Below are 72,089 nucleotides of genomic sequence, written 5' to 3' on the forward strand. Positions count from 1 at the left end.
AACAGTTACTCAATTATGCTGTTTGATAATGATTGTCAGATTTATATTTTATGTAATAACTAGAAGTAGGAAGCCACAACCATGTCCCCTTATTCAGCCACAGCTATTCTGCCTTTGTACGCAGAACACTGCTCAAAAACCATAAATAATCAGTATCTGTTTTTATTTTTTAAAGTCATGGGTGGCAGCTATAGGTTTTCTTCTTCTTCCTGATGGACTGGCACCATGAATAGCAAGCATGTGTGCTTTATGTGTGAATGTATAAAATACCGTATGAAAATCCTGTTGGACTACACGTCACTCTGAGCTCGTCACTGGCTGTCCCTTTCATTCACCAGATCAAATGAATTTCTGGACGATTTCTGGTCACTTTCCTGACAAAACTGAGCATCTTGTATTTGGATATTAAGCATATAACATTTCCTGATGTTCAGAGACAAGCAGAAAACTCTTAGCTTCAGGGAGAGAAAAGTTATGTATTCAAAGAAACAGAAAAGTATTTACAATGAATTGGAAAAATGCAAAAACCAAGTTAAAACACTTAACAGAGACTTGACATTTATTGTGCAATTTTATCCCCAACAGAACACGTGGCATTCTAGAGGTATATGAGGTAATAAAATCAACACTCCAATTAGAACACCTGAAATAACTGGCTCTAGTAACAAATGTCTCTTATAATTAAAAATATTGAATGTTTAAAAAACTTTTATAACATTTTAAGTTCCTAAAAGAAATGAGCCTAACACTTAAAAAACAACTTACTCTTCTATATAAATTGTTCACAAAAAAATCTTGCTATTCTATATTACACTATGCATTTGTAGTTTTATTAACATATCCCTAGTAGGTATTAACTCTACACAGTACAATCAAATAGAAATTATTCATAGAGAATCAACAAGACTCCAACAATAAAAATATCAGGATCAATGGATTTGTCACAGTTTCTCCACAAGTATTCATCATAGAAAATAGAGTAAAGGCAACTCGGCCCCGGTGTTAGGCTGCTACATGAAGTTCCAGAGAGGAGAGACATAAAGGCGATGCTTAAATTGGGCAGGGTCGGGCCGGACCAGTGACCTTGAAAGCTTCATGACCCACCTCTAGCATGCCCTGTTCCCAAGAAGCACAAGCCAGGACCCTCATGGCCTTGGCATGCTCTTGAACTTAAACACAGCCAAAGGGATGTGAAAGCCAAAACTACAGGAAAGAATCAACAGATTACTGTATTTTCTTACAAAATTTTCACAACAGTTCTCACAGTGACATCATAAATTAAAACTCTCTCTTCCAAACCAATCAGACTCATCAGCTCTAAAGCTACAAAGACACAGACATGAAAAGTGAATTGAATGTTGGCTACCTGATGTCCCAGTGCTATTTCTAACATCTAGGAGTTCCCAAAGACTCTCACTTCACTGAGTTCAAATGTTTGCTTGTATCTCCCTGCGTTTTTGCACTAGGAACCTATGAGATAAATGTGAACAAACTCGTGATTTTAATTCTAATTTACCTACTTTTTAAAAAAGTTTTCTGGTCTTCATCATAGGATGTTACATAGGTCAAGCCTTATACAGAAACCTGGGCAGATCCCAGAGGATATATGGTTTGTTTGTTCCTACTTAAGTATCGACATACTTTAGAGTAGTTTTTAGCAATACACAAATATCACCTCTCCCTTGATGGCATAAATAAAACAACAAATCCATTCCAAAGTGTTGATGGGCTTTGAGAACTGTGCTCCAACTACGGAGGAAGACTGAACTCGTCATTCTGCTTCCTATGCCCAAAGCGATCCTCTTCTTAGCTGAGTAACTTGGGCAGTTTCCTTATCAATACAGTGGGGATAAGAACAGTAACAGCCTCACAGGGTAGCTGGGAGGATTAAAATGAGAACGCATTAAAGTACTTATCCAAGTAACTGTCACACAATAACTCAATAGATAGATATTAACTATAGTTACTACTGTTGTTGCCATTAAGTGGTTCCGAATGGGCCCAAATAGTTTTCCAATGTGGCCAGGATACATCTGGCCACTTGTACTGGCCCAATTATTCCAAGAATAAACAGGTTTTCAAATGAGTCTTACTAGCAGACGTGCTTCCATTGTAATTTGAGGATCTGTGATTCAGTAAAAACACAGCCCTTATATCAGACAGCTATAGAGAGTTATGAGGAAAATTAATCTGGTCACCATTACTGCAAAGACTTGGTAATTTAGTGCCTTCAGAAGTCAAATTAACCAAGCTGGTCATTAGATGAGGGAAGTCTCAACCTCTCAGTGTTAGCCTGCAACTGAACATATTGTGGAGTGTGGAAGGGTCTCTAATGTGCACACAGATCAGTTAAATGTTTACATTTTACATTTAGAAGGCAAATATTGATGGGTTATTATTTTTGCACTCCATGTTGTCTGATGTCAATTCTTCACTCTCCTCTAAAAACAAAACAAAACAAAACAAAAACAAAAAACAAAAACCCCAACATAAATAAAAGAACCAGTGCCACTGGCTGACAATGTAACTTTGCAGAGGACTATCCATCCGCTGGGTGACATTTTCCTACATTACTCTAACTGAAGTGGTTATTTTTATCCAGTACTTACATGACTGAAAGAAGCCATCACTATGTTTACAAAAATACATCATAATGATACATACTGCTGTTTAGACACATTTACATTAGAGTTCTGACTCAAGCACTCCATTTGACATGTTTTGCCAAACAGTTTTGGCACGTGTTGCCACATTAAACATACACCAGCAAGACTTGCACCATATGTGCGAAATCATTTTCTATTACATTTCTAAAAATCTGTATATATGAGCTGTCAAAAATTAACGCAGATCTGTACTGTGAAATGACATAGCACTGAATGAGGAAAGTTATACATTTAAATCTTTTCTAAAATTGAAGCTATTATCCATGGATGAGATTTTTAAAAATAATTGAATCCTAAGAAACTCAGGAGGTAGTCAATGGGTATTAGGTTTAGGTTCTAGAGCATAAATTGAAGGATGGAATCTAAGTGAGGACAGTGGATGTTTGCTTTTCTGAACATATAGTGCACGTTTCATCTTTACCTGATCTCCATCTGTTTTCTGAGAGCAACAGAAGGGAGGCAACGAGCCATTGAGAGCGGCAGGGGAATGTAGGAATCATAAACCTATAGATTCGAAGTCTGGGTTATTGCCTAATTTGGGGTAAACATCTGATATTGCAAGAATAGTTACTGGACTTAAAAAAAATCCTATCAACATCAGTTACCACTAGTTGATGGGACATGGAGTAGCTGGATCAAATAAAAAATGGTTAATAATTTATCTCTCCTTATAATCCTGAAGGAATCTCTTATGTCAATGTGTCTGTCACTGCCAAAGGAATAAGGAACAATGCAGAATACAATCACCCACTAACTCTACAGCTGTGAAGTAGCTACATATATGCCTCGAATCCCCTACTAAAGGAGGTAATAACAATTTTCTGCAAATGCCCTAATATTATCCTTACATTCCTAGTGAAGCTTAATGAAACATAAATGGTAACGGTCACCTAAATGCTGTGGTGGAACGAGGAAAACCAAAAAAGTGATGCCTGGATTCAAGGGCTAGAGGAAATATTTTCAAGTAAATACGGAAAGTACTTGTAAAATGTTCAAGTAAAATGAGAAAGTACTTGTAAAATTGAAATGGTTACAGTTTTTCATGAAAGCATTGAACACTAAGGTTAAGCCGTGAGATTTTGAACAATGCACCGTCAAGAGTCAGTGAGAAATGTGACTTTAGTAACTGCTTGCAAAATACTGGTCCCCTCCACAGGCTCCTGGCCTACACTATCCAATAAATACCATTCGAGGGTCATCATGAGCCGGGCTGGAACTGAGCTTGGGGCCTCAGCTCACTGAAAAGCCGGCATGATCTTTGTAACGAGATTTTAATTTGGGCAACACAGGACACTTGTCACTTTTTGTAGGTATGGCTCTTCTGCTTATGGACCACACCTAGTCATTGACAAAAAAGCCACATTTAGTCTCTGTTGCCAAGCCAGCCCCGTGACCTCCTCCTCTCACCAACTAAGTGGGGGCACAGCTGCATCCTAAGCTGTTTTAACTCAATCCATTTTACATCACCAATGCTAACATGACTCAAGGACTCTAAAAGCTGACATGACTAAGTTTCCTGTGAGAGCAATCTGTCCATTTGCCAGATAAAGAGGCAGAAAATCAAATCAAAATAATAAACAACACCTTCAAATCTCCAAGGATTTCAACTGAAAGGCTCACAGAGCAATGACAGCATCCGATCTTAGTGGGTGAGCTTTTAACCTGGCTACACAGAGGCCCAATGGGCCTTAACAAAACACAAATGAACATCCTTTGTAGGTCCTGATTGAAAGAAGAGGAGACCATGCAAACAACCACCGAGAAGCTCAAGTGGTAGCGTGGATACGTCCCAAGGAGAGGAGCCAGCAGTGCCCACAATGATGCTGTATCATAGCCTCAGTGGCTGCTAGTACCTGCGTCAGACGCTAGGCTTGGCTAAAGGAACCCAGCAGTTACACAAACAGTAGAAGTACAGTGGAAAATCTCACTCAGGGGCAAAAGTCGTAGGAACATCTCACTCAGGCGAAAGTCGTAGGTCCTAGACCCAGGAGAGGAGTTAGAATTGGCTGTGTGATGCTGAGTATGGAGTCCGTCAGCCTTGTGCAAAAGATTAGTCTCAACATTCAGAATTTGTTGATGGAGAAACAGCTGATAGAGAAATGATTAACCTGGAATGGGTGCGAGGGAGGAAGAGACCATGTGTAACTTTGGAACAAAGGTGGTGTGCAAACCTGGGACAGCAGCCCTCTCAGGAGGTAACAGTGACAGCTAAATCACAGGCTGCTGTCCCCTGCCCTTGCAGCAGTGGTGCAGGTGTGCTGTCATGTACGGCCATGGAGCAGGGGTGCAGAAAGTGCTCTCATCAGCCTCAGCGAAGACCAGCATGACAGGGCTCCAAGATATTTGGATATGAAGAAATATTCAGGACCCTCAAACTTCCAGAAAAACAAGAAAGGCTAGTCTGTTTTTCTTAAAAGCAGTGATCAAATATTGTTGCTTTAGAAAAACAGAACTATGTATTCAGCAGTAAGGACAACTTAAGGCCAATGAAAAAGTAAGGTAAGATGGAAAAACAGATGAGGCTATCGTGGTGTTTTTCTTCTAGCAAAGATGTCACGTTGTCAAAGAATCTTATAAGACAGACACTGACTTCTCGGACCTCTAAAAATGCTTTAAGAGGTATCTTTCTTCCTTGGATAGCCAAAGATACTGGTCTCGTGGTTGCCGTAAGAACATGGCATTTGCCCATATCATTCTTTTACTTCCAAATTTTAGCTAATTTGCCCCAAATAGGATTGAATATTAGTTCTCCCTATACCATTGAATAGATCTCACAAATTTTAGTTAATTTTCTCAAAACAGGATTGAAGTATTAGTTCCCACTACATCATTGAGCAGATCTGACAGATGACCATCTCCATAAACATTAAACTTTTCAATGGATGAATTCTAGTAATACAAAAAAGCTAATAAACAAAAGCTACAGAAAGACCTGTTTCTAGGACTTTGTATATAGTGAATGCAAACTAAATATTAAATCTAAAGGACAACTTATGAGTTTATGTTGACAAAAATAACCCAAAAACCCTTTATCAGTGGATGCTCATTAACCTGAATCTCCAACCATTTTCAAAACCCTTGGTCATGTCTGTAGATGACATTAGTAGCCTTCAATAAACGCTGTCCATTTAGCCCTTTGCTCTATAAAGAATGTAGTAATCTGGACTAGTTTGGTAAAGAAAGCCTCTCCTGAGTCCAAACAGGAAGCCCTCAGAAATGCACCTCTATAGCATTTGCCAATATGGGAAGGTTCCAAAGATACCACTAATTTCACATATGAAATTAATTTCACTAATTTCAACAAATTAACCAGGGGATAGTGGGTGGGAGCGGCACAGTGCTGACTTAGCCATAGCTAAGGAGAACACTGGGGAAAAGGAGGCACGGAGGGGATGAAACGTTTTCATCAAGGACAATGGGAGACAAGTTTCATACAAATTCTAAAGATCAACTCAGCAGAGAAAGACCCTCAAATTTCAGAGCAATTACTGACAAGCCCATTGCATAGTTGTCAGAATGGCCTTGAAGCTGTGTGTATACAATGCCAGAACATCTAGTCAATTCAGCGAATACCAACAGTCACACCACTTGTTTGGTCTTCAGTGCACCAAACAACTAATTGCTTTAAATTTTCACTTTGGCATTGTGTCAACAAAGCCTGATTTAAGGCTACGGAAACTACGGATTTATTAACCTACAAAACTGAGCATTTGAAAATGGTTTTGGATCTTTGGATGTTTCTTGACTAACAATGAAAAATGACTACTGTTTGTAAACTCCAAAGATCAAATAGTGCCTTCTTGATCAACACAGTGGTTTTTAAACAACAGAAAAACAGCTGACCTGTAATTAATCACTGTCTGTAGATGTTGCCTCTGTTCTCTGGTTTCCTTTTAGTAATAGACACTATTAATGTCAAAATGGTATATGATGTCATCTATCCTATGTCTTTGCCGAGAAATATGAAGTCAAGTCTTTGGAAAACATAAAGACAACTTATTTGAATTAAGAGAATGTTTGCTTCTTGTCCCTTAACACAACTCCATGTCTCCACCTTCTCCCATGGGGAAACACTACCCCAGCCTACCTTGGGGACTATCTCTGCCCAGGTAGCAGAGCTTGAAGATTTCAGAAAGGTAAACGGGAGCTCACCTATTTTTTCACCCTCACCATCTAGCTAGTAATCATTTAAAAATCAGATGTAGTTTTTTCTTTTTATAATATAATATTCCAAAACTCTGCTGTAGGTGCCACAGACTTCCCAAACAAACCTAAAATGGATTTCTATTTGGGTACTGTGGCAGCTGAGAATGTGTAGAGTATGGCAGAATGACATGCTTTGGACTCTCAGGTGACAGGAACAGGACATTCACAATTGCAACTCTTGAGAGGACCAGCTGCTACAACAGCAAGATTCTGTCCACTAATCCCCAGATCCATCCTGGGAACTTTTATTGAAGACTTCATCCTGAGAAGCCTGGTGATCGATCCCTTCATAAAATGAGCCACCGTTGTGCAGGAAAGTCCCCACCGCCCGCCCCTGTCGGGCGTGACCGACAGCGTCGCTGAATACTTTGTTTATCTGCTCCTCCGAGGGCATCCACCAATCGGGGTTGGAGGTACAATGCATCCTAATGAATTCTGCAGGAATATACACAACATCAAAAAGAGAGAGAGAAAAAAACAGCTGGTTTTTGCAGAAGATGATAGGGCAGGCTGCTTAAACTTTAACAGAAGCTCTATAAGAAAAGCTTTATGGGAAATCCAATGCAATGCCATGATGATGTCACTCATTAGACCCAATTTATTCCATACAAATTTTCTTCTCATGTGCAGAAGTAAAAAGAAAAAAAATTGCATCAGTAAGAGGGTAATCCCTCTAAGGAACATTTGCTGTTGAAATAAAAGGTAAATTCGATTTGCAAGATATGGGATGCATCATGTCTGGTGTAAGTCAAGGAGTAGATTTCAAAACCCAAGTTGTTACCTGCTCACATTTTGAGAATGTTACTATCTCCAGAAGCACAGCAAATACCATTAGCATGGTATTCTTTAACCAGCTACTAATCTGAAGATGGAGTACAATAAAATAACAGTCTTAATGACTGAGGAGGTGCCTAAGTGTTAGTTCAGAAAAGGTACCCATGTTCTTAGAATGTTGTGTGATTAGCTATACTTATTTCTGAAAATGTCATTTCTATACATGGGCTGGCAAATTTTTTTACATGCTATCTCCTCTAAATATTTAATTTTACCAAAAATCAATTAACATGCCCAGAAGAGTGAACTGTTTCAGCTGCCTCCAACACAGACAATCACCATATCTTGCCTACGTATTCCCCAACCAAAAGTTGGAGGGAGGTCCACGCGTTGTGGCCCTAAGTGAAAAATGAGCTGGAGATGGCAGTCTCTGGTTAGGCAGCCTGGATTGCATCAGGCGTCAGTTTGACAGTGGCTCCTGCAGTGTTTCCAGAACAGCAGCACTAGTTCTCTGGGATGTATTTTAATCCATCAGTTCTACTGACTTGCTATAGAAATGTAAAATGTTGAGTAAGAATTTCTGGAAAATGATACAGCGATGAAACCCCTTATTTGGCTCCTTTATAAGCCTAAAGGCAACTCCCTTGAGTACACACAGACAGGGCACTCAGTCAAGCCCCCAAGCTCAACACTGCCTCTTGGTGAGTAACTCCATCATCTCAGATGATGGCAGGGAATACAGAAAACTATGGCTAGTTTGGCGGGACAGACCCTGGAAATTTCTACCACCTAGTCACTCTGAGTTAAGTGGAATATTCAGACCAACTAATAGGAGGTGTGCTGGAGCACTTGTGCCTAGTAAATACAGGCATTTTCATCTCAGGTGGCTTCCTGAATCGTGGGCCATATGTGCATAAGCCCCTAAGGTTGTCTTGATCTAGGAACCACGCATGCCTGCCCCATCCCTTCTGAATCAGAATGTCTGGGGATAGGCCTAGGGAATCTCAGCTGCTAACAAAAACTACATATGCATCCTAGGCACATAATGTCCAGAATCACTGTGGGCATCTTAGGAGGGAGTGCAGAAGTAGGGTTTTCTTTCCAATAAGCAGGGCCTTAGCAGTGATAATCCAGGTTTTTTTTTTTTATTGTGATTTCCTCACCAGGAAAAATTTTTATCCCTATTTGAGTAAATCAATATTAAGTCTTTCCAGCCAATAAAACTGCCACTGAACTGTATAGGTTAATATTGAGCTTTCTGATATGGATTTTTCAGGTGTGAATAATGTTTTGTTGGCACCATACCACTTCTATTTGTCTAGGTCTGTATTTGCACTTGCTGAATCAACTGCATACCTCCTGATTCCTCCTTCCCACCCCTCTGCCTGGCCTACAATAGTGCAGATCAACTGCAAAGTAATCAGCTATTAATACTGCTGAAGTCATATTATCTCCGCAGTACATTTAATAGAAACTTTTTTTTTTTAACCAAAAGAAAAATGTTTTACTGGGCAAGGTGTATTTTAGCATTAAGGAGAATTAATCCTAAACAAATTTAAGGAGTTGGGCCAAGTATTCTTGAGAAGGTATTAGAAGCGGACACAAACTAGAACTGGAAATGAGGTAACATTTTACCCATTAAAAAAAATTTCCACGCCTTCCCTTCTTCTGTGCCTATGCTCCAGTTTTGCTGGAGGTGGCCTTCTCTGGCAGCAAAGAAAATTTGAATTTGAAGCGTGAAACATGAGGTGCTATGCGATGCTTATGTACCACTAAGTGAGAACAACAACGCTAAGGCAAACGGAGGTTTTTAAAAGAGCTTCTCAAGACTGAGTAGATGGGCCACATGAAGCCTAGACGTTCTCAGCAGAAAGAAATCAAAATACAGAAGGCTGAACACTTGTACGGGGAGAGCCACAGCCAATGCGGTGAAATGAGATCACAGATGGTGACACTGAGCGGAAGGATGCAGTACCTCGGAGGCATGTTACTTTAACTGGATCCAGAGGGCGTCTTTCGGGACCTGTCTCTCCTGACTGCACTGACCTTTTCCTTTTCCCAAGGCCGCATGAGTACTTAAGCTCATCGGTTGTGAAAACAAATCTGATGAGGTATCGAAGGAGCCGTCTCCCATCTTTCTTTGAAGAATTTACAGCCTCATCCCACTGTTTGCTCGTTATGTAGACAGGATAGTTGTTCAACAGCTGCTTGCTTCCCTGGAAAAGCGAAATATTTTCTCATTACCCACCAAGCCAGCCAGCCAGAAGCAGAAGTGATCTCCATTTCAAAGGCAAACATGCTTTTTAACCAAGTGGCTATGCTGACAATGAACCAGGTATTGAAGTGCGCAAGTAATTGCTCAGACTCAGAAGGGGCACTTTTCAAATTACATTTGCATTTTCTGTAACAAGAGCCAATGAGGTATAATGAACACCTTTGAAAGGGGAGCTATTTATAACTTACATTTTAACAGGTAGGTTAAAATGTGTCAAGATCCAATGACAGGGAACCACTATTTAAATCTAACCTGTAACTTTCCTTTTCCATCTATTAAAACATGCAAAACTTTGAAGTGTGTGATCAAACAGGTCTCTTCATTCTTTGGTTACTTTTAAGTACTTTTAGAAATGATGCTGGTGATCTATTTTAATAAGGTTTTACTTGTGTTTAACGCACACAACACCTGGTAGTCACTGCATTACAACAGAAACATTAAAAAGCAAATTTTAAGGAGGGAGAATTGTGGAAACTGAAAAAAAATCACTAATAATAATGCAAAACAGGTTTCTTCAAATTACAGCTTCTGCAAATGCCACTATGTCAACTCAAAATTTTTCTTACTTTTCACCTTCATAATTTATGTCTGCTATAAAATTCCCGGGCTAAATAGCTGCAGTGGGACTAATTACGGGAATTTCCGTAACATTTATAAGCCATGTTTAATCAATTGCACCTACACAGCCATTACTTTAGTTCTGGTTGTCCATAAAATTCTACAGTCCAGGACAAATTAATTAACCCATGATCTTAGTTTTAACGTACTCCTTCCCCAGTAATTAAGGTGTACAAAACAAAGAAGGGAAAACTCATTCATTTTACAACTCAGCAAATTTACTACAGGTTATAAATTTGGCACCATTTGGATCTGATAGGGTTTTATTTCAAAGAGTGCTCTGTTTAGTTAAACACTGAGAAGGGGAAATGGCATAGGAACCAACAAGAGGGAGGCAGCCCGAAGCGGCTAGGAAACCAGCACTGAGTTCTGCGCGTGGAGACTCATCACGGCAGCATTCATACTCTCCTCAACCAGCAACAGCGTGATGTGGTTTCCTTTCCTAAGGAAGGCAACTGAGGCACCTAGTTTGTGCTCTGAATTTAGTCAGGCTGGCTTTGAATTGAATCTTGGTTCTGTGTCTTATTAGACTAACTTGCGGCAAGTTACTTCAAGTTGTTGGACCAAAGTTTTCCCATCTGTACAACTGAAAGGAACTGAATTATCCTGAGTACAAGATGTGACTATTTGGGAGCACGAGCCAAGCCTCGGCTGGGTACAGTGGTGGACCCTGTGTATAAGAGACAGTCAAAAGATGGGCAGGGGCCCAGAGCTCCCAAAAAGTCCTTCAGCTCCGGTTGCTGTTTCATGGCAGGAGGTGAGAGACGGAGGTCTGAATCAAGTCTGTGCAGGGCAGAGAGAGGTGGGAGTGAAAGCTGTCGAACTGAGAGGGCTAGGCAACCAATTCCATGGGCCGGGAGACTGAGGAAGCAAGATGATCCCCAGTTCAAAGAGTGGTGTCTTTCACAGAAATGAGCAACAGAGGCTACGGCTGGGAGGAAAGCGGCAGCAGGGAAAATAAATCCATTGCTTCCCAAGCACTAAGAGGAATGGGCTCCTAAGGGCTCTGAATGGTTGATCCCCAGCCCTCAGGGAGGCTGGGTGGGCCGGGAGGGTGGGTGAAATCCAGGGGCTGGCTGACTCAAAACCACTCACTGTGTCACCAGCACTTTTGTGGAGGAAGCTTAAGCTTAGTAACTGTCACCATTTATTGAGCAACTGATGACCAGCCCGAAGCACCTGCCCCAAGCACTCTGCACACTTCCGTCCTTTCTCCTCACAGGTGGAGGTACTAGGTCTATTCCACAGCTGGGCTCTGGGTTCAGCCTTGGGCAGGTGACTTTTCTAAACTTCGCTCCTTTGTGTTAAAATACAGATGATAATCCCAGCTTGGTGGTTTGTGGTGAGGAGACCAGCCGTCTCCCACTAGAAGAAAAACTTATGAGGGCTGGGACTGTTACCTGTTTATTCAATGCCAGACTCTCAGGGTGGAGTACAGCGCCTGACACAATGCAGGTGCAATAAACATTTGCTGAATGGCTGACGCAGTAGAACACGGGCCTCTGTGGCTGGCACACAGCAGACACCCAGTAATGGTGGCTACATTGAAGAATTCTTACTTTTTTTTAACCACTGAATATAAATTCACAAAGTTAAAGAACTTTAGGGAGAGCAGCATAGACGAGGAGCCACTAAATAGGAGACTTCTACCACCCTTAATTTAAAAAATGAGACTTCCACCATCCTCTTAATTATGGTCCCTGTAAATATTCGTCAGCCTTAGAAAAGACTGTCTAGCTGCTTTTTAAGCTGTTTATTTAACACCATATAATTTTTAAAAGCTGTTTTGCTCAGGAGAGTGAGTTTACCTGGTAAGCCAGGATTACAGCTCTATCTTACCAAGGAGGTCAAATCCATTTCCAAGGGCTCACAACTCAAAGGGATGGGGCTGGGGATGCCATTCTCAAGTTCAGAGTTCACCCTGTAAGCGATGCTTTGCTGTGCCCTTGAAAATGGTCTATTTCAAGATGGGATGGACTAATGATCTGGCAGCTGACAGTCCAGGAAAGGAGCTTTCTCAAAACCTTTGAAAAAATCCACTGAATGCAGCAGCTCTACATAAAATGTTGGTCTCATAAAACGCAGGAATACCATTTGGAGGTAATTTTCATCAAGAAAAAGGGAAAGAAAGAGAAAGTAATTTATAGCCCAAAGCACAATTCAGAATGCTCTCCGGGTTATGGATGAGATTTATAAACCTGTTTTAGCATAGTTAATATAAGTAAAATATGATAAACAGTAAAAACGAGAAAATGCTCGTGTGCCTGAAATGACAATATAAAGAGTCATAATGATGATGAGTCATAAAGTTTAACCAGTCCTATGTAGATATTTCCCCTATCTTTTCATTTTTGTAGAATTCTGGTTGTATATTTTCTTCAATTAACCACCCACAGGTTATTAAACATTGACCTATTGAGTCACTGAAAAAAAAAAAAAATCACCCTTAATTAATGGGTTACTTAAGAGTCATCATCAAATGGAAGACATAGGTGTACATTTACTATTAAGTAAGGTAACTAGCTCTGAATTTGACTGCTTTGTGCCACACAGGCACAAAGCAGGGGTGTGGCAGTCAGGGAGAGCTTCCTGGAGGAAGTGGGCTTTTCAGCTGTGCTTTTTGTATGACAGTAATGTCAAGTTAGGAAATATGGATTTAATTCTAGGGAGCAAAGGATTTTAAGCATACATTTACTTTGGATCTATAACTCAGAAAAAACAAACAAACAAATAACTTTCCAGTGTGGAGAATAGAGAAGAAAGAAGCTGCTACAATAGTCAGGTGAGAGACTCAACCTAGGAAAGGAGAGAGAGTTCAACATGGCTGTAGAATTCTTAGACTTAGGAAATGAGGGAGTCAGTGATGTGTCAGAAACTTCTGCCTGGGGTTGGTGGGGCCTTTATTGAAAACAGGAGGAATTGCAGATGGGTATTCAGAATAGGTGTGGTGAGATCAAGCGACGTATGGGCAAACCACTGTGGGCCAGACAGTTGGCATGATGGTCTACAATGAAGCCACAGGGACTGGTGCTCTAGGTATGCATGTGGGACTTGTTAACACACATGTAGTGAATGTTATAAGAAACATAACTGGGCACAAGCTCATGCCTGTAATCCCAACACTTTGGGAGCCTGAGGCAGGAGAATCCCTTGAGCTCAGGAGTTCTAGACCAGCCTGGGCAACATAGTGACACCCTGTCTCTTTAAAAACTAAAAGTTAGCTGGATGTGGTGGTGCACACCTGTAGTCTCGGCTATTTGCGGGTTGAGGTGGGAGGATCACCTGAGCCTGGGAGGTCGAAGATGCAGTGAGCCATGATCACGCCACTATACTCAAGCCTGGGCAAGAAAGCGAGACCTTGTCTCAAAAATAAACAAACAAATAAATAGGAAACATAACTGATGAGAAAAGGCAGTAGAGAGTGAGAGAAAAAGACAAAGCATGAACTCTGGAGAACAGCAGATGGAAAAACTCACGAAGGCGTCATAGGAAGAGGGGCAAGGAACCAGGAGAAAGTACTGACACTAAGGCTAAGGACAAGAGAGAGCACGGAGGAGGAGAGGTGAGAGCCTGGGGTGACCAGAGTGGAAGATGGGTCACTGGACCAGACAACTGGAGAGTCACCAGGGGTCTCTTGCAGAAAACTCTGGTAGCGGTGGAAATGAAGCCAGATTACAGGGTGGAAGAGCAAATGGAAATTAAAAGAGAGAAGATAATGAATATAGACCAGCTTTTCAAATGTTTAATCATTAGAAAAAAATGAGGTCACCATTCAGCAATCATGAATTGAGTGTCTTCTATGACACTAGAGATGAGACCTGGGCCCAACTTTCAAGAAGCAAGATGTGCTGTAGTGTAGAATGAAGGTGCTGACCCAGGATACTTTGGGAGCCTGGAAGGAGATGGAAGTAGAAAGGAGGGCAATGACGGCAGAAGAGAAGAAGAATCCAAGGAAGGCTTATTTTTAGGCTGGGGGAAACCTGAGAGCTTCCCCAGGGGAGTCTCATGGGGACTGTCCATGGTTCTCAAGTCTCATATGAAAGTCATATATTCAAAACTGAGCCTTGAACATCTTAGAAGTATGTACCATCTTTATTACTATTAAAACACACCATTTCTTCTACAAATTGGGAGAGATTGCGGTTTCTTCCCTTTAAGTCCAGGTGAAAAAAATAACCCATGTCCAGGGGCCCCGACATCTGGAAAATGCCTATCTACATACAGGAGAATCGTGCCCAGTGTGTGAGGTGCCCAGAGTGAGGGGCATGTGGAACACAGGCTCTGTCTGAGGGAATGACAAGTTGGTATCTCTCACTTCAGGCATCTCTGTACAAACAGAATGGTGGAAAAATTGCCCATGCTATTTAAATTGTCATTATCTGTCTTTCTCCACTCAGTACACGAAGCTGAATCTCTGTAGTTAAATACATGTGTGATCTTTCTCCACAAATTACATACTTACAGGTAACAGACCCATAAACCTCCGTCAAAAACTATTTTGCTAGCCAGTCTGTTATACACTGATAAGTTAATCAAGAGACTTCATCTTAAGGGAATTCCAAATGGAACATTCACCTTTTTACTAGAGACCTACCTCAGTCGGCTGGTCAGCTGGCTGTGGTATCAGGAGTTGGTTGTGGTGCTGCAGAACTGTCTTCAAGTAATCTAAAACGGTCTGGCAGGGCACTGGGTGGAAGAAATGGTAACAATTACACATTGGCTATCCCGTAACATGAAAATAAATTTTTTAAATTTTTTTTTTTTTTTTTTAAACAGAGGTCTTACTGGCACCCATACTGGAGTGCAGTACAGTGATCTCAGCCTACTGCAACCTTGAACTCCTGGGCTCAAGTGATTCTCCCACTTCAGCCTCCCCAGTAGCTGGGACTACAGGTGCGCACCACTGCACCCAGCTAATTATGTTAATTTTTTTGCAGAGATAGGGTCTTGCTATGTTGCCCAGGACGGTCTTGAGCTCCTGGCCTCAAGTGATCCTCCTGCTTTGGCCTCTCAAAGTGCTGGGTTCACAGGCGTGAGCCACCGCACCCGGCCTCTAAAAAGATTTTTGATGCAAACTTCTAAAAAAAAAAATATTTTTTCTAAAGGAAATAGAATCTTCTTTCATTTGACATCCGTAGTTATTTCAGTTTGTAAATACAGAACAGATGCTATAGTTTGGAAAGAATTTTTAGGCTCAGCACAATTCACTGAGAACTTCCAAGTCAAACTTACTCCAAGATGAATTTGGGTCAACAATCATGATCACAAAGAACTCACAGAAGAGACATGTCTCGACTTATTTGACTCAGGTTGCAGCAGTAGCACCCAATGATGCTTTTTAAAATTAAGGTACTGAAAACTAAGGTTTTGCTAATTATTAATCAATAATGTAAGTGTTTCTAAGGATGGATTCATTCCTAGTTCTTCAGTAAGCAGAATTCCATATAGTTAGACTTGCTTCTCAATGCATACACACTTGGCCACACAGTCCTTCCCTAAGTGTCCCAAAAAGAAGCTCAATTGATTTGATCCCTTTGGTTATATATTTCACTAACTATTACACTATTTTTTGAGGCTTAGTCTTACAGACTCATTGAATAATCACAATAAAAGTGAACAGATATTAACCCAACATAGAGCATGACTTTTTTTGTGCCACTACATAAATAATGCCTACATCTGAAGATTTACGTTACAGTCCTTTCAGGAGTAGTAACTAATTGCCTTTAAAGGTCTTGGTAGTTTAGTTACTAACCTAATTTATATGAATTGCTGCCACTGTATTTCTTAGCTGTGTGTTTTCTTAAGATGTTCTTGTCATGTTCGAGAAAATAATAAATATTTAACCTAAGCCCTGATTTTAAAGTATCACCACCAAGCTTTCTAAATTTCGTTTTTCTCACCCATTTTTTTAAGACAGCAAACAGGAATTATCATTTTATGCAGTGCTAATATAATAGTTTTGGATTTTTTAGGTGACATCACAATGTAACATAATAAATCAAGAACTACTTCAACATCCTTTTGAAGAATTTGAATAACGGGAAGTAGGAGTAGGTTAGAAAATTTTTCTTCTTGCCAAAAAAGTATTTTCTTAAGTAGTCATCATCCTTACAGACCTGGGCTGTGGCCACTTGTGAACAGTTATATGGATATATTCTCCAAATTGAAGAAGCAACCAAAATAAGTCACATGTGTATCAGAAGTAGGCCTGTTATTAAACCAAAGTTTAATAAAACCTGTCAAATGGCCCTAATTTCACCAGCTTCTTAGAAGTCCAACCCTTTTTACTGATGCCACAATGAGGAAGGATGTGTCTCCTGACACTGAGCATTAATTGCTGGAAAAAACCCTAAGTCTCGAGAAACAAATGGAGACAGGAAACAGGTCTGCATTTTAGTTCCGGGTTTTTCACTGACTGTGTGACCTTGGGGACTTCATTTACTTTCTACTTATGAATCTTTTCTACACAGGGCTGAGTATGAGGCTCCAAAGCAGCATTCCGTTCTTCACAGTTTATGTTTAGAATAAAATGCAAGGGTACATATGTCACTGCTTTGTCAAGTGACATGTGCAAGGTACTACCTTGGATTTTGCTTGGAAGTTTTAGAGAAATTGTAAAGACTCATTGACTGATCAGAATTTGAATGAACTTTTTTTGATCCCTCACCCATATTTTAGAGTCATTAAGATGTTGCCAGGCACGGTGGCTCATGCCTGTAATCCCAAAATTTGGGAGGCAAAGGTGGGAGGATCGCTTGAGCCCAGGAGATTGAGAGACCAGCCTCGGAAACACAGCAAGAACATATCTTTACAAAAAAATCAAACCATTAGCTGGGTGTCATGATCTTTGCCTGTAATCCCAGCTACCCAGAGTAAGCTAGGAAGATCACTTGAGTCCAGCATTTCAGGGCTGCAACAAGCCATGACTGTGCCACTGCACTCCAGCCTGGGCAACAAAGCAACACTCGCTCTCTAAAACACACAAACAAAAAGATGTATATGAAAAATTTTTTATAATGAGTCATTCACGACAAATTTACAGCCAATATTATACTGAATGTGCAAAAGCTGGAAGCGTTCCCCTTGAAAACTGGCACGAAACAAGGATGTCCTCTCTCACCACTCCTATTCAACACAGTATTGAAAGTTCTGGGCCTGGCGCAGAGTGGCTCATGCCTGTTATCCCAGCACTTTGGGAGGCCGAGGCAGGCCGATTACGAGGTCAGGAGATCAAGACCATCCCGGCTAACACGGTGAAACCCCGTCTCTATTAAAAAACACAAAAAATTAGCCAGGTGTGCTGGCAGGCGCCTGTAGTCCCAGCTACTCGGGAGGCTGAGGCAGAAGAATGGCATGACCCAGGAGGCAGAGCTTGCAGTGAGCCAAGGTTGCGCCACTGCACTCCAGCCTGGGCGACAGAGCAAGACTCCGTCTCAAAAAAAAAAAAGGAGAAAAAAGAAAAAAAAAGAAAGCTCTGGCCAGGGCCATCAGGCAAGAGAAAGAAATAAAAGGGGGGTATTCAAGCCCGGGTGTGGCGGCTCATGCCTGTAATCCCAGCACTTTGGGATGAAACCCCGTCTCTACTAAAAATAAAAAATAAAAAAAAATCAGCCGGGCGTGGTGGCGGGCACCTGTAGTCCCAGCTACTCGGGAGGCTGAGACAGCAGAATGGCGTGAACCTGGGAGGCGGAGCTTGCAGTGAGCCAAGATTGTGCCACTGCACTCCAACCTGGGCGACAGAGTGAGACTCTATCTCCCAAAAAAAGAAAAAAAAAGCGCATTCAAATAGGAAGAGAGGAAGCCAAACTGTCCCTATTTGCAGATAACATAATCCTATATCTAGAAAATCCCATTGTCTCAGCCCAAAAGCTTCTTAAGCTGATAAGAAACTTCAGCAAAGTCTCAGGACACAAAATCAATGTGCAAAAATCAAACAAGCATTCCTATACACCAATAATAGACAAACAGAGAGCCAAAGCATGAGTGAACTCCCATTCACAATTGCCACAAAGAGAATAAAATACCGAGGAAAACAACTAACAAGGGAAGCGAAAGACCTCTTCAAGGAGAACTACAAACCACTGCTTAAGAAAACCAGAGAGCACACAAACAAACGGAAAAACTATTCCATGCTCATGGATAGGAAGAATCAATATCATGAAAATGGCCACACTGCCCAAAGTGATTTATAGATTCAATACTATTCCCATTAACCTACCATGACATTCTTCACAGAATTAGAAAAAACTACTTTCAAATTCTTGTGAAACAAAAAAAAGAGCCCATATAGCCAAAACAATCTAAGCAAAAAGAAGACAACTGGAGGCTACAGTAGGCAAAACAGCATGCTACTGGTACAAAAACAGACACATAGACCAACGAAACAGAACAGAGAACTCAGAAATAAGACTGCATGCACATCTACAACCACCTGATCTTCAACAAACCTGACAAGAACAAACAATGGGAAAAGGATAGGGAATCCTAGGAGAACTGGCTAGCCATATGCAGAAAATTGAAACTATACCCCTTCCTTATACCTTATACAAAAATTAACTCAAGGTGGATTAAAGACTTAAATTAACTCAGGATGGACGAAAGACTTAAATGTAAAACCCAAAACTATAAAAATTTTATAAGAAAATCTAGGCAATACCATTCAGGACATAGGCACGAGCAAAGATTTCATGATGAAAATGTCAAAAGCAATTGTAACAAAAGCAAAAATTGACAAATAGGATCCAAGTAAAAGCTTCTGCACAGCAAAAGAAACTATCGTCAGAGTCAACAGACAATCTACAGAATGGGAGAAAATTTCTGCAATCTATCCATCTGACAAAGGTCTAATATCCAGAATCTACAAGGAACTTAAACAAATTCTTAAGAGAAAAACAAACAACCCCATTAAAAAGTGGGCAAAGGACATGAACAGACACTTCTCAAAAGAAGACATTTATGTGGCCAACAAACATATGAAAAAAAGTTCAACAACACTGATCATTAGAGAAATGCAAATCAAAACCACAATGAGGCCAGGCGCGGTGGCTCACGCCTGTAATCCCAGCACTTTGGGAGGCCGAGGTGGGCGGATCACGAGGTCAAGAGATCGAGACCATCCCGGCTAACACGGTAAAACCCCATCTCTACTAAAAATACAAAAACTTAGCCAGGCGTGGTGTCGGATGCCTATGGTCCCAGCTACACGGGAGGCAGAGGCAAGAGAACGGCATGAACCCGGGAGGCGGAGCTTGCAGTGAGCCGAGATCGCACCACTGCACTCCAGTCTGCCAGTCTGGGCGACAGAGCAAGACTCCATCTCAAAAAAAAAAAAAAAAAAACCACAACGAGATACCATCTCATGCTAGTCAGAATGGCAATTATTAAAAAGTCAAGAAACAACAGATACTGGCAAGGCTGTGGAGAAATAGAAATGTTTTTACACTGTTGGTGGGAATGTAAATTAGTTCAACCATTATGGAAGACAATCTGGCAATTCCTCAAAGACCTAGAACGAAAAATACCATTTGACCCAGCAATCTCATTACTGGGTATACATCCAAAGGAATATAAATCATTCTATTACAAAGATACATGCACACGTATGTTCACTGCAGCACTATTCACAATAGCAAAGACATGGAATCAACCCACATGCCCATCAATGATAGACCGGATACAGAAAATGTGGTACACAAACACCATAGAATACTGTGCAGCCATAAAAAGGAAACGAGATCATGGCCTTTGCAAGGACATGGATGGAGCTGGAAGCCATTATCCTCAGCAAACTAATGCAGGAACAGAAAACCAAACACTGCATGTTCTCACTCATAAGTGTGAGCTAAACAATGAGAATACGTGGACACATGGAGGGAAACAACACACACTGGGGCCTACTGGGGAGGGGAGGGCAGTGGGGGAGAGCATCAGGGAAAACAGCTAATGCAGGCTGGGCTTACTGCGTACGTGATAGGTTGACAGGTTCAGCAAACCACGATGGCACGTTTACCTATGTAACAAACCTGCACATCCTGCACATGTATCCCGGAACTTAAAATATATAAAATAAAATAAAATAAATTTACATGAAGTCCCAAAATGTTTACAAGGCAGCATATAAAACTGTTCACCATGACCTCGACCATGTTAAATATAATTATGTGCATAGAAAAGAGATAGGAAAGAATATAAGCCAAACAGTTAATGATAATAGTTAACAATGATTACATTTTAGTTGTGGGATTAGGGTAGTTAAGACCTTTTAAAAACCCAATTGTAAAAAGTGTTTACAGTGGGTACAATAGTTTTATACTAATTTAAAAGTTGTTTGAAAAATGTCTACATCACTGTTGTCTCCCCTTCCTTGCTATTACTTCAATGTGGAGGGGACAGTCCTGGAAGGGCTTACAGGCTAGCTCTTTCTTTCTTTCCATGCACATTTAGGCAGCAGTGCTAAGCTATGACCCAAGCCGGTGGATGCACACAGGTTGGAAGGAAATGCAGTGTTACGCATATTTACTGGCCACAGGTGGCTCTATTTAAGGCAAATGGGTCCTGTACATTGATACCTGGGCACAGGCTAAGGACTGAAGACTGAAGACAAGGCTCATATTTGGTCAATTGTTTAAAAAAAAATAGCCAAAACTGCCCCAGGTGTTCTGAGTGCCTCCCTTCACCAAATGTCCTCCCATCCTCCCACTCCTGGTCCTACAAGGCAGGGACCTTGAAGCACCCCCAGCCAAGGCCTGCTGCAAAGGATATGGAACATCACTCTTGACTGGGGGCTCTCTGGATAGATGCCTAGATTTACACAGGGAAGCTGTGGAATCAAGTGAAATATTTTCTGTGAAAAAAAAAAAAAAGTCAATCTGGAAAATGGAGATAGGTGCGTCTAGAAAAGTGGGAGTGAAATTTATGATCCTGACCCATAGCTACACCACACTGCCTGCCTGGAGATGCATGGGCACTGAAAAGGAAATTGTGGAAAACCTCCTGTCCTCGTGTCCCTCTGTTCTGTTAACCTCAGGTTCTGTGGGGGACTGTGGAGTTTCTGAGTGAGGACTGGCCTTCACGGGTGGGGTGAGCGGCCAGTGCTGCAGGTGTAGCTGTGTGGAGTCCAGGCCACCACACCACTCCCTTGGCCCCCAAGGGAAGGGAGAGTGAGTCTTGGCTTTCAGCAGCAAGAGGTCAGGGGATCGTTGAGGAGCTGCTGTTGCCCCCAGAGGCCTTCACAGCCAACTGCCTCCTCGTACAAATTAGGAATTTTTCATTTTATTATTTATTTATTTACTTACTGAGATGGAGTTTCAGTGCTGTTGCCGAAGCTGGAGTGCAATGGTGTGACCTCGGCTCACTGCAACCTCCGCCTCCCGGGTTCAAGAGATTCTCTTGCCTCAGCCTCTCAAGTAGCTGGGATTACAGGCGTCCGCTACCATGCCCCACTAATTTTTTGTATTTTTAGTAGAGAGGAAGTTTTACCATGTTGACCAGCGGGGTCTGGAACTCCTTATCTCAGGTGATCCACCCACCTCAGCCTCCCAAAGTGCTGGGATTACAGGTGTGAGCCACCGCGCCCAGCCTAAATTAGGAATTTTAAACAAGTCACTCGCATGGTGAAACTAATACTTCAGACCCATTGGGCATGTTTTACTCATTCATTTGTCCATTCTGCAGAACAAAGTCTGACGAATCTAGTAGGTGTAATGAGAAAATAAATGAGGAACCAAAAATGAAACTTCTATTACAAGGAAGAATGGCTATAAAGGCAGCTAAAACGTACCTACTACCTATCCTGATATTGACATTTATTATTTTTTTCTCCTCTATGTAAACAAAATTTCAAAATGCATCTTGGATAATCCTGGAAACAGTAAAATACTGAAGAGGAAGAAAGGAAATAAGGAAGGTCTTTTGTGTAAATAATACATGTAAAGCCAAAGGCACCCAATAAATACTGCCTAGTGTAAACTATTGTCATTTTAAGATTGGTTTTCTATGAATTACCCACAGAGGCCACTTACATGATTCTGCTGACTGTGCCATCTTGGCAGCTGTACTGTCTAAGCAGCAATAGACAATATTGTCTAAGCAAAGTAAACATGGAGAGGGATGGGTTACAAATGTTCCACGGGGTATGTAGGATATCTAGATGGATGTCCTGCTCAAGAAAAGGAAAGCCCCCAGGGATGTTATTTAAAGCCACACACATAGGGTCTTTAAGACATTCTACGGTAACACTAGTAGACACCAATTAACTGACAAAAAGCTTTGGATATTAGTCCTAAAGTAACTCTTGGATACCATTATTTTTCAGTGTACTGACTCTGACACTTATTAACCATGTGATCCTGGGAAGGTTACTTAACCTCTCCCAGCCTCTATGATCTCACCTGTAAAACTGGGAAAATGGGCCTCAGCATCCCAGCACTTTGGGAGGCCGAGGCCGGTAGATCATGAGGTCAGGAGATCGAGACAATCCTGGCTAACATGGTGAAACCCCATCTCTACTAAAAATACAAAAAATCAGCTGGGCGTGGTGGCGGGCGCCTGTAGTCCCAGCTACTTGGGAGGCTGAGGCAGGAGAATGGCATGACCCGGGAGGTGGAGCTTACAGTGAGCCGAGATCGCGCCACTGCACTCCAGCCTGGGCGACAGAGCGAGACTCCGTCTCAAAAAACAAACAAACAAACTGGGAAAATGACCTACTGTATACAGTTATTGTGAGGATTACTTAAAACAATACATGTAAAGCAAAAGGCATCCAATAAATATTGCCTATTGTAAGCTACTGTCATTTTAAGATTGGGAGTCTAGTGAATTCTTCACCGAGGCCACTTAATTGACTTTCTTGACTGTGCTGTCTTGTATGAGCAGGTGGTAAATAAGACTACTGAAATGGTCTTCCTCAATAGTTTTCCTTGGGGAAAACTGCTCGGATTCTGGTTTTGCCCATCTTAAGGGTGCTTGGGTCTCTAGTTCCTAATTTTCATTGCATTAAAATCTTGATCAGAGTTTCTCTCTTCACCCTTCAAGCACTACTTAATCTGTCTTGCTATATAGTTGTCTTCAAGGACTTAAAACATCTCAAAATACTCCACCATACACTTTCATAGGGCAACTGAATTATTTACTGTCCTCTGACAACCATGGCCATCTGTGTGTTTAATCATCTTTACGTGCCCTATTCACATCATCCCTGTAAAGTATAAGCTCCTGAATTGTAAATATCTAGAAATAAACAATGAGCTTTAAGTATTAGTCAGCCTACAGATGCATAATTATATTTTTGTTCATGTCAGTATCCTCATTCCATTAGTTCAATTCAATTGACATGCAGATGTTACAACATGCCTAACAGTGGGCTAGGAAAGAGGGGACACAAAGATGACTCTCAGCCTCTGTCCTCAAGGACCTCCATGGCCTGTCTCTTCATATCAGGACATCAGGAGACACAGACGCACATAGAGTAACAATTTCCCATGGTAATGATAACAGAATCTGCATGACGTGCTACGAAAAGTGCTTGCTTGCGAACTGTGGGAAGCATTTGTTACAGTGTCACCGAGCTCGGTACTAAAGGATGAATAGGAGTTTCTCAAGTGGAGAGAAAAGGAGTATGTTCTTAGGTTGAAAGGAATAGTAGGAGTAAAGGAAGGCCAGAAGTATGGAAGTGTTTGGCTGTTCAGGGATTCACAAACTGTCCAACGGGGTTGGAACACTTAGTGTCTGGTGGGCTCTGAGGGCTCAGTCTCCAAAGACAGACAGGAAAAGATCCAGGAATTGAAGAACCTTGTGTGTCACACCGAGGATGCTAGAATTTACTCCACAGACTATGTGAAGCCCTTAGAGGCTCTTTGGCAGTGGGTGACCTGGGGCTGTTTGGGGGAGAGACCAGAGTCTGGTATGGGACAGACTGGAGTATGGGAGGGTGAATCTTGCAACAGCTGCAGTTATGAGATGAGCCTGGTTGACACCAGTGGAGAGAAAGCAGAAGTCCCATTGATGGGTGTGTAAGAGATGGCACCCAGAAGAATGGAGGCTGATTGGGAGTCGGAAGGAGAGATGAGCTCTGGATGGATCTGAGGTTCCCCACCTGGCCAACTAATTGAATGGTGACACCTTTGTAAGGTAAGAATAGCACTTACCATAAGGAAAACAACTTATGATTTCAGGAGCACTTGGCACAGAATAATTTCCTCTTTTTCTTAAAGTTTCCATTTATTGAGTGATTATTGGAAGACTAATAGGTACCCATTCATGACTTGTTGCATTTGGTACTTTCAACATTCCTACAGTATTATGGCTGGGAGCGGTGGCTCATGCCTGTAATCCCAGCACTTTGGGAGGCCAAGGCAGGCAGATCACGAGGTCAGGAGATCGAGACCATCCTGGCTAACACAGTGAAACCCCGTCTCTACTAAAAAAAAAATACAAAAAATTAGCCGGGCATGGTGGGGGGCGCCTGTACTCCCAGCTCCTTGGGAGGCTGAGGCAGGAGAATGGCGTGAACCCGGGAGGCAGAGCTTGCAGTGAGCCGAGATTGTGCCACTGCACTCCAGCCTGGGCGACAGAGCAAGACCCCATCTAAAAAAACCAACCAAGCAAACAAACAAAAATTCCTAGAGTATTATTAGCCTCACTTTAGAGAAAGGGAAACTGAGATTTGGCATGATTAAAGCGATTTGCCAAAACAATCACAGATACCAAGTAGCAGGAGAAGAGGTTCAAACACGACTTTGACTCCGAATCCATTCTCTTTACCTTCTGTTGCTCTGTCTCCCTCAGTGTCACTGATAGCTGTAACCAACAGCCATGATGATGTTCACCAAATTCCCAGTGAAAGAACTCAATGCTTTATTCCTCTGTCCCTATCATTCGCTGTTAATACTGAGAATGTATTAAGTTCTTTTCATCTACCTCAGAGCCCCCACCTTTACAAATGATCCGTGAGTTTCTCAGGATCAGAAACCGACCTAAGCATTTTCCCTCCCACAGGCCCTTGTGGGTATTTTCAAGTTTGGAGGTTGGTGAGGGCACTGGAGCATACTAGCACACGTCTACACTGCATCTACTCTAAGGGCGTTTTATTCTTGCAAAATTCCTGTTATCCAAAAACTGACATGATTGATCATTTTAAAACCTTCTTAATTAGAAAATGTCGGGCACGGTGGCTCACAGTTGTAATCCCAGCACTTTGGGAGGCCGAGGCGGGTGGATCACGAGGTCAGGAGATCGAGACCACGGTGAAACCCCGTCTCTACTAAAAATACAAAAAAATTAGCCAGGCGTGGTGGCAGGTGCCTGTAGTCCCAGCTACTCGGGAGGCTGAGGCAGGAGAATGGCGTGAACCCGGGAGGCGGAGCTTGCAGTGAGCCGAGATCGTGCCACTGCACTCCAGCCTGGGCGACAGAGTGAGACTCTTGTCTCAAAAAAAAAAAAAAAAAAAGAAAATGTCAACAGTGGACTAACATGATCACAACTGCAGAATCCAAGGTTAGTTCTCTAGTTTGTAGCCTCTGGAGTTGGTACAGTGGATCCTCATCATTCACGGATTTGGTATTTGCAAATTTGCTTTACTTACCAAAATGTATTTGTAACCCCCAAATCAGAACTTGTGGTGGTTTTGTAGTGATTCACAGACACATGCAGAGCACTGAAAACCTGACATGCACACATTCCCAGCTGAAGCTTAACAACGGGATGCTTTGCATTCTTGTTTCAGCTCTCATAACTGTAAACAAGTGTCCTCACCATGGTCTATTTACTTAGTGCCACAGTTTTTGTATTTTTGTGACTTTTGTTGGTGATCTCACTGTTTCAAATGGCCCCAATTGTGGCACTGAAGTGCTGTCTACCGTTCCCAAGCACAAGAAAACTGTGATGTGCCTTATAGAGAAAACAAGCATGTTAGATACGCCTCATTCAGGCATGAGTTATAGTGCTGTTACTCAACCAGCGTTAATTATTAAATAAGGTCTCCTTAAATAAACATGCACATAAAACAAAGTTATATATTGATCATCTGATGAAACTGTTGTGAGCAGAGGCTCTTAGGAACCTAGCTCTGTATTTCCCCTAGGAGGAATGCTTTAATATTCTCAATGTGGTGCTCACAGTGACTTTATAGATAACAATGGTGAGTAATGAGAATCAGCTGTTTTGAGGGTGGTGAGGGGTAACAAACTAGATCTGGAGTCAGAGGCTTAGATTATAATCCTAAGTTTCCAACTGACCTCACTGTCCAGGTCTCAACCTCCTTGTCTATAAAATAGGAATGATACTAATATTTGCTGTGGCCCCATGGAGTTATAAGGATAAAATGAGATAATAAAAAAATGCACTTTTTAGAAAGTAGAGGGTCCTACAAAAATATTAACAATACTCTTCAACTAAGGGTGTGGGAAAACTGGATTTCTACCTGCAAAAGAATGAAATTAGATCCTTGCCTTAGAGCATACACAAAAATAAACTCAAAATGGATAAAAGACCCAAATACAAGACCAGAAACTATAAAACTCCTGGAAGACAAAGAACGCAGGGGGAATGCTCCTGGACACTGGCCTTGGAAATAATTTTTTAGGTATCATAAAAGCTCAGCCCACGAAAGCAAAAACAAATAACCCAATGTAACAAATCTGTACTGTTCTTTAGATTAAGGATATTGAGTAGATTTTAGCAGCTCGTACAAGAACAGCAACAAAATTTTCAGGCCACAAAAGCAAAAATTTTAAATACGGAACTGCATCACACTAAAAAGTTTCTACATAGCAATCAACAAAATGAAACAGCAATCTATGGTCTGAAAAAAAAATTTTGCAAACCATGGGGTTAATATCTAAAATATATAAACAACTCATACTCCTCCACAGTGGAAAAACAAATAACCCAATTACAAAATGGGCAAAAGACCTGAATAGATACTTCTCCAAAGAATACCAACACGTATATAAAAATGTACTCAACATCATTAATCATCAGGGAAATGCAAATCAAAACCACTATGAGACACCATTTGACACCAGTTAGGATGGCTGTTAGCAAAAGGTCAAAAGATAACAAGTGTTGGTGAGTGTATGGGAAAAAGGAAACCCTTGTATACCATTGGTGGGAATGTAGAATGGTACAGACATTAAGGAAAACAGTATTGGAATTTTCCTAGAAAATTAAAAATATGACCCAGCAAACCTTCTCCTGGACATACACCCAAAGGAAATGAAATCAACATCTTGTAAAGATGTCTGCACTCCCACGTTCACTGCAGCATTATTCCCAATAGCCAAGACATGGAAACAACCTAAGTGTCTGTGAACAGACAAGTGGATAAAGAAACTGTGGTATATTATTGGATAGAGTATTATTCTGATCTAAAAAAGAACAAGATTTTTCCACTGCCACAACATGGGTGAGTCTGGAGGGCATTATGTTAAGCCAGACACAGAAAGAAAAATACTGTAAGATCTCACCTACATGTGGAACCTAAAATAAAGAAAAATTCAAATATACAGAGCTAGAGAACAAAATAGTAGCTACAAGGGGTGGGGAGTTGGAGTGGAAATGGGGGTATATAGCTCAGAGGTTACGAAGTAGCACTATGTAGGACAAATAGGTCTAGAGATCCAACACAACATGAGGAATACACGTGACAAATTTGTACCGTACTTGAGATTAAGGCTATCGAGTAGATTTTAGCAGCTCTTACTACAAGAACAACAAAAAAATGGGTAACTATGTGAGATGATAGATACAGCTTCACTACAGTAACCTTTTAACTATATATCCTCTAACTTCATTTTGTATACTCAAACTTTACAAAACACAGTTAATTTAAAATATCAACAATAAACAGATCCTCCCTATATTTGACACTTAGAAAATTTCAAGGTATTTTTAACGTGTTATAATTATTTTACTTTGGACTTTTCTTAGCAAAAATTACTATATTTTATGATTCTAAGACCCAGAGTTTTTCACATTTAGTATCTATGGACTTTGTGTTCAAAGATAATTATAATGTACAATTTTGATTTCTTCTTTCTTAGTGGAACGTAAAGATTGGTGTAGCTTACATACGCTGGCGCCTTAGATTAGATGAAATATGGTATTTTATATTTGCCCTCTTTTATGAGTTCTTCTTAGTGTTGACTAAGCTTCCTAAGTAAATGTGACTACTCTAAGCTGACACTCTCTCCAATGAGAAGTTCTATGCACCATTTTCCTTCTTTTAAAAACCTCTCATCCCTTCATATTCCTGATCCAAAAGTCTTCTGCTTTTGTGGTTTTTTCTTATAAAATTTCACTTTCTTTTCAAAAAATTTAACTTCTAAACAGACTTTCTAATTTTCTAGTGTGATGATCTAATACAAAAGAAAATGTGCTAATGCTATTTCATTCGGATAAAATTTGAATTCCCTACACCTGCAACTGACTCTGAAAAGTTAGAGAGAATTTTCCAGAAGCCCCTCCCTTGCAAGTAGCTGATCATCAAAAGACTGTGTTGGATATTTTACAAATAATACCATAACACTGCCCCTCTCAGAGCAGTGCCAGAAATAGTGCCTGCCCACAACTTCTTTTTATTTTTTGGTATGGTCTCTCACCTTTTCCCTTGAGAGGTGCCCAAGTGAAATCATTTTTTCTTGTAGACTGATAGGCTTGTTTATTTTTAACTCTCATTTCAAGAACTGCTCCCAGGTATAAAGGCTTTATTTCAGAAAAAAAAAAAAAAAAAAAAAAAAAAAAAAAAATCCTCAACAGCACTCCTCCGGAAACGCCGAGAAACGACCGAGGAAGGCTGCCTGGGCTCTGACCTGCAGCAGCTGACCCATCTCCTTTTCAATCTTATTTTCTGTGCTAACTGCTGAGCGTTGCCTTCTCCTTTGTATTCATCCATCCTGCTTGGCTGTAAAAAAAGTGATTGCCACAACACAGGTAGATTCTACTAGAAGCAAGCCCCAGGTCCTTCCACAGAAATGTACTGGCCTCTAGAACGATGGGGTCCTGTTGAGACCACTGCTTAGGGAAAATCCATCCCAAATTATGTAGGAGGGTTACTGAATGACAAAACATTTTTATTCTATGCAAAACCAGTGTACCATGTACTGCACTTTTCTTCAAATGATAACAGATACCCCTCCACCCAAAATGCACAGCTAATCAAGTAAAAAGTGGATTCTTGGGTGTCACTCACAGGCTGGTTTATTGTTTAGGTAAAAATGGGCATTGAGAGGTAAGGGCAAGAGGGCAGTAACTTCTCCCTTTGATCAAGTTTTCATCTCCAAGTGACACTTTAACCTGTTTTCCAATATTAAGGTGTCCCTAGGTCATGAACACTTGATAAGTAATCACAAATAAGCTAATATTTTCTTCATTGTATACTATTTTTACAACGCACAATTAATAAACTGGCTTTTCATCCATATTGTTGGATGTATTTCTTAACGTAATCACGGTTATCCATGTGAAATGGTTGCTGGTTCAAGTTTGGGGAGGGGACTGTCAACAGGGTTGAATGTTTACAGTAATAGGACTGATCATTAGCCTAATTTCAACCAGTGTCAATTCAATGTTTGATCATCAAGAAGGCTCAAGAAATGGCAGCATCTCCAGCTTTCTGGGAAGTACAAAAGACAATGGACAGTGGCAGGCCAACACTGAGTTGACCCCTACCACAGGCACCTGACTTGCTATGGGTTTGGTAAGTGAGAGGCGGACTGAACCCCAAGTTTGCTTAGGACACATCAAGGACATACAGCTTGCCAAATATTTAGGATCAGGAATTAGACAATAATACTTGGGACATTTGTGTCACCTGTCCTTGCACTCTGAAACTCTTTCCCAAGATGAGATCAAGGAATGCCACTAAGCACTTCAGAAGCTAGGAAGGCTCCTTTGGTTATGGTTCTGAGTGGCTGATGAAAGTGTCTGTAGCTGGATGACCTCTACGACACTATTTTCTGCCCCAGTTAAAGAGGCAGTGGGGGTGACAACAGAAATACCCCTATGAGATAAACCCACAGTGAACTAAGCACGGGTTACATAGCTGTGAGACTTGTAAAATCCCAGTGTGCTAGCTGCAACCATGTCTCGGACTTGGGGAAACCAGGAATGATCTGGTTCCATTACATTCTTCTGGGTTCTACCCAGTGTCTGTCTTGTAGTCGGTGCCTGCCTGGCGTGGGAAAACACTACTCGTCTGCATCTAACCCCAGGGCACCAATGCAAAAGGAGAAAACGGATTTGCTGCACCTCTTACTTCCTCCCCTCCACAGGACAATTGCACTTAATCTAATTCCAAAATGTTCTGAACCAAACCTCAGCTCTATTTGGAGAATTATTTTAAATGATAAACCTTCTTTTTGCTTCCTTTGTCTACTAATAAACAAGTGGGTAGCTTTCTTTAACATTTCCTTCTTTCTAAATCAGCTGCCAAATTGAGTGATACAAAGATACTGTATTAGGCAAAGAATATAGCTTATATTGGCCGGGTGCTGTGGCTCATGCCTGTAGTCCCAGCACTTTGTGGGGCCGAGGCGGGCGGATCACCTGAAGTCAGGAGTTCGAGACCAGCCTGGCCAATGTGGCGAAACGCTGTCTCTACTAAAAATACAAAAAAAAAAAAAAAAAAAAAATTAGCCAGGCGTGGTGGTGTGTGCCTGTAGTCCTAGCTACTCAGGAGGCTGAGGCAGGAGAACCGCTTGAACTCAGGCAGCAGAAGCTGCAGTGAGCCAAGATTGCACCATTGCACGCCAGCCTGGGCAGCAGAGCGAGACTCCATCTCAATTAAAAGAAAAAAAAAGGATATAACTTATATTTATGCATATGTATCAGCATTAAAATTTTAAAATTTCCTATGTATGATTTATTTTGAACCCCAATATATTAGAATAGTAGTACATGTATGCAATTAGCCAATAAATGTGTAGATTTGTGGGCACAAGCTTAAATACTTTTTTTTTTTGACACCCAGTCTCCGTCTGTCACCCAGGCTGGAGTGCAGAGGCACAATCTCAGCCCACTGAACCTCCGCCTCCCGGGTTCACGCCATTCTCCTGCCTCAGCCTCCCGAGTAGCTGTGATTACGCGCACCTGCCACCATGCCCGGCTAATTTTGTGTATTTTTTTAGTAGAGACAAGGTTTCACCGTGTTAGCCAGGATGGTCTCGATCTCCTGACCTTGTGATCCGCCCCCCCGGCCTCTCAAAGTGCTGGGATTACAGGCGTGAGCGACTGCGCCTGGCCTCAAGCTTAAACACTTTTTAGCAATGACCGCACAATTAAAAAGGTTTGAAGAGATTGTTCTTGTTAATGATCTTAATGTCTTCTGTAAGCCACAGACATACAGGAATGAATTCAAAGATAAAAGTAAAATCAGGGCTGGCGCAGTGGCTCATGCCTGTAATCCCAGCACTTTGGGAGGCCGAGGTGGGTGGATCACCTGAGGTCAGGAGTTCGAGACCAGTCTGGCCAACATGGTGACACCCCATCTCTACTAAAAATATGTATATATATATAAACTTGCCAGGCGTGGTGGTGGGTGCCTGTAGTCCCAGCTACTCGGGAGGCTGAGGCACAAAAATTGCTTGAACCCAGGAGACAGAGGTTGCAGTGAACCGACACGGCGCCACTGCACTCCAGACTCAGCGACAGAGTGAGACTCCGTCTCCAAAAAAAAAAAAAGTAAAATCAGTACCTTACCAGTTTAAAAAAAAAAAAACAGAAAGACTTTTCAACCCAGAGAATGTCTTGCCAGAAAGATGATTTTACTACTATGAAAATCTAGTGTCTCTAAGAGGCAGGAAATGCCTCATGTTTAGTCAGGGCCAAGAAACAGTTTGGGGCCGGCTTAATTACTGGTCTATCCTTGACCTATTAGGACAGTGTATATGCTAAAGAGGTTATGCTTGCTGAAACTTAAAAGGAAAGGCAGGGAAAATTAATGAAATAGAAGAGACCATTTCATTTGTTCAGTACTACTTGAGTCCTGCCTCTCAAAGTTTCACTTTAATTTCTATTATTGACTAATAAAATGCATAGGATCAAAGTTTTTAAAAACTAAAAACCCATCTTAAAGGAAGAGGACCACTTTTTAAGAAAACAGGCTTATAGCACTTGACCTATTTCAACGTCAAAGCAGCACATCTAGAAATTATTTTTATATTGATAGAGACATCTTTTAATAGGACTATGGTGTTCAGGCCTATACACAAGAACACAGTAGCTGGAAGTAAATAGGCTAGTGGCTCCTCCTAAAATTTCCGTTTGGCACTGGATGGGCTAAGAAGCCCTTGAGCATGTCTGTTTTTTCTAACTTTTCTACATCACTGGCCAAAAAACAAAAAAAGCCCACACATACATACATGAGTACAGAAATACAGACAGACAGATGAGACAAGTGAAAGAAAGAAGGGCTGCAGTTGTCTTGTAAGGAATATGGCAGGATACCTGGGATGCTCTCTAACTTCCTTCTGAGCTCTTCATTTTCTTGTTGCAGTGAAATAACCTCCTGCTCCAGCTCTTGGCATCGAGGACAATAGCCTTCCTCTTCCTCCTCCTCCTCCTCTTCTGGCAGTGTAGATGAAGATGGGTGGCCATGGGATTCGGACGTTGCTGGGGAAGTCCAGCCACCTAATGTATGCACAGGAGAGGTTGACAGAGGATCCACGTCTGCCAGGTGGCCATATTCACTGGCTGACGAGGGGTTTGGAGTCGGAAAGCTCCCGGAGAGCAGGTAATTTTGTAGAGAGTCAGTGAAAACCCTCAAAAAGGCAGAAGTTTGTTGTTTCCTTTGCATATATTGCATCTCTATGTCTACATTGTCTGAGGTCTGACTGTGGGCCCCTTTCCCAATGTGACAGTGCTCCTGTCTTTCGTTGTAACTTGAGCCTTCCTGCTTTATGCAAGAAATCATGGACTGAGAATGGTTGGAGTCCAGGAGTTTTCCTCCACAATTTAAGAGGCTAAGAACTCGACTGCACTGCTGGGCAAAGGCATCCAAGATCATTCGACTCTCTGAAACAAATGAAAGGACACATCAGTGACCAACAGCCAACGGCAAAAGATAAAGTCCTCAATTTTCAGCTTAACATTCAAACATGTTAAAAATATGTATTTCTACTCTCTGTCATAAACCAAGATGACACAGTAAATCCACTGTGAATAGAATGCATAGCTTCCTGTTGTTCTGCGACAGCGGGATGCTTGATGAGTCACACCCAGTCTCTTGCTCTAGGAAATGGCTGGACTGTGACTTTGGGCACTATATAGAGATTTCCCTCTCTGTGGCATTAACTGGCTGCACAGGTCTGAACTCACACCTTTGGTTTCATTAATATCCTTACTCTAACGAATCGAGCCAGCCACTGCAGACTCAATTCCTCATTGATAGGAGGGCTTAAAGCAATCATTACTTCTATTTCTGGAGTGCCCTCATGCCCTTGCTATTAATCAGCTGATACAATCCCTGCCGAGAGTACATAGCTCCCAGATGCAAACTGGAGAAGAAAGGTAAGTCTTCTTGAAGAGCTCACTAGAAATCTAAGGTAAAGCAAAGAGTAGGCCTATGGGCACAGGATGAGCACAAAACTGTATGTGTCTTCTAACATCAGTGTTCACTATTCCTTCTTTTCATTTATTTGCTAACTTGGATTTCTCGTCAAGGCCAATGTTTAGGCTGACCTGTATCATTTGAAAATCAGTAGTATCACTTCTTAGAACCTCTTCCAGTAGATTGCCAAATATCCTAACATGGCACGAGGCATGGGTGCGTCTTAGCCCATGTACATGAATTCTAAAGCATACTGTCAACCATTGAAAGCAAAAAGTAAACAAAAGCAATCAACTCACTGCAAAAAGAAAATGTAATTTAATGATATCGAAGGGTCTTGAAAATTTACCCTAAATATAAATGTCACAAGGTAGATTCACTTCTTTCCTGATTGCCACCTAGAATGGCTACTATAAATACAGAGAGGGGCACTTTTCAGAGCTAACACAGAAGCATGAGGATGTCTCTTATTTCCTCTCCCCTTTCCCAGAATAATGGCAACAAACAAAATATTCGAGATTTTAGACGCCTATAACTATTGTTTAAGATAAAAATGCAACTAGCACTAGCTCTCTCTGAAAATGTTGACTAGCCGCATTTTTTTCTGGAGGAAAAAAAACTTTCAGAATAAAAAATGGTGAGATGTTCAAGGGCTGCTATGGGAATAATAAGCTAGAACAGCTTCAATAAGAAATCCCCTAGAACACACCCAGGATGTAAGACCAAGGAAATCACACTTCAGGAGAACTCCATGCAGTGCTCAACATTCCACTGTGTTCTTTGTTCTTATTATTCTTTCATGAAATAACTAAGTTGGTCAAAGGAGATGGGTCCAAGTGCTCTTTTCCAACTTTTTAATAAGAATATATATGTAAAGCAGCCGGGTGCAGTGGCTCACACCTGTAATCTCAGCACTTTGGGAGGCCAAGGTGGGCAGATCACAAGGTGGGACATCAAGACCATCCTGGCCAACACGGTGAAAACCCGTCTCTACTAAAAATACAAAAATTAGCTGGGCATGGTGGCGCGCACCTGTAGTCCCAGCTACTCGGGGGGCTGAGGCAGGAGAATCGCTTGAACCCAGAAGGCGGAGGTTGCAGTGAGCCAAGATGGTGCCGCTGCACTCCAGCCTGGGAACAGAGTGAGACTCCATCTCGAAAAAAAAAAAAAAGAATATATATGTAAAGCTCGTATAAGCACAGTGTTTGGCACATAGGAAGCAACCCTTACATCTCCCCAATCCTGAATCCCACTCAAAAACTGCAAGTCAGAACAGAGGCCAGATCTCTTCTACTCAGCAGAAGATCATAAACTACACTGGAGTGTGAGAGGCCGGCACAACGCCTTGAGAAACAGTTAATGAACACGTAGCAGGTACCCCTGTACATACACAGAGCATCTTAGTTTATAGCATTTTCAGATTTACTTGACTGAGGTAGGGGTAGCAAGTCCACCCTAGGCTGGTTGAGAGTCCATAGAACTATTTTCTTCTTAGGATAGTACTTTCTTACTCTTAGGAGCAGTATTACCCTCAGACCTTGGCAGCAGGACCGCCACCACCTGACCCTCCTTCTCCAGCCAATCCTGTCCCCATGGCCAAGTACCCCAAGATCCAGGAATTCCCCACTCAAACTGCTTTAAGGATCTATGCTGCCATCTTCTCTGAACCATCAATCCAAAGACAGAGACCATGGTGTCAGATCCTGGAAGTGTGGACTGGGACCTCCATATATGTGTATGTGAGGTCCCTCCTAGTGGAAGATAAAGCTGGGAGTAAAGAGAGAAAGACATGGGTTGGCTGTAAATTCCAAATCTGGTTACTATGAAGGTATTTGTCAAGGTAGGTGGACGGAACATTTTTTGTTAAACAATTTGTTAGCTTGATTTATACTTTGTAATTATCTGATATATATGCTCTGTGAGGCACCATTTGTACCCTTATCTGGAGTCTCACAAAAATATTTGGGTGCCGTTTATTTACAATGGCCAAAACCAAATAATAAGAAAACCAACAGTTGAACTATGCAAGTAAGAGGTTTAAGATGTTACACTCGTTTTTTTTACTTCCTGGTTTCTGTTCTTTTATTATTAAAATCAAAGGATGATATTGATTGGGAATTTTCAATTCTAGCACAACAGCAGTTTTCATTCATTTTAATCCTATAATCCCATTCTGGACCTGAAGTTGTATTTACTGTTTGCATTTTAATCAGCATAGTCCCAATTGATTTACAGCCTAAACACCTTTAAAATAACCTTGATGAAAAGGACAAAATATGAAAGTCTAAAACAGAATTGGCTAGTAAGAACTGCTTGAATGTATTTGTTCAGTGTCTTACAACACACTCAGTAGTTTTAATCATATTGATAAATCACATTAGAGCATAGATTTTAAGGGAAAAAAATCTGACTTAGGGACAAGCGTGATTTGTTTTCTTAATTGAAGGGTAAACTTGTAACATGCTGAGAAAAAATCATTATGTAATATACTACATTATGAAGATAATCTATTAAAGTGCACTCAGAATATGAGAGAATAGTTACAGTCATAAAGTAGTTCTTGCCTGCAGTTTTTTAAACGCTTCATTCTGAATTTGCTTTCAGAAATGATATGTACAAAAATGGCTACTGTCACCCTTAAAGTAAAATTTTTTCTCTCTTCAATACCTTGAATTATTTGAATATTATTTTAACATTGATACATGGAAGAGTGTGATGAAAAATTATTACCATTACATTTGGTGGAAAACAGCAAATCTTTCCACTTAATACACATTGCATTAAGTTTAGCCTTCTAGACAGAATATAATTACAAATCCAAGTACTGTGTGATGCCCATTATCACTAAGAAATGAAGAAAAGTTGTTTTCATACAAACACAATTGAATGGCTACTGATCTATGATTCTTAATTCAGCAAACTGTGAACATGTATTATGATTTTTTTAACCCTTTTTTTTTTTTTTTTGTTAAGTCATAGAATGCTCCACTCAAGTGATGCCAGGGAAAGAGAAAGTCAACAGTTTACGGAAGGGCTACTTTATCCCTAACTTCCCTAAAATTAAACACCATAAAATGTTTACAAATCACAATCACAAAGCCCTCTAAAATGCCCACTTCTCTCTAATTTATTTTGCTTTATTGTGCAGCCTACTGGGAGATAATATCATGCTGCAAATTGTGCCTTGTCCGATTCCAAAAACTGAACCCATGATTTTTTTTTAATTAAAAAATTCATTTCGGGAAATTCGTCTGAATTTAAGAGGTTTAATCCATCCTATATCTGATAAGTGAATAAGAAGAGGGATGGGAAGTAGGCAATCAAATAGTCTCCCTACTTTACCGCCCTTCTTTGTAAGTAAAGCCTTCAATGGAATTTGCCCATCACAGCAGATCCCCAAGAGAATTCTGTTTCTATGAAGGAGATCACAGTAGTCAAGATTAGTGGTAACCTTTTGATTTTAGCCCAGCGAAGGGTGAAATATATTAATATTAAAAATGCAGAAGCAGAAATTTTTTTTAGTGACCTACTATCATGCATTCATATATTATATCTACCCAAGGATTTCTAACTAGTTCAAAATAGATGATTTCCTTAAAACATTAATTTAACTTATTTTTAAGAGAGGACTTCATGGCATAGAAAATAGAAGTTAGAAAATGAAAGCATCTTTGGAAGCACCATCCTTGTGTTAAATCAATGAACTATGTCTTTTTTAAAAAATGCCATCCAATTTTTTTTATAATGGCAAACATCAACACAGCAAAACAGGATGTAATTTTTCTAAATAAATAAATCAATGATGTGTCAAAAATTAACAGATGAGTTAATACACTCGGTGCTATCAAAACCAGATGGTGCTTCCTAATATTCATCCTGCTCAGTCAATCCCTGAATATTTTCTGGACCATCGGTATATAAAATAGGATGCTGCTATTTGTGATGGCAAACAAAAGCAATCATGCCTGCCAAGCACATACTATAACAGGCAGCATTTCAGCTCTGCTAGACAGAAAGTAATTAGAATGCTTTTAATGTCCAAAAGAATGATGCTGATAGGCTGCCACAGATGTGTAGATTTATGAATATTTATATGGTGGTTTATAGCTGACACTTTTATCAGTTGAAGAAGATAAAATATCTGCCTGACTCAAAAGCTTGACAGTCAGGTTAATAAAATCTCATTAAAGAGAATGACCTATGCAATTATATAGGATTTATTGTAATTCATTTTTGATTGTACTCTGCTTAAAGATGCAATTTCCCATTTCCTGATGCCAAATTTAGGCTGCATATCAAGATCTACGTGGGTTTTAACTCTAAGCCTCCCACAGAGGAAAAATATGCTTTTAAAACCATGGTGTATTACCCCTTTTAAGGAAAATTATACTCTTCATGAGATTTTATAAGAACGCTGAAAAAACCTATTTTTAATCACATATTTCTCTTCTTAGTTATGGCCCTTAATGGTAAATAAGATTCGCTTCAACCCTTTCATCTTTTCACTGAATTTACTCTGGACACTCAGTTATGTCTCTTCTTCTGTCCTTGACTCATTTCATAACATGAATGTTTTGACTATTTTCAGTTTACTAGGTAGCCTGAGACACTGCAATTACACTTTTGCGAGGGTGCAACAGGCAAAGTGCCACTCCCACCCCCCACCCCACCCAGTATGCTTAAATGGTCATGGGTCTGTGCACACATGCTCATTGGTTCAAAGTGGAACAACTAGTTTCTCAAAGAACCAATCAGCTCTTCAGGTGGCTGTTCCTCTGATGGCCACTCATATCACTGTGCCTGTTAAGAGATGGCTTTGTCCATCAGTGATTAATATTATGACCACAATTCATGATGTCTAGCTCTATGGCTTTTTCCCCTCCAGAATATTTTCCTCACTGCATGGAGGAAGCCTACCATCCAATTCCCATCTTTCCAACAAGCACGAGGGATCCAGCCCTTGGTGCTATCAAGCTTATCCCTTTCTATGACCTCCCTTAAAAACAACAAAAGCAGCCGTGAGAATAAAAGGAAATATAGAGAAATTCGAAGGGCATCAAAAAAGCCCCTCTTCACTCCTTTAGATTTAGTGATGTTATAATTTCCATCTGGGAACAGAGACAAAATAAACTAAACAGGACATTAGAAGGAACACTGAAAGAACATTTAGAACAAGGTGAGAAAAGGAAGGAAAAAAAAAAACTCCACATGAATGAAGGACAGCAAGGAAACTGCCAGGGTAGAAGTGACCAAAGAAAGAACAGCAAGTGACTGGTGCAGAAAAAAAGAAGCAATACAGGAAAAATACAGCCGGCTAAAACTATGGATGAAAATGGAAATGAGACGGGGGTAAATTCATAGTGTATAAGAGGAAGTAAAATATGGAAAGACTGTCAGCAAAGGCTGGAAGGAGAAAGCAAGAGGAGATCAAAGAGGCAGATAAAGAGGGGAAAACCTCGGTGCAAATGATGGAACTGAGGCTACGCAAGAGTAAAAGCAAAACACAGAAAATGGGAAAACGACCCAAATTGCTGGCAAACAACATAAAAATACAGGATGATAAAGCAGAGCCTAGAAATAAACATACGCCTGAACAAGAAGTAGTTTAGGAGAAAATAAGATCCCAAGCCGGAAAGAAAGAAAATGAACCTCCTTAAGAAGGGGGGAAAAAAGAAAAAAAGTAAGGAGGAAAATCAAATGAGCCAACTGCCTAACAAAGGATATAAAAACAATGGAGTATTGGGGCAAGAGCAACTGAAACAAAATATACCCCACAAACAATAAGGAAGTCCACCTAAGAACCCCACTGAAAGCAATCAAACATCTTCAAATCAGTGAGAGATGCGACAGATCAAGCCTTCACTATAACCTGTAATTAGGTTTTCTTTTCCAAAACCAATCCTTCATGTGTCAAAATATTGACAAACAACAGAATTATTAGAGGAGGCATCTATAACTCACTTAGACACAACACTCTTCTATTTTCCACAGGGGAAAAAAAGTGTCTCAGATTCACTGACATGCAGGATTTGGGGGCTTCAAAGTGCCATAACAGGCCTTGGCAGGAACTTTTAGTTCTGAGTAGATAAAGGTGGCTGCACCCACTGGGAGCTGGTGGAGAGGTCCCTTGTGCGCAGGCCTCAGGCTGTGGCCTCGCAACCAGCCCATCTCGCTCCCTGCAGGCAGGCAGTGGGCTGCTTTGCCCCGGCAGCGCCCGCAGACTCGGGATAAAGGAGAGGAGTCGCGGACCCCAGGGTGGGTGCTTCCCACGAGGCGTTTCTGTAGGGCTCGGGCCAAGATGCTCGGGAGGGGCAGGACCCCGCGGCGCGGCAGTGTCCCACGGACGGGGACGAGGGGGTGGCGGGGACGACGACCTGGGCGGTGGGAGCAGAGTGCCTGCGGCTCCCGGGGCAGGGAGGAGGGGTGGGATGGTTCCCCGCGCCCGAAATCGACGGCGTGGCGGACGCGGAGGAGCCCCGAGTCTCACAACCACGGGGTGGGAGGAGAAAGGGACAGAGCGAGACAGAGCGCGCCCGAGAAACACAGGCGCACAGAAAAAGAAGGAAAAATGCAGCTGAGAGCCAGCCAGCACGGACTGCGACAGCGTGAGAGTGCATCACAGAGGTGGCGAAGAAAGCACCAGAACGCAAAGGAAAAGTGAAGAGCAGAAATAAATGGAGGAAAAAGGGCAAAGGGAAAAAGCAGACGGAAAAAGTGAAGCAGTACGAGGGCGTCCCAGCGGGGCGGCCCGAGAAGCTCCAGCTTCTCCCCGAGCGGCCGCGGCTATCCCCCTGGGGCGTCTGGCCCCACTCCGGCCCACGCCCCAGCGATCCCGGCCGCCGACCGCCACAGCCGTGCTTCCCGGCGCGAGATCCAAGCCGCGGAGCCACCTGTTAGGCGCGCGCCGTCGGAAGCCCATGCTTGGCGGCGCTGGAGAATCCTCTCGAAGTTTCCGGGCGCGCAGGGAGGACCCAGGGTGCGCCCGACGCCCCCACTCGGCCCAGCACCGGAGAGTGTCGGCGGCCCCCCGCCTCTCCTTCCCGGGTCCCCTCCCGCTGCCCCCGGCCGTAGCGGGAAGGAAAGTTGTGCCGAGAGTTGGTACCTGCGCTGAGCTCCAGGCTGGCGCTGTCGCTACCCGTGCCGCCGGTGCCGGCGGCCGCCGCCGCGCCTGGGCCATACCTGACGACGGCGGCGAACGAGGACGACGAGGAGGCGGCGGGGGACGCGGGCGGCGGCTGCGCCGGAGTCCTCAGGTGGCCCTGGGATGTAGCGGGCGTGCAGGACGGCGACGACGACGAAGCGGCGGCGGCGGCCCGGCCGGGCCCAGGGGGGTAGGAGCTCTGCGCCTGGAACTGCTGCGGCGGCGGCTCGCTGCTGCTGATGGAGACGGCGGCGTGCGGCGCGAAGGGCGGCGGGGGCGGCGGGGGCGCCCGCACGTGCGGCAGCTCCACCAGGGTGGGTCGCTCGTAGCGCTTGGCCAGCGCCGGTCTCTTGCTGGGGAACGTCTTGAGGACGCTGTAGGGGCTGCGCTGCTTGTAGATTTTGGGGACGCTGGGCCCCTCCTCTGCCGGCTGCATCTCTTCCTCCATCCGGCGCCTCGGGGCCGGTCCCCCGGAGCACGTCCCCTCCCCGCCGGGCGCCGGGCTCCGAGGGTGCCTCCGCCGCCTGCCCGCCGGCTCTGCCCTGGTGCGCGCGTGTGGGAGGGTGTGTGTCTGTGCCGTGGCCGCCGCCGCCGCCGCCTGTCGCTGAGGCTGGCATCGCCGAGCCCCCGCGCGGGGGGCTGCCGCCCGAGCCGCTGATTGACAGGCCGCCTCGCCAATGCCTGGAGGGAGAAAGGAGGTAAAGAGCAAGTGTTTAGGGTAATATCTGCTAATGATAATGGGGGCGGGGCGGGGCCTGGCGCCGCAGCCGCCCGCGGGGTCTGCCCGCCGGCTCCGCGCCTCCGACGGGGAGGTGGGGGAAGGGGGAAAGCGAGGACCTGGAGGGCGCCCGGGAACTGGTGAAGAAGGTGGGGATCCGGGATCTGGCTACGGCGAGACTTTAGAGACCCAGCTGTGGACTCGAGGCTTCTGCGGCTGTGGGCGGGGTCCGGCTTCCGAAACGAGCTCCTGGCGCCCCCTGCATGACCCCAAACTCTCGGGGTTGCACAGAGGAGGGGCTAGTCGTTGGGGCGGGGTCGTCAGAGTACGAGTGTATTGCCGCAAGTTCTACCAATCGGGAATTGCTCTCCGATCCTTCTGAAAAGAACCTCTTAAAGATCTTGGCCCAGGTGGTCGCGCGGTGTTTACGGGGCTCTGGGGTCCTGCCTTCCCCGAGCCTCGCGGCCTCCGAGCTCATGCGGAACATAAAGGCGCGCAGGGCGTAGAACTTTTTCACGTTTTCATTTGTTTCCCGTAGGGGCCCTGAGAACGTGCATGACACCATCATTTCCCCCCATTATAAAGATGAGAAAACCGAGGCTCTGAGAGGTTGAAAGGAATTGCCCAAAGTCAGACACTCGGGAGTGTGTGGCTGTGTTGCACTGATGCATCCGGGTTATTTGAATTCAACTCCTCACTTCTCATAGCCAGTAGACTCTGTCCAATTGAGTGAGGAAATGACCTGACACCTCCCTTTGAGGTGGTGATTACTTTAAACGGTGTCGTTTTAATATATGTATATGTACTTGCAAGACCAGGGTAACCCGAGAACTCACTCCCTGCATTGTCTTACTCACTGCAACTGGCGCCATCCGGCAAGGGTCTGGAGGGTGCCCAATTTCAGTAGCCGTTTGAATGGGAGATCTCAGTGGTTGGGAGGAAGATCCTCCATTGGGTGCAGATGTCCTGGTCTCTCCCAGCCACTTTTTGGGGCAGAGGGTCCATTACTCCTATCTCACATCACCCCTCCTCTAGGCCAACCAGCATACCCTGCCCCAGGGTTGCTTTTCAGCCTTCCGTTTTCGTTCTCCTGTTCAGAGTTCTGGGTGCTCCTTGATGTAGGACCCTCATCTCTGCACTCTGAAGTTTGTTTCCTTTTCAGAGCCTTCCTTTTATTCTTAGGAAGGTGACCCATTTTCTTCTGGGGGTTCACATCTTTTCGCCTCTCTTTCCCTGATCTCCTTCCCTTTGGAAGCTTTTTCTCTCTCCCTTGCTGGTTCAGCTTCTGTATTATTCCCCCCTAGATTGTCTCCCTCTCTCCTGCAGCTTCCTCAGATGGTGCTGTGTTGCCCCCCCATCCATTTATTAGAGATGAAATAAATAATGCCATAAATAAAAGTATTTGGGAGTCCAGGAACTGTCAGGGCTGATTAGGGCATAGAGGACATTTTCTTTCTCATTATGCAAAAGCATTTCATGGGGAAATAAAAGAGGTTTCATTGTAACTCATGCATGTCATATTTCAAGGAATTCAAGATATTAATCATATTTAACATTATTTGCAATGTTTCTCCCTGGCTTCTGAAAACTACTAAATGAGGACACGTGGATCACTAGGAAAAGGAGACAAGCATGAGAGGGACAGTTAAGAAATAATGAAATGCTGGTGAAAGACAGAGAAAGAGAATGAGATGCCAGGGAGATGTTTCTTAGGCACGTAAGTGAGAAATGGGAGAGCTACTTCTGAGATGTGAGACAGCTGAAATTGAATGATATACTGGAGGAAATAAATAATAACAAACCTCCCCACACTTTCCTTTCTATAAAGCAGTTCTGAATTTTGCATTGAAATGTTTTCCTCCCACTTTACTCCCAGATAATTTGCCAATAAGTCCTGGCTTTTGAAAAGAAATTGGGGTGGTGGCAGTGTGGGGGGTTTAGAAGGGAGAAATCTTTTAGTTCTTCTGAAGAAGTAATTTCCTGTACCTGGGGGCTTTCTCTTCTATGTAGTTTTAAATGTATATCCTCCTCACCACTTAAACACCTTAAGAGACTAGGAATAATACTTCTGTTGTATATTTTCTATTGAAAAGGACCTGCTGTCCTTTACATCAAAAAGTGATCGTTTGTATAAAACTGAAATAATCAAATTAGTCATTTAGCTTTTTAAAAGTGGGGGGAGGGGAAGGTGCCCAGAAGAAAAATGTTTAAAAGTTTTAAATGATCAGCTTTCAGATTTTCATGTGGGCAGTCACCTATGTCTGTGTCCTGGGTTCATAGAAAAATGAAGTACTTAAGAATCACCCTTTAAAAAATAAAATGAGCATTTTACTCTAAGTGTGGAGTTGAAGGCAATTTTAAAATTATAACTGACCACTAATCCCTGCCTGAGATTGTATTTAACTGAGTATTGTACATAGATGTAATGTATTTAAGTGTTCATAAAATTACTGGTAGCACTCTGTGAGCATCTTGCTCTAAATTGTGGCCTAAATTATCAGATAGTGACTTTGCTGATATCTTCCCTTGGGGGTCTCATAGGAGCTGATAGAATAGTAATTACACCCATGCCTTAAATCTTCTTAGATATTTACTCTTATCTCAAAAAAAAAAAAAAAGAGAGAGAGAGAGAGTGAACTTTTAAAAGCCAAGTGGCTATTTATGGACAGGGTGATTTTTTGATTGGCAGCATGTCAATTCCTTGAGCCATCCAGTATAGCTTTTAAATAATAACTCAGCCATGGGAAATGCTTTTTATTGCACCAATTTCAATGATATTTAATGAGCTTCTGATTGACTGTTTGATCTCCCAATGTTTTGTGCTACTTTTAATTCATTTCGTATAATAGAAAAAAAAGTAATTGGAATAAAATTTTGTGACAAGATAATGACCTTCCACTTTGAAATTAAATGTCTGATTAGCTTCAACATTTTAATGCCAAGATGATATTGCAGCAGGAACAGGAGTATGCATACTATCATTTGGTACAAAATGACTGAGGAATACTCCTTTGCTTTTCCCATTGCATAGCAAAAAAGGTGTGGTGGCCATGTACTCATAGGTACATAGGACTAGAAGGGACCTATACAGTCTTTTATTCTTGTGACTGAGCCTCTGCCCGTAGTTTTCGATGGCCCTGTCAAGTGGTTGTGCAAACCATGATTAAATGCCTCCACTGATGGGGATCTTGCTACCTTCAGGGACCCTATTCCCCCAGGTATTTATTCCACAAATATTTATTGAGTGTCCACCATGTGCTAGGTACCTTTCTAAGCACTGGGGGATATAATGCTAGCCCAGATCACAAGGTCCTACTATTATGGGGGGAGCAGGTAAACAAATAAACCAGTAACTAACTGAAAAATATTATTTCAAATAGAAATAACTGTGATGAGGGACAGGTGCAGTGGTTCATGCTAGTAATCTGAGCACTTTGGGAGGCTGAATGGGGAGGATCACTTGAGCCCAGCAGTTTGAGACCAGCCTGAACAACATAGTGAGATCCCATCTCTACAAAAAAATAATAATAACTGAGCATGGTGTTGTGCATCTGTGGTTCTAGCTGCTTGGGAGGCTAAGGCAGGAGGATCACTTGAGCCCAGGAGTCCAAGGCTGTAGTGAACTGTGATTGTGCCATTGTACTCCAACCTGGAGGACAGAGCCAGGCCCGTCTCTAAACAAACAAACTATGATGAAAAACCAGGGTGGGAGACTGGGCACGGTGGCTCATGCCCATAATCCCAGCACTTTGGAAGGCCAAGGTGGGAGAATTGCTTGCATCCAGGAGTTTGAGACCAGCCTGGGCAGCATAGTGACACCCTATCTCTACAGAAAATAAAAAATTAGCCAAGTATGGTGGCTAATAGCACCTGTAGTCTCAGCTCCTCAGGAGGCTGAGGCCGAAAGATCACTTGAGCCTAGGAGGTTGAGGCTGCACTCAGCCTGGGCAACAGAGTGAGACCCTTTCTCAAAAAAAAAAAAAACTAGGGTGAGGCTGTTACTTTTGATAGAGTGTGACTGGGAGGATTTCTCTGAGGTGGAACAATAGAGCTGAGAGTTCACTCATGAGAAAAAGCTACCCATGAGAAGAGCAGTCCAGGCTAAGGGACAGTAGGTGCAAGAGCCATAGATGGGAACAAGCTTGATGTTCTCGGGGAGCTGAAAGAGGGGAAGCCATGGGAATTGCCCTGGCAAGGGGCAGAGCAAGGAGGAGAGGAGAGAGGCGGGCTGGGCCCAGGCTCTGCAGGGCCTTGTACATCATGGGATGCTTGGGGGATTTATTCTAAAGGCAGTGGGAAGTCTTGGAGGTAGTTACACAGAGGTAATGACATGACCAGATTTATGTTCTTAAAAAATGATGTTTTCAGAAAAGGTAAAATCATGACTCTCCTACAGACATAAAAATGAACACGTGTTAAAGATTGTATTAAACATAATTATTCAGGGCCCTTACAGTGTTCAAAGGGAAGCGCAGATTGGTATGGAATAAAGGAATGTTGAATTGAATGTGTAAATGGTTTTTCCATGGGGGCGTGCAGGTGGAGAAAAGGGAACCTATACCAGATGGGACAGTTTGCATGTCTGTCAGTTACCTAAACTTGCAGAGTTTAGAACTTGTAAAAATAGTTCAGACAATGAAAGAGTAGAATCAGATAACTGAGAAGGGTGTGTTGCTCGTAGGCAGTGCATAGTTTTCCATTGAAACACAATTTATTTTCTACAGTGCTTTCTTTAAAACAACTTTTTATTTTGAAGTAAGTACAGATTCACAGAAGTTGCAGAAAGGTCCCAGGTACCCTTCACCTGTATCCTCCGATGGGTACATCTTATGTCACTAGAGTTATGTGAATGGAATCATGCAATATGTGATCCTTTGAAATTTTTCACTTAATTGAATGCCCTTGAGATCCACCTGTGTTGTTGTGTGCATCAGTAGTTTGTTCCTTTTAATTACTGAGTAGTTTCTACGGTATGGACGCACCACAGGCTCTTTAACCATTCATCTGTTGGAAGACATTTTGGTTGTTTTCAGTGTTGAACTGTTAACAACTATTGCTGCTCTGAACAAACACAGGTTTTTACGTGGACATGAGTTTTATTTTTGGGGGAATAAATGTCTGGGAGTGGATTGCTGGGTCATTTCATAGTATTTTAAAAGATTCATTCTGCTTTATGGACAATGAACTTTAGAGGATCAGATTGGCAGCAGGGAGACAATTTATTTTCAAAACAGCGGCTGAGTGATCCTTTTAAAATATAATCATGTAGGCCGGGCATGGTGGCTCACACCTGTAATCCCAGCACTTTGGGAGGCCGAGGGAGGCAGATCACGAAGTCAGGAGTTCAAGACCAGCCTGGCCAATATGGTCAAACCCCATCTCTACTAAAAATACAAAAATTAGCTGGGTGTGTTGGCACCCACCTGTGGTCCCAGCTGCTCGGCAGGCTGAGGCAGAAGAATTGCAGAAGAATCACTGGAACCCAGCAGACAGAGCTTGCAGTGAGCCGAGATCACGCCACTGCACTCCAGCCTGGGTGACAGAGCAAGATTCAGTCTCAAAAAAAAAAAAATACACACACACACACACACACACACACACACACACACACACACACATATGGTATGGGGGGGGGGTCCTTGCTCCCAGAGCTCCCAAGATGGTGGTGGGTCGCTTCCAAAATGGCAGTGGGCTGTTTCCAAGATGGTGGCAAGCCTTGTGTTCTCTGACCTGGGGTTCTTGGCCTCAGGGACTCCAAAGAATGGAATCTTGGGCCATGTGGTGAGTGTTATAGCTCTCTCAGAAGCCGTGGGTCACGGAAGAGAACTGTGGACCCCAGTGACTAGTGTGCAGCTCGAATAGGACGAACCTGGGCACTTAGCCATGCAGGAACAATGGCAAACCTTTAGCCCAATCGGGAGTGGCAGTGGGCGCCTCGCTGGATCAGGAGCACAGCAGACATCCTGCCAGATCCAGAGGGATGGAAGTCAGCGGCAGGTCTGCGATGGCAGCAAACAGCAGTGGTGGACGGCGAGCGAAAGCTTAGCTTGAGCTGTAACAAACATGGACCAGAAGAGAGTGCAGTTGCAAGATTTAATAGAGTGAAAACAGAGCTCCCATACAAAGGGAGGGGACCCAAAGAGGGTAGGTAGCCGTTGCCAGCTCGAATGCCTGGGTTTATATACTGATCATTGTCTCTCCAGCTGTGCTCTCAGGCAATAGATGATTAGCTATTTCTTTACCTCCTGTTTTTGCCTAATTAGCATTTTAGTGAGCTCTCTTTACTATCTGATTGGTCGGGTGTGAGCTAAGTTGCAAGCCCCGTGTTTAAAGATGGAAGTGGTCACCTTCCCTGCTAGGCTTAGGGAAAATCGGCCTAGGAAATCCAGCTAGTCCTGTCTCTCACTCCTTCCCTCCTTCACGCCTTTCCAGCCCTACTGGTCTTGAACAGGCTAAAAATGTCCTGTCTCGCTTCCTTCCTTCCTTCCTTCCTTCCTTCCTTCCTTCCTTCCTTCCTTTCTTTCTTTCTTTTTTCCCTCCCTCTGGGGCCCACGCTGCAATCTACTCGGCTCGCTGCTCCCCGCGCCGCGGACTGCCTGGGACTGCCGTCGCGCTCCTTTCGCTGCAGGCACGCGTTCGCCATGTTGGCCACACTGGTCGCCAGCTCCTACCGCCGAGTACTCTGCCCGCCTCCGCCTCCCGAGGTGCTGGGACTGCAGACGGAGTCTCGCTCACCCGGTATTCGGTGTTGCCCGGGCTGGAGTGCGGTGGCGTGGTCTGGCCTCGCGGCAGCCTCCGCCTCCCAGCCGCCTGCCTTGGCCTACCAGGGTGCTGGGATTGCAGCCCCTGCCCGGCTGCCGCCCGGTCTGGGAAGTGGGGAGCGTCTCTGCCTGGCCACCCATCGTCTGGGAAGTGAGGAGCGCCTCTGCCCGGCCGCCCCGTCTGGGAAGTGGGGAGCGCCTCTGCCCGGCCACCCATTGTCTGGGAAGTGAGGAGCGCCTCTGCCCGGCCGCCCCGTCTGGGAAGTGAGGAGCGCCTCTGCCTGGCCGCCCCGTCTGGGAGGTGAGGAGCGCCTCTGCCCAGCCACCCATCGTCTGGGAAGTGAGGAGCGCCTCTGCCCGGCCACCCATCGTCTGGGAAGTGAGGAGCGCCTCTGCCCGGCCACCCACCGTCTGGGAAGTGAGGAGCGCCTCTGCCCGGCCACCCATCGTCTGGGAAGTGAGGAGCGCCTCTGCCCGGCAGCCCCGTCTGGAAATGAGGAGCGCCTCTGCCCGGCCACCCATCGTCTGGGAAGTGAGGAGCGCCTCTGCCCGGCCACCCATCGTCTGGGAAGTGAGGAGCGCCTCTGCCCGGCCACCCATCGTCTGGGAGGTGAGGAGCGCCTCTGCCCGGCAGCCCCGTCTGGAAATGAGGAGCGCCTCTGCCCGGCCACCCATCGTCTGGGAAGTGAGGAGCGCCTCTGCCCGGCCACCTATCGTCTGGGAGGTGAGGAGCGCCTCTGCCCGGCCACCTATCGTCTGGGAGGTGAGGAGCGCCTCTGCCCGGCCGCCCCGTCCGGGAGGAAGTGAGGAGCGCCTCTGCCCGGCCGCCCCGTCCGGGAAGGAGTGAGGAGCGCCTCTGCCCGGCCACCTATCGTCTGGGAAGAAGTGAGGAGCGTCTCTGCCCGGCCGCTCCGTCTGGGAGGTCTACCACGGAGGCCAGAAGCAATGTGGGGGCTGGACGTGGTGGCTCACGCCTGTGGGCCCGGCACTCTGGGGGGCGAGGCGGGTTGATCACTTCGGGCTAGGAGTTCGGGACCAGTCTGGCCAACTTGGCGAAACATGAAAAATACAACAGACAAACCAACCAACCAACTCAGTGACAACAAAACAGGTCTACCCTGGAGTCATACTCTAATTTTTTCTATTTTCCTTCCTTTCTGATCCTTTATCCCACTTTCTTTTTCTTCCTCTTCCTTCTCCCTCTTCTTTGTCAAATAGAGGATTGAGTTATTATCACTGATCCATATAAAGTCCCTCTCTCATTTATTTTAACTCCCACCCCCCATTTCTATTCCCCGACTTCCCATGTGCAACCTTCCTAATATGTTTGATAGGCATCTTTTTGTTTGTATGTATTTTTTAGAAAATGTTTATTGTTTTTGTGTGCAAAAAAAAATTAATAAAAAAAAAAAAGTAGGCTAAGTACTCAGACTGAATTCAGACCCTTCTGCCTGACTTAAATCTGCTGCTAGCACTATTGTGCACCCTATAGTAGTACAACTTGCACCCACCATGCTCTCTCATACCTCCAGGCCTTTGTAAATATCCTACATTCAAGAATGCCTCAATCTTAAAATAAAAACAAAACAAAACCAAAAAAAAAAAAAAAAAAAAAAAAAAAAAAAAAAAAAAAAAAAAATGTCCTGTCTCATGCAGGATTCTTGCTGTCACTACTCCTTCTGCTTGAAATACTATTTCCCCAGATACCTGTATAGCTCTCGCCCTTATCTCCTTTGGGTCTTTGCTCTTGTATCCCTTTCTCAGTGAGGCTTGAACTCATCACCTATTTACAGCTGACTTACCTGCCCCTCCCTGCCCGCCCCCATATCCTTTCCTGTCTGGCACCTCTCACCATCTATCATGCTGTATATTTACTTGTTTATTATTTGCTTCCATTGACTAGAATGCAAACTCCCTCAGGGCAGAGATTTTATCTGTTTTGTTCTCTACAGAGTCCACAGCATCTAAAATAATGCTTAGCACATAAAAGAGGCTCAATAAATATTTGCTGACTGAGTGACATGATGAAGCCCTGGCAGCAGTCTAAATGAGAGCCAAGACTGCTTGGACCAGTGTAGCGGCAGTGACGATGGAAGGAAGTGGGCAGATCCGGAATGCATTTAAGAAGCAACCTGTTCTGCTTTATATAGCTCTCAACAGTGGAAATTTTTTCCTTGTGTTGAACACAAATTTACGTCTTTGCTTCTCAGAACTGTTGGCCCTTGCGGCTATTCAGAGGAAGCTTAATCCCCTCCATCCTCGCTTTGGAATGAAATCTACAACAGTTTTATCTTTCCTTCTGGGTTGGGAAATCTCTAACTGCATTTTTCCTCTGCTCTCAAACCACAGCACTCATCAACATAGAAGACTTCTGTGACCAAACGTGGGGGGTTTTCTCCACCACCAAGCACCAGACACCAGCTGGTGCCACTTCGGTTCTGACACCATCTACCTGGAGATAGCATCAGATCACACAGGATGAAGGCTCAGTCCCCAAGACTGCCCCCTCCACAGACACCAGTTGCAAGTCCAGGCCTCCGGAACTTCAGACCTGCTGGCTTCACGTTGGGGTTGCTATGACCCTCTCTTTGGGTTCAATTAATTTGTTGGAGCAGCTCACAGAACTCAGGGGAACAGTTACTTACCTTTGCCAGTTTACTATAAAGGATATTCCAAAAGGTATAGATGAGGAAACGTGTAGGGTGAGATATGAGGGAAGAGGCTTAGGGCTTCCATGCCCTGCCTGGGCACACCACCCTCCAGGAACCTCCACGTGCTCAGCTATCCAGAAGACTTTGGAACCCAGTTCCTTCTGGGTTTTTATAGAAGCTTCATGATGTCAGCATTCCTTCTCCCAGTGTATAGAGTGGGTATTAAGACCCACAGTCCTGCTTCTCAGAATAGGAGATTTGAAGAAAAAAAAAAAAAAAAAAAGACCCACAGTCAGAAAGGTGGGGGGAAGATTAAAGTTCAGCCTTGGGGCAGGTGAGAGGAGGGCAGGGCAGAGTTTTCGTTTCCTGAGGCCTGCCCCTGAGGCCTAACATACTCAACATTGTAACAAAAGATTGTAACAAGGGCTATGAGAGTTATGAGCCAGGAACAGTGGATGAAAACCAATATATATATCGTAACACTACACCTTTCTATGATGGTTTCTAAGACGTTTTTGGAATCCTTTTAAAGAGTAGAAGAGGACAGTTATTTTTGATCTAATTACTATTTTTTTTTCACTAATAGAATCCTAGAATCATTAGAACTCTTAGTAGCAAGTGACAGAAATCCACTCAAATGGACTTAAGCAAACATGTTTATAGCTTGAATAATGCAGAGATATATCTGCAGGCATGGGTGCTCACATGGCATTATTAGTAATCTACCCCTGTCCATTCTTGCCTCCAGTTTTCTTTGTGTCGATTCATTCTCTGGCACGTCTTTCCTTTACAGTGTCTGTCTGGCCACCAGCAGTTGTCAACTGTGTGCAAGAGATTATCTCTTTCCCATCAGCTCCAGAATTGACTATTGGCTAATTGGGTCTTGATAATGGATTAGTTTATTTGTCCATTGACCCTTCCAATATTATGATGTTGTGGCTATTTCCCTTCAGAGAACTGAAGAAATTTCCCCAAAGTCACCAAGCAAATCATTGAAGAAGTTAGCCCAATATTCTTCTTTATCAGTGTAGCAAATATACCTTGTCAAGTTTTGTAAATTTAACCTTTTATTCTCTATTCTTCACTTTCTTCCAACTCCTAAAGAAACATTCCTCCCAAAGAGCTGAAAGCACCATGGACATAAGTATGAGCTTAAGATATTTTATTTTATTTTTTATTTCATTATTATTATTATTATTATTATTGGAGGCAGGGTCTCGCTCTGTCACCCAGGCTGGAATGCAGTGGTGCAAGCCTGGCTCACTGAAGCCTTGACCTCCTGGGCTCAGGCAGTCCTCCTGCTTCAGCCTTACATATAGCTGGGATCACAGGTTTGAGCCACCATGCTCAGCTTTTTTGTTTGTTTGTTTGTTGTTTTTGGAGAGATAGGGTCTCACTTCATTGCCCAGCGTGGTCTTGAACTCCTGGGCTCAAGTGATCTTCCTGCTTTGGCCTCCCAAAGTGCTGGAATTACAGGCATGAGCCACTGCACCCAGCCACTTGAGATATTTAAGAGAATAAAATTGGATACTAAAGCCAGGAAGAAAAAAGGAGAAAAGAGTTAGGAAGAGAAAGTTGAGAAGGTACGATAACAGCAAGTCAAACTGTTGGGGATTTAATTTCTAAGAAGAGTTTGCAGTCTTTTCCAGCAAGATCCATTTCCATCCTGGCCACTCTTAACTTTCTCTGGGTACTGTGCTACAACAGGAAATGATCGGTTCATAATAGTAATTGGTGTTTAAGTCAAGGTTTTATTCCATACCATCACAGGAGGGCCACTTCCATAGAGAAGCTTCTGAAATGAGCCACTGAAATATAATCTTAAATAGTGGCAACTTGAGGTTTTGTAACATCACACATTATACACTTTATTAGAATTTCTTTAAACTAATGCATGCCATTTGCCCCCAGCCAAGAAAGCAACTGGATTTGTCTGGTGTTCTGGTTGCCTGGAGTATTTCATGGTTTACTAACAAAGCTTCTGTAAGCACTAGTTTTTGGAAACCAATAGAAATATGATTTCACTTCTAAAATTGTGATAAGCGTCTAACTGACTTATATAAGAAATGTCCAGGCAGCTGGACTTTTTGGATCTCTTTTCTAGGCTAGGAAAGAACAAGGACTTTTTTTTTTTTAACCTCTTCTTTGGTCTCCAAAAAGTAGCTGGTAACAGACTTTATATATTGCATGAAGACCAACAGTGATCCTTTAACTTATTGTTTTCAGGTAATTCAGACTTGTGGGTCTTTCTCCCCACCACTCCAGCATCAAAAGTGAATGACTACAAAGTCATAGATTTTTCTTTTCCATAAGGGAAAAGAAAAGGCTGCCATATCACAAACGGAATGGCTTACCCAGAAATTTATTGTCTCAGAGTTCTAGAGGTTACAAATCCAAGATCCAACCAAGATTCAACCAAATGGTGTCAGCAGGATTGGTTCCTTCCGAGGGCCATGAGAAAGAATCCATTCCATGACTCTTTCTTACCCTCTGGTGTTGATTGGCTAGCAATCTCTGGTGTTCCTCAGTTTGCAGAAATACTACCTCAATCTCCATCTTCATCTTCCATGACATTCTCCCTATGTGCCTGTCTCTGTCCAAATTTCTGTTGTTTCAGCCACCCAGTTTGTTGTACTTCTTTTTTTTTTTTTTTTTTTTAGATGGAGTTTCACTCTTGCTGCTGAGGCTGGAGTGCAGTGGCTTGATCTCAGCTTACTGCAACCTCCACCTCCTGGGTTCAAGTGATTCTTCTGCCTCAGCCTCCCGAGTAGCTGGGATTACAAGTGCCCGCCACCACGCCTGGCTAATTTTTGTATTTTTAGTAGAGATGGGGTTTCACCATGTTGGCCAGGCTGGCCTCGAACTCCTGATGTCAGGTGATCCACCTGCTTCAGCCTCCTAAAGTGCTGGGATTATAGCACTTTGGGGATGAGTCACCACACCCGGTGTGGTACTTATTGCAGCATTAGCAAACTAATACATGGTACTTATTGCAGAATTAGCAAATGAATACATATAACATATATGTAGGTGTATGGTATATATACATATATGATAATCATGTGCCGTATATAGGCTATATGATAATCTCTGTTTATCAGAATGAGTTATGCCAAAAAGGTCAAGTATTTGATTTTTTTGCAAGTCTATCAGAACTTGTATGATTTCATACATATTGACAGAAGACTTAAATATATACAACAGATATGTACACTTGGGCATGAACAGTGGGTTCTTAGGAGGCCATAGAACAAAGGGCCAATGTGTGGCTATTAAGAACAGGGTCTGCACTTTGGGAGGCTGAGGTGGGCAGATTGCTTGAGCTCAGGAGCTCAGCTAGCCTGAGCAACATGGCAAAACACTGTCTCTACAAAAAATAAAAAAGTTAGCTGGGCATGGTGACATGCACCTGTGGTCCTGGCTACTCGCAGGCTGAGATGGGAGGATCACTTGAGCCCAGGAGTTTGAGGCTACAGTGACTCGTGATTGCGCCACTGCGCACCAGCCTGGGAAACAGAGTGAGACCCTGTCTCCGAAAAAAAAGAACAGGGTCCCTTGCTCATTTCCATCACATCTCTGGAAATGTCCAATATGCTTTAATGAATTTAAGCACATCCCAGGAAATGGTGAAGGACAGTTACATAGGGCTAATGCTTCCAAGCTTTTTCTGACACTACCACCAAAAGCATGGACAGAGAACAAGTTACTCTAGTTGAATCACTCATAAAAATTATTAAAGACATATATGAACATATTGTTAGTCAGCCAATCTTAACCTTGGCTGACTTAACCTTGGCTGGAAGAATTTTGAAAAATACTGATACTTGGGCCCCTGTCTTGAGCAATTAACACAGAATTTCTGAGGTGAGACCTTGATATTGGTGATTTAAATATATCTTCAGGTGATTTTAATATACAACTATCTTGAAAACCATTGCTTGAAGCACTGGCAATGTCACTAGAATAAACACATCATGGTATGAAGGTTACCACGTGGAAAACAAGTACACATTGGGATGCCTGAGCATTTTGCTATTTATGAGCAAACTCAGTATCTTCCTGTCTCCCCAAAGACAAAGTAAGTTACTGCAGTTAGAAAGCAATCACATCTGCTTGAAGTCTGGGCTAAGTGGGAAGTGAAAACGAAAGAAATGGATTTAATGTGAAGAGGACTGAGGCTAGCAAGATGACAAGTTTACTGGGTATAAAAGAAACTCAGTCCTTTTTAAGAAAGGGAAATAAATTTAACTTATGCAGACACCTTCTGTGAGAGGTTAAGGAAGAGATTTAAACTTTTACTCTTTTACATTCTGACTCTTGGTTGCAAGAGACAGAAATCCAACTCAAACCAGATTAAGTACAAAGGGAAATTTATTGGCTCATTCAACTTGGAAGAATGCCAAGGTTTCTCACAGGAAAGGAGGACTGCAGGAATTAGAGTTTTTGGGATGAAAAATGGGCTCACTGATTCCAGAATTTTCTCTCTCCATCCAATTCTCACCTCTCCGTGTTGCAAAAAAGGTGGCCTCCAGCAGCCGTAAAGTGTCATCTTACCAGCTTAAAACTCACAACAGAAAGATGACTCTCACATGCTCTCCTTGGACCAGGCACCATTGCCTGGGAGAGCAGGTCCTGTTACGAGCTACGCTTGGGCCATAAGACACCTCCAGAACTGCATATAGGAGGAAATGATTCTCTAAGGAAGGGATGCTGAGTAGACAAGAGCAACTGCTCTCTTTTGCATCTTTAAGAGTGAGTTAACTAATAGCTCCTCTTTCAACCTTTTAATAAAAGCCATTTTTGTGGGATAAAAATATTCCTAAGTCAACTATAAAACCTTCTGTGAAACTGGAAGGGAAAAATGAAAGGACAAAGTCAGACACACAATCTTGAATGTCAAAAGTGATGGATGACTTTATGCTTTGCGATCTCTCTTTTCTAGTTGGCAAAATTTAGAAGGATTGCTCTGGAGAGACATACCTGCAACAAACAGTGACTTGAGACACACCGTGCTCTGTGAATCAAGTCATATCTTTTCTATAATATGCATGATAATAGCTTTACTTAGGTTACTTTCCCTTTAATGAAAGATCTAGTTTTTATTTTTTTCCCAAGTGGACTCCAGGCTTTCCAAGGATGGTCATCCATGAATTCAGGAGATAAGAACAGACCCATGGGTATGACCCTCTCCATGGGGAGCCCACCCCTTGAACCTGTGAAGGCTTGTATTTTCAGCCTGTTGAAATAATCACAACCATTCTGGATGTCTAAGAACACAGATCTGGTTTCAAATATAGATTTTTTTCAATTGAGTAAAGTTGAGAGAGATCCTTTTTCTTTTTTTTTTTAGAAACTTGTAAGCTGCTTATGTCCCAAGTGTCTCGTTATTGCCAATAGGAGGGTAACATGAATGTTTTTCTGAATGAAGGTCCAGGTCGCGCAATCTAGAATTACAAGGTTGTGGACTGCGTTAACTACTCATTATAGATGTGCCTGAGAAACAGGAACACTTAGAGGTTAAGGGCATGGGCTCTGGAGCCAGTTGCTTGGATTTTTGATTTTTTTTTTTTTTTTTTTTTTTTGAGGCAGGGTCTCATTCTGTCACCCAGGCTGGAGTGCAGTGGTGCAATCATAGCTCACGGCAGCCTTGACCTCCTGGTCTCAAGCAATCCTCCTGCCCCAGCCTCCTGAGTAGCTAGGACGAGAAGCACATGCCACTATGTCCGGCTAATTTTTTTATTTTTATAGAGATGGTGGTCTCCTATGTTGCCCAGGCTGGTCTCAAACTCGTAGGCTTAAGCGATTTTCCCACCTCAGTTCTAACCAAAGCACTGTAATTACAGCCTAGTTGTTGGGTTTTATGTTGACTCTTTCACCTACCATTTGTGTATCCCTGTGTCAGTAAGTAGGCTTCCCCATTTAAAGAATGAGGATAATCATAGTGCCCACTTAGCAGCATTGCTCTGAGAAATAAAAGGATTAATGTGTGTATACAAACCATGCCTGGCACACAGGAAACACTTGGTAAAGATTGGCTTTTACCATCATCATTAGATAGAATCAGATTAAGTCCTCTGTATATATCTTTTTTTTCTTTTCCAGAGAGAGTCTTGCTGTGTCACCCAGGCTGGAGTCCAGTGGTGCGATCTCGGCTCACTGCAACCTCCACCTCCCTGGTTCAAGCAATTCTCATGTGTCAGCCTCCCAAGTAGCTGGCATTACAGACGCACGCCATCATGCCCAACTGATTTTTGTATTTTTAGTAGAGACAGGGCTTTGCCACATTGGCCAGGCTGGTCTGGAACTCCTGACCTCAAGTGATTCACCCAGCTTAGCCTCCCACAGTGCTGGGATTACAGGCGTGAGCCACTGCGCCTGGCCCTCTGTATATATCTTAATCCAACATGAGCAACTACCCACCAGAGGGATCTTCAAAGCTTAGTGTTCTCTATTGGCCTCTCCCCAAGCCACATGAAGAGCAAAGACCTTGGAACCCTGGATCCAAATTTTTTTTTTTTTTTTTTTGAGACAGAGTCTTGCTCTGTTGCCCAGGCTGGAGTGCAGTGGTGCAATCTTGGCTCACTACAAGCTCCGCCTCCCAGGTTCACGCCATTCTCCTGCCTCAGCCTCTCCGAGTAGCTGGGACTACAGGCGCCTGCCACCACGCCTGGCTAATTTTTTGATTTTTAGTAGAGACAGGGTTTCACCGTGTTAGCCAGGATGGTCTCGATCTCCTGACCTCGTGATCCGCTTGCCTCGGCCTCCCAAAGTGCTGGGATTACAGGCGTGAGCCACTGCACCCAGCTCCCTGGATCCAAATTTTTGTTCCACTGTTATGTGTGAGACCCTAGGCAAGTTGTGACCTCTGAGTCCCATTTTCCCCAGCTGTGAAAACAGGATAATCACAACTAACTCGCTCCTCTGCCAGGTGGGCAGATCAAGAGGCCAGGTTTGCCAGCTGCCCCAGGCCCAAGCTTGGCATTGATGGGGAAGCACAGGGAAGGTGAACTAGCCGAGGAGTGGCTTGGGTGCACCCCAGTCTCTCTTTCCTCCTGCTGACAATGATTCAGTAAATTCACTGTGACTTATTCTTAACTCTCCTGTTTTTTTCCCTGTCTCATTCTCAGGTTTTTGCTATTCTGGATTTTAGAAATAGTTTGGTTGCCAAAACTGGTTGAACGAGCTACTTTTAAAATTAATCAACTGATACAAAGTACTGCTTTGCACAGTGGTTCTAGCAATTCCCCTCCTCAGAACCATCCTATAATAGAATGTTTTGACAAAATGGGAGGATTTCTAAAATTCACATTATAAGAACGACTTTTACCATCCACATCCAGGAAAATCCCAGTGTTGTATACATCTTTCTTCCTAAACCAGAGCAGCAAGATAAATCAAGACATGGATCATCACTGAAGAATCTTACATGGAGGTATCCAAAAATAGACATTTAAAATTTATTATTATGCACACCAACACAAGGTCCTCCTTGGGCTACTGGTTTAGTCCTAGCTGGATGGCCTCAGACTTTAACCTTAGCTGTTTAATTTGAAGTTGGCTCAGTAGCTCATGTTTATGGATAAATGAGCAAAACATTAAAGATCAAAAGCAAAAAATAAAATTACTATGGAATTCAATATTTCAGAAGCTGGAGCCAGGTAAATGTTACTGAAGTGTGGCATTCAAAACGAAAGGCCCCCACTTATGATAACGCACCTAACAAGGAAATGAGATTGACACAGCCATTCTCTGTTTTGTTGTCCCCTGAGGTTAGAGATTATGCAGTGCATGTTTCTGTTTTTAGTTTCTTTGGTAATTCCTGTGGTGAGAGACTACACTCTGCATATTTGTCACGGTTGCACTTCTCTCAGGTGCTGGGGTCGTTGAGGTAGCACAGGAAATGCCGTTCTCATCTGAGCCTTGAATTCCGTTTCTCCCCACCTCAGTCACCCCAGGACATCCCCTTCCTATGGCTGATTTCTTTATGTTCAGTTAACGGGGAATTCCACAGGAGAAACATGAGTCTATCTTAACAACAGTTGTTGCTTTGAGAAATGTTGTTCAAGTGGGGGGCCCAATGACAAAATGTTTACATTCTTTATTTGATGCCCCATTGTAATCCTGAGACCTTTCAACACCAATCAAAGGTAAATTAAGAACAGGCAGCCGGCCGGGCGTGGTGGCTCATGCCTGTAATCTCAGCACTTTGGGAGGCCGAGGCGGGTGGATCACAAGGTCAGGAGATTGAGACCATCCTGGCTAACATGGTGAAACCTCATCTCTACTAAAAAATAAAAAAAAAATTAGCCTGGCGTGGTGGCAGGTGCCTGTAGTCCCATCTACTCAGGAGGCTGAGCCAGGAGAATGGAGTGAACCTGGAAGGAGGAGCTTGCAGTGAGCCGAGATTGCGCCACTGCACTCCAGTCTGGGCGACAGAGCAAGACTATGTCTCAAAAAAAAAAAAAAAAAAAAAAAGAACAGGCAACCATGGAAGATTAGCATGGAGTTGAATGAAAAATAAACTTGTTTGGCTTCTTTTATGACAAAGAAACATGAGTTGGGATCCATTGACTCTTCGGTAATGTTTATTGTAGCTGAATCCTTGGGTACAAGTGTCTTCTGTAAACCCAACTGCACTAGTCAGGGCTTTCTAGAGAAATAGAACATAGATAGTTAGATAGATACATCTATTAAAAGCATTTTTTGGCTCACATGATAATGAAATTGAGTAGTTTTGTGATCTGCTGTCTGTAAACTGAAGACTCAGGAAAGCTGGTGGTGTAGTTCCAATATAAGTCCATAGGCTTGAGAACCAGGAAAACCAATGGTGTAAGTTCCAGTTCAAGTGCAAGAGAAGACGAGTGTCAGAGCCCAAAAACAGGCAGAGAGTGAATTCTTCCTTACTCCCCATTTTTATTCTATTGAGACCTCCAACGGATTGGATGGGGCCCACCCATATTAGGGAGAACAACCTGCTTTACCCACTCCCTTGACTCAGTTGCTAATCTCAGCCAGAAACATCCTCACAGACACACCCAGAATAATGTTTAACCAAATATCTGGGCACCCTGTGACCCAGTCAGGTCGACATGTAAAACTAACCATTACACCAACTCAAACCAGCTTAAGGAGAAGAGGAATGTATTGACTGACATAACTGGGATAAATGTGTGGCTCACAATCACTATAGCTGTCAAGGCAGTAGCAACTGGAACCAACACTTGGTGCTGGCATCCACTCTTCCTCCCTGCTTGCCTCACTTGCCTCAGTTTATCTTTGAGAATCCGTCTCAGCCTCTCCTACACAGATTGACCCTGTCCACATGTCAGAGCCCACAGCTTCAACTTAGTAGCCTAGCACAAGAGTTCTTTCATCACAGGCTTGTGTATAAATCCTAGGGAAGGACCCTGATTTGCTCTACTTTGGGACATATGACCACCCTGGGACCAATCAATCTCTGCTGCCAAAGGATGGATATTATGATTGATTGACCTGAGTCCAACGTTTACCACTACAGCCAGGGTAGAGGGTGTATTTCCAAAGGAGGGGATGTGATAGTTGTCATTAGAGACCAGGACAGTCCATCCCTTGGCTGCCTGACACACATACACATGCAATCAGAAGAATGGATTCATTTCTTATAACTGTCCCATGTTCAGCTAAAACGCACTCACCCATTTCCTATGAGAGTAACAACTTAATGTCACATCCAGTTATTGCATCTAGCTCCAAGGATAGGATTTCTGGGCAATGCCTTTTCCTCTTGGTCAAGTTCAAATGTGGCTCTTTATGGTCCACCAACCTATGCCTAATTATCTCCAAAATATCCAGCATATAATAATGGAGGTAAAGGAGGATAAATGCAATTAAAATCCCCAGTTAGGCCTCAGTGCAGTGGCTCATGCCTGTAATCCCAGCACTTTGGGAGGCCGAGGAGGGAGGATCATTTGGGCCCAGGAGTTTGAGACCACTCTATGCAACATAGTGAGACCTCATCTCTACAAAAAATAGCCAAGTGTGATGGTGCTTGCCTGTAGTCCTAGCGACTTGGGAGCCTGAGGTGGAAGGATCCCTTGAGCCTAGGAGGTCGAGGCTGCAGTGGGCCAGTGATTGCGCCACACTGCAATCCAGCCTGGGCAACAGAGTGAGACTTTGTCTCAAAAAAAAGTTTTTTTAAATGCCTGGGGAACATAGCGAGACCTCGTCTCTACTAAAAATCAAAATATTTAGCTAGGTGTGGTGGCGTGCACCTGTGATCCCAGCTACTCAGGAGGCTGAGGTGGGAGGATTGCTTGAGCCCAGGAGGTCAAGACAGCAGTGAGTCGTGATTGGACCACTGCATTCCAGCCTGCATGAGAGAACAAGGCCCTGTCTCGGAAAAAAAAAAAAAAGTTAGAAAAAGGGGCAGATGGAAAGCAAAATGTAACGATCAACTTTTCTGTATCTTGCTAGACAGGGATAGAAAAGAGCCCTTTCTCTAGCAGTGAAACCCCTCCAAAAATCTAGTCACTTGATTTGAAGTGGTTTTACTGGCAAGCTTATGATGAAACAACAGGGCGGACATAGCACATTTTCTTAAGAAGACGTGAAGACATCCTCCCATCCCTAATGCCCGTGCCATGCTCAAACCAGTCTGTTCAGGGTTGGGTGCAGTGCTGGCCATATATTCCAAAACCGAAACCAGACTTCAAGTCTGACTAGAGATTCAAGAACTGCTTCCACGCATGTCATTTAGGTGACAAAACATTAGCTTTTCAGGAACAACTTTCTCATTTGGACCATTCATGTTGGTCCAAATATCCTTTTTACCATATAACACATACTTCCCTGCCTTGAAAGAAATACGAGCAATCCACAGTCGTTTGAAAAGGAAAAAAATACAGGTGAACAGCAATAAAAATATCCAGAGGTAGTGACTGTCAACACTTTGATTTACATTCTTCTTAATGTTCTTTTTTAGTATATGATGTGTGTTTGTGTGTATGCATGTGTGTGTGTTTTAGTATATGCATATTTAGTATATGCATAAAACACACATATATGTTTTAGTATATGTGTGTTTGTGTATATGTTTGTGTTTTAGTATATGCATGTGTGTTTGTGTGTATGCATGTGTATGTATGTTTTTTAGCATGCATGTGTGTTTGTATGTGTTTGAAACATGGAATTATATCATGCAACTTGTCTAAAGTCCGCTTTTCTCCTCCTGCCTTCCTAAAAGTTGATAATGGATGGCTCAGGGGTGAGGCCAGGGAGTTGGCCTTTTTGAGTGCCTGGGCCCTGGGGAGCATTATGTGCATGAATTCTCTTTTAAAATCAGGATTAACAACCTAGAAACATAGAAATAGTGGTCCCAGCCCAGGACTTGATGCCCTTGCACTACCCAAACCTTCCCTTGTCCCCCTCCTCATCATCCTGAGGGTTGATTCCTCTTTATAGAAACCCTCTTCTTCCAGCCTCCCTTCTCTTTCTTCTCTCTCTGTGACAGAGACTCCTGTTTTCAGATTTATGGGAAGTTCTTTATGAACATTTTGATGGTTTGTGGGACCAGTGGGACATAATATATGAAATCACGATTGTCCTGGAAACTCCAGGGCCAGAGGTCACCATCAGACATCAGAGTAAGCGTTTAGATCCTGGCAGATCCTCTCTGGACCAGGACCTAAACACTTACTCTGATGTCTGATGGCGACCCCACACTTGCGTCTGTGGGCAATAACTCCAGGTTCTTTCATGAAGACTGAATTTTAGGATTGGGGTCAGGACAGTTTTTTTGTTTCTTCCTTTCTTTTCCCCTCACGTTCCCCTGGCCACGGTACCCCCAAACCTCCAATAGTACGAAAACTGAGTTTGGAGCATGGCCCAGAAGCTGCAGACTCTGCCAATATGCATAACCTGACCTGTCTTGGGGAGACAGTACTTTATCCCATCCTGCACTTCCTCGTGCAACTCTGCTGTGCATCTCTGTTGTATGTTTAAAGTGACAGAAATGCTGTTTTATGCATTTTCACAAAATGATCTCTCAGCCCAGTTTTGAAAATCTCAGTGGCAATGTTGAAGGTGAGTCTGTAGATGGGTAAGAACTCTGTGGAAGTTTAAGTCTTAATCTTTTTTTTTTTTTTTTTTGTGGCTTCAGGTCAAATAATATCCAGCACCGGTAGTGCTACCACCAGAGTGATCCTTTTTAAAAGTGAGTTGGCTCTTGTCAGTTCTCTGCTCAAATCCATCAGTGGATTCCCCTCTCAGTCAGGCTAAAGCTCACACACACCGCAGAGGCCCTTATGATCGCCTCTCTTTTCCCCACCTGTGTGACCTCACCCTCCTGCGCTTACCCCACTCCATCCACACCAGTCTGGCTGTTTCTGGAGCCCTCAAGGAGCAGCCTCGTTTCAGGGTCTCTGAGCTTGCTGTTCCCTCTGCCTGGAACTCCCTTCCCCTCAGATCCACATGGTTGCTCCTTCAGCTCCTTTATGTCTCTGATCAAATTCTCAGTGTGAGCAAGCATGCCCTGAGGGAGAGATCAAATGTTGCCTTCTCAGTGAGACCCTCCTGCCCTACCCTTACACTCACGATCACCCTCCGCTTTCTCTCTGCAGCCTTCATCACTTTGCAGTATCCCTTCTGCTTGTTTCCTTTGTTCATTGTCTACCTCTCACTAGAATGTAGACTCCGTGGAGGCAAAGACTTTTGCTCACTGCAGTATCCCCATTGCAGACAAGAGTGCCAGGCTCAATAAATATTTGTCAAATAAATAAATTGAAGGCAATTTCCTCAGAGGCTAAATAATCATCATCTAGAACTCCTTCTCTTTTTAAGTACAGATGCCAACTCATTAATGCAATAGATATCTCGTAAGTTGGCCATAACATAAAATCTATCTGTCTCTTGATTTTCATTATGGAATTAAAGATGCATTTCTATGAAAGAAAAAAAAAAAACTCCCAGGAGATTAAACAAGGATTAGGAAAACTTCCAAGCCTATAATGTTCCGGGCGTCGTTGTCATGCTGTATACTTGCTGCCTTGGCATTCACCTATCAGTTCCTGCTCCTTTGTACCATTGCAGCCCCTAGCTTGGTTTCCAGGGAGGCTTTTTTTTAATGCGAGGATCCCCTTACTCCATACTCATGATGTTCTGAACCTCTTTCTCTTTTCCTTCTCCTTGTGCCTAATGTGTAATGCTATTATCCAAAGGTTACAAAGCACACCACCTTACAAATACAAATGAAGTCAGAACATTAGAAATGCAGATATCCTGTTTTATCCTCAGACCCTGCAGCATCTCTTGCCCTGAAAATACCTCACCTAACAAAGATTTCTTAGAGTCCTCAAAGGGCCCCACAACTTGAATGTCACCTATGGACACCATTTGGTGTCTGCCATGCTCTTTTTCTCCTGCTTAGTTGGTACCCAGTGCCAAAAACACCACCTGAAGGCGCTCATCATTATCAGTGGTGGTGGCTGTCTACTGGGAGCATGCCATAGCGTATAGGCTAAGGGTGCCATCTCCTGATGCTCCCAAGGCTGCCTGCCAGTTCTCCAGACATCACTCTAAGAGAAGGACAAAAGTCCCAGTGCCAAGCGCATTGCTGCATTTGAGGAGCAGCACTGCTTGTTTTCTTTTTGGTTGTTTATCGTCTCTCTGAAGCTTTGGAATGACAGTTGACTTCTACCATTTCTACCAAGGTTTCAAAAATCTCAAGGTCAAGTTTTGATTAGTACTCTAGCCCAGGATTCCATGGGTTACTGCTGCAAGTATTTGAATTATCCCCGGCGGGAGGTTTGGGAATGGGAATCTTGAGAAAATGATCCACATCTTGCCGCAAGGATCACTGTTTTTTTCTGTTTCTGTTTCTTTTTTTCTTTTTTTTTTTTTTTGTGAGTCAGAATCTTGCTCTGTCACCCAGGCTGGAGTGCAGTGGCGAGATCTTGGCTCTCTGCATGCTCCGCCTCCCGGGTTCGCGCCATTCTTCTGAGTAGCTGGGACTATAGGCGCCCACCACCACGCCCGGCTAATGTTTTGTATTTTTAGTAGAGATGGGGTTTCATCGTGTTAACCAGGATGGTCTCGATCTCATGACCTCGTGATCCGCCCGCCTCTGCCTCCCAAAGTGCTGGGATTACAGGCGTGAGCCACCGAGCCCGGCCCTGTTTCTTTTTTTTTTTTTTTCCCCTCTAATAAAGCTGGTCTCTACAAGTATTCATGATGGTGCACTCCAGCCTGGGCGACAGACCAAGACTCCGTCCCCAAAAAACCCCAAAACCTTGATTTATCAATAGCAAAATGGTAAACTCCAGCATGTTAACTTCAATTTAAACATGAGTTGTGGTAATGTCCAAAATAACCCATCTTATTCCCAGTGACTCTGGCCACATTTCTTTGGACCTGATTCCTGCTCTGGTAAGACCTGTATTAAGTGAATGTTAATATGCCCACCAGGACTCCTTTGCTGAGCCATTTTTGTGTATCTAATTTTGTTTATTTAAATCATTTCCAGAAGCAGTTTTTTGCTTAAGCCATGGCATTTTCTGGTCTCTCTGTGTGTTTTCAAAGTAGTCCTCAGCTTCGTTCTTTGGTGGGCTGGATCAGTCAATGGATAGCCCCTATATGTATATATAAGGTTGATCCGTGGATCCTGAGACACAGGGGAAAGAAAAAAGATATTGCATAAGAATGATGCAGCAAGAATTTCAGGATGGAGACTGTATGTCAGGCCTGGGGGATGCAGATTGATGGTGACCATAATTTATGTTCTATACATGCTATAAACTTTCTGGGAGCTAACGTGGCTTATTTGGGCTGCTATAACAAAATACCATAAACTAGGTGGCTTATAAACAATCAACATTTATTTCTCATAGCTCTAGAGGCTAGGAAGTCCAAGATCAAGGCACTGGCAAATTCGGTGTCTGATGAGGGCCTACTTTCTGGTTCATAGATGGTGCCTTTTCACTATGTCCTCATATAGTTGAAGGGGCTAGCTAGCTCTCTGGGGTCTCCTTCTATAATGACACTAATCTCATTCATAAGAGCTTTGTCCTTATAATCCAATCACCTCCCCAAGACCCTACCTCCTAATGCCATCACCTTGGGGTTTAGGATTTCAACATATAAATTTTGGGAGGTTACAAACATGCAGACCGTAGCATCACATGACCTATCTGGCAGGGAATGGGGTAGAAGCAAGAAGCTAGGGACCCTCTTTGTGTGGGGATCTTTGGACCTGGTGGATTTTTCATACCTCATGGACCGCAGACTTGGAGGATACCAGGAAGACACACCTAGCAGTAGCCTACGAATCTGTCATTCTTATGTCCTTTTTGAGGCCCTGTGAAGCTTGTGATTACAAATAATCTGCATTTATGAGATCAATTTCACAATCCATTCTCAAACTCACCTGTGCTTCTCCTGAATCTAGGCCTAAGACACAAAATTTGTATGTTCAAACAACTTGTACTTTTGGGTGTTATCTGAAACCTTCAGTCACCCTTTTTTATGTCAGTTTTGACACTGTTCCCATAATTGTCTATGGAATGGTACAGGCATACCTCATATTGTGGGTTCAGTTCCAGACCACTGCAATGAAACAAATGTTGCAATAAAGTGAATCACATGAATTTTTTGGTTTCCTAGTGCATGTAAAAGTTATGTTAACACTGTAGTCTATTAAGTGTGCAATAGTCTTATGTCTAAAAAAAGCAATGTACATTCTTAATTTAAAAAATATGGGCCAGACACAGTGGCTCACACCTGTAATCCCAGTGCTTTGGGAGACCTAGGTGAGTGGATTGCAAGAGCCTAGGAGTTTGAGACCGGCCTGGGCAACATGGTAAAATCCCATCTCCTGCCGGGCGCGGTGGCTTACGCCTGTAATCCCAGCACTTTGGGAGGCTGATGCGGGCGGATCACGAGGTCAGGAAATCGAGACCCTCCTGGCTAACACGGTGAAACCCTATCTCTACTAAAAATACAAAAAATCAGCCAGGCGAGGTGGTGGGCGCCTGTAGTCCCAGCTACTCGGGAGGCTGAGGCAGGAGAATGGCGTGAACCCCGGGGGGCAGAGCCTGCAGTGAGCCGAGATTGCGCCATTGCACTCCAACCTGGGTGACGGCAAGACTCCATCTCAAAAAAAAAAATCCCATCTCTACAAAAATACAAAAATTAGCTGGGCATGGTGGCCTGCACCTGTGGTTCCAGCTACTTGGGAGGCTGAGGCAGGAGAACCAGTTGAACCTGGGAAGGTCAAGGCTGCAGTGAGCCCTGATTGTGCCACTGCACTCCAGCCTGGGTAAGAGAGTGGGATTCTGTCTCAAAATATATATATATATATATATATTGCCAGGTGCAGTGGCACGTGTCTGTAGTCCCAACTACTCAGGAAGCTGAGCCAGGAGGATCCTTGGAGCCCAGGAGTTTGAGACCAGCCTCAGCCTGGACAACACAGTGAGACCCCATCTCAAAAAAATTTTACCTGATTGCTGAAAAATACTAACAATCGTCTGAGCCTTTAGTAAGTCATGGTCTTTTTGCTGTTGGAGGATCTTGCCTCAATGTTGCTGGCTGCTGAATGATCAGGGTGGTGGTTGCTAGAGGTTGGGGTGGCTATGGTGATATCCTATAGTAAGACAAGGAAATTTGCTGCATCAGTTGACTCTTCCTTTCATGAAAGATTCTCTGTAGCATGAGATGCTGTTTGATAGCATTTTACCTACAGTAGAACTTCTTTCAAATTTGGAAGCAATCCCCTTAAACCCTGCCACTGCTTTATCAACTAAGTTTATATAATATTCTAAATTCTTTGTTGTCATTTCAACAGTGTTCACAGTATCTTCACCAGGAGAAGATTCCATCTCAAGAAACCATTTTCAAGCTGAGTATGGTGGCACATACCTGTAGTCCCAGCTACTTGGCAGGCTGAGGTGGGAGAACTGCTTGAACCCAGGAGTTTGAGATTAGCCCGAGCAACATAGCGAGACCCTGTCTCTAAAAAAAATAAAATAAAATAACTTTCTTTGCTACTCCATAAGAAGCAAGTCTTCATGCTTTACAATTTTATCATGAGATTACAGCAGTTCTGTCCCATCTTCAGACTTGTCTTTCAAATCTAGTTCCCTTCTATTTACACATTTGCAGTTACTTCCTCCACTGAAGACTTGAACCCCTCAAAGTCATCCTTGAGGATTGGAATTAACTTCTTCCAAACTTCTCTTAATGTTGATATTTTTACCTCCTTTCATTAATCGCAAATGTTCTTAATGTCATCTAGAATGGTGAATCCTTTCCAGAAGGTTTTCAATTTAGTTTGCCAAGATCATCAGAGGAATCACTATCTATGGCAGCTACAGCCTTACAAAATGTGTTTCTTAAATAATAGGACTCCAAAGTCAAAATTACCCCTTGATCCATGGCTTATATAATGGGTATTGTGTTAGCAGGCATGAAAACATTAATCTCCTTGTACATCTCCATCAGAACTCTTGGGGGACTAGGTGCATTGTCAGTGAGCAGTAATATTTTGAAAGGAGTCTTTTTTTTCTGAGAAGTAGGTCTCAACACTGGGCTTAAAATATATAGTAAACCAAGCTATCAGTAGAGGTGCTGTCATCCAGGCTTTGTGGTTCCACTTATGGAGCACAGGCACAGCAGATTTAACATAATTCTTAAGGGCCCTAAGATTTTTGCAATAGTAACTGAGCACTGTCTTCAACTTAAAGTCACCCCTAACAGAGAGTCAGCCTGTCCTTTGAAGCTTTGAAGTCATTGACTTCTCCTCTCTAGCTAGGAAAGTCCTGTATGGTATCTTCTTCTGAGAGAAGGCTGTTTCATCTACATTGAAAAACGCATTGTTTAATGTAGCCACCTTCATCAATGACCTTCGCTAAATCTTCTGGATAACTTGCTGTAACTTTTTCATCAGGACTTGCTGCTTCACCTTGTACTTTTATGTTATGGAGATGGTTTCTTTTCTTAAATCTCATAAACCAACCTCTGGTAGCTTCACACTTTTCTTCTGCAGCTTCCTGACCTCTCTCATCTTTCATGGAATTGAAGAGGGTTAGGGCCTTGCCCTGCATTAGGCTTTGCCTTTAGAGAACGTTGTGGCTTGTCTGAACTTCTATCCAGGCCACTCAAACTTTCTCCATAGCAGCAATAAGACTGTTTTGCTTTCCTATCATCATGTGCTCCCTAGAGTAGCACTTTTAATTTCCTTCAAGAACTTTTTCTTTGCATTCACAACTTGTCTAACTGGTGCAAGAGGCCTAGCTTTCGGCCTGTCTTGGCTTTTGACATATTTTCCTCATTAAGCTAATCATTTCTAGCTTTTATTTTAAAGTGAGAGATATGAGATTCTTCCTTTCACTTGAGCACTTAGAGGCCATTGAGTGGTTATTAATTGGCCTAATTTCAAATACTGTGTCTCAGGGAGTAGGGAGGTCCAAGGAGAGGGAGAGAGATGGGCCAGTCAGTGGAGCAGTCAGAACACAACATTTATCAATTAAGTTTGTCATCTTATATGGGCATGGTTTGTGGCACCTCAAAACAACGACAATATTAATATCAAAGATCACTGATCGCAGATCACTATGATAGATACAATAATAATGAAAACATTTAAAATACTGCAGGAATACCAAAATGTGACCCAGAGTCATGAAACGAGCACATACCGTTGGAAAAATGGGACTAATAGTCTTGCCTAATGCAGGGTTGCCACAAATCTTCAATTCATAACAAATGCAGTATCTTCAAAGTACAGTAAAGCAAATCACAATGAGACGAGGTGTACCTGCATTCACTTACACACATACCACAGTTTTCATTGTAGAGATTTAGAACTGCCTCGAGAACCATGCTTAGCTATCTCATTCATTTATTCAACCTGCACTATTTATTGAGCAGTACTATGTGTCAGGTATTGTATTTGAGTAGGTGGTGAACAAACATTTTCTATCCTAGGGAGTTCACATGGAACTGGGAGAAATAGGCCATGAACAAGTATGTATGTGTAAATAGAGAAATGTTTCAATAATAGTGCCAAAAAGAAAAACTGGTAAGGGGTGGAGTAATGGGGATGGGAGTGTACCACTTTGTACAGTGCAGCCAGCCAGGATAACTTTTCTGAGGAAATAACATTTTCATAGAGATGCAAAAGAAATAAGAGAAGGAACCATGGGTTTGTGGTGGAAGAGCCTTTAGATAGAGTGAACAGCAAATGCAAAGGGACTGAGGAACAAGAATGTTTGTCTTGTTCAAGGAATAATTAGGGCAGTAGCAGTAGTGGTATTGTTACTTGTAGAGAGTCTTGACTGCAAGTTGTTCAGGCTCTTGGCATTTCGAACAAAGAATTGAACAAAACGCATAGCAAAGCAAGGAAAGAATGAAGCAATGAAAGCAGAGATTTATTGAAAATTAAAGTACACTCCATAGTGTGGGAGCCAGCCGAGCAGCAGCTCCAGGGCCCTGATACAGAATCTTCTGGGGTCCAGATACCCCCCTAAAGATTTCCCATTGGTCACTTGGTGTTCACCCCCTGTAAATGAAGTGATGGCTTGCAATCAGTCTGATTGGTTGCTGCTCGCAACCAGAGGTTGAAGTGAAGTTACAAAGGTTACACCCCTATGCAAACATCTGATTGGTTGCCGAAAGCATCTGATCAGATGCTGAAGTGAAGTGTGAAGTTACAAAGTTGCACTCGTATGCAAATGAAGACTTGGCCTACAATCAGTCTGATTGGTTGCTGTCCACCACCAATCAGAGGCTGAAGTGAAGTTACAAAGTTACACTCCTATGCAACCAATCAGAGGTACTTTCAATTTTCCTTGTGTCATGCAGAAAACTGGAGGTTTGCAAAGGGAGTGGTCTCTGGTCCTTTTGTTACTTAGGTGTGGAAAGTTGGTGGGGGTGGGGGATTCCTTTTGATTTAGTTCTAGAAAGTCAGGGTGAAATGGCCTTAGGTTCCCTGCCTCCAGACCCTATCTCCTGCCTCAGTGTGAGATGTCAGGATGGTGGCAGGAATGGGATGGCAGTGAGTGGGAAGGAATATCTTTGGGACATCAAAGATGGAGAGGTAATAGGAGTCCAGAACAAGTTGGGCAAGGCATGGATTTTGGATTTTACTCTCTGTGTGATGGAAAGCCATTGGAGCGTCTTGAGCCAGGTGTGACATGATTTGATCTGTTTTATTTCAGAGATCTCGGTGGTGGCAGAGACCTTAGCTGGTGGGCTAGGGTTGGTTGCTACTAGAAGGCTTCTAGGTTTCCCATGTCCTTTCAATCTGGGCAGCTTCACCTTGATCTATTTTGCATATTGGGCTTCTGGATAGTTTTTTTTTTTTTTTTTTTTTTAGACGGAGTCTCGCTTTGTCACCCAGGCTGGAGTGCAGTGGCACGATCTCGGCTCACTGCAACCTCTGCCTCCTGGGTTCAAGCGATTCTCCTGCCTCAGCCTCTCGAGTAGCTGGGACTACAGGTGCCCGCCACCATGCGTGGCTAATTTTTTGTATTTTTAGTAGAGACGGAGTTTCACCATGTTAGCTAGGAAGGTCTTGATGTCCTGACCTCGTGATCCACCCGCCTCAGCCTCCCAAAGTGCTGGGATTACAGGCGTGAGCTACCACGCTTGACTGATTTTTTTTTTTTTTAAAGAAAGATTTCCACAACTTTAAAAACTTTGGAAAATCACTGTTTTATATTGCCTGTTATATTTATAAAAACCAGTGGGAAGTGGAAAAATT

The 72,089-nt window shown here is 43.2% G+C and overlaps 1 protein-coding gene across 2 annotated transcripts; it reads right to left on the reverse strand.

Moving 5' to 3' along the window:
- Nucleotides 1-532: 532 nt before the first annotated feature.
- BEND4 (BEN domain containing 4) lies at nucleotides 533-41,808 on the reverse strand. 2 transcript variants are annotated; one of them, XM_055246540.2, is made up of 5 exons: nucleotides 41,187-41,808; nucleotides 32,983-33,549; nucleotides 15,134-15,225; nucleotides 9,693-9,862; nucleotides 533-7,307 (listed from the first exon to the last, which is right to left on the reverse strand). In XM_055246540.2, the coding sequence occupies exons 1-5, from the start codon at nucleotides 41,671-41,673 to the stop codon at nucleotides 7,298-7,300; spliced, it is 1,326 nt and encodes a 441-aa protein (XP_055102515.1). In that variant the 5' UTR covers nucleotides 41,674-41,808; the 3' UTR covers nucleotides 533-7,297. The 2 variants fall into 2 exon arrangements, with proteins under 2 accessions (XP_055102515.1, XP_055102514.1); XM_055246539.2 differs by having other exon boundaries at nucleotides 9,622-9,862.
- Nucleotides 41,809-72,089: the final 30,281 nt, after the last annotated feature.

This window comes from Symphalangus syndactylus, chromosome 16 (genome assembly GCF_028878055.3).
Source record: "Symphalangus syndactylus isolate Jambi chromosome 16, NHGRI_mSymSyn1-v2.1_pri, whole genome shotgun sequence".
Classification (NCBI taxonomy): domain Eukaryota; kingdom Metazoa; phylum Chordata; class Mammalia; order Primates; family Hylobatidae; genus Symphalangus; species Symphalangus syndactylus.

What these genes read in the sequence shown, in the direction of transcription:
- BEND4 (XM_055246539.2), bottom strand. Translation starts at nt 41,673, where the DNA reads ATGGAGGAAGAGATGCAGCCGGCAGAGGAGGGGCCCAGCGTCCCCAAA. An exon ending in CAGCCTGGAGCTCAGCGCAG is followed by an intron (nt 33,550 to 41,186) that starts GTACCAACTCTC and finishes CATTTGTTTCAG; the next exon opens with AGAGTCGAATGATCTTGGAT. An exon ending in CAGCTGACCAGCCGACTGAG is followed by an intron (nt 9,863 to 15,133) that starts GTAGGTCTCTAG and finishes TCGCTTTTCCAG; the next exon opens with GGAAGCAAGCAGCTGTTGAA.